Raw genomic sequence first — 72089 nt, 5'->3', positions numbered from 1 at the left:
GCTGAGTCTAGACTACGTCTATTATGCCAGGGTAAACAATCCGCAGAGATATACTGCTCAGAATTTCGGAGATGGGCAGCTGATACTGGTTGGAATGATGCTGCACTCCGAAGTCAATTTTGCCATGGTCTTTCAGAGGGATTGAAAGATGCATTTGCCTTTCATGAAAGGCCTATTTAGTTGGACTCTGCTATGTCTCAGGCCGTTCGTATTGACAGGCGTCTTAGAGAGAGAGGAGAGATCTCTCCTTCCTGTCATACTCAGTCCCAGGACAGTGCAGCGGTCCCATTCTGTGCGCAGGGGTCTCAGTCATTGTCAGCCCCTGCTGAGCAGGAGCCCATGCAGCTGGGGTTGATTGCTTCTGACAATAGAAGATTCAGCCCGCATGGGAGGGTTTGTTTTTGTTGTGGAGGTATAAATCATTTGGCAAATGTTTGTCCCTCTAGGAGATTCAGGCAGTTCTCTGGGAGTAATAAAGAAACAAAGAGGAAAAAATCTTTTAAAAATGTTCCGTCTGTTACTATTGGCAGGGTTGAGGCGGAAATTGAAGGTTTTCCGTTTGCTTGTACTTCCCGTTTTGTCCTGCCTGCTAGGGTGGCGCTAGAGAGCAAGAGCATTTTTTGTGAGATTTTTGTGGATAGTGGAGCAGCGGTCAATCTCATTGATAATCAATTTGCAATAACTCATGGTTTCCAGGTGTGCACTTTGGGAAAGGATATTCCTGTTTTTGCTATTGATTCCGCTCCACTTTCTCAGAAATCATTAAAGGGCATAGTTCTCAATATCCGTTTAATTGTGAGTGATGCTCATGTTGAGGATGTGTCATGTTTCGTCCTTAGCGGTTTGCCTACTCCTCTAGTGTTGGGGCTACCCTGGCTCACTAAACATAATCCCACCATTGATTGGCAAGCGAGGCAAATAAATGGTTGGAGTGACTTTTGCAGAGAGAATTGCCTCACGACATCTGTTTCTGAGGTTGCTACTAAGACTGTACCATCTTTTCTCTCAGAATTTTCGGATGTCTTCTCTGAGAGTGGAGTTCAGGATTTGCCCCCGCACAGGGAGTACGATTGCCCTATTAATCTCATCCCAGGCGCCAAGCTGCCTAAATCTCGTTTATACAATCTTTCCCAACCTGAAAGGATCGCTATGCGTGCTTATATCTCTGAGAGTCTGATAAAAGGACACATACGACCCTCGAAGTCACCTGTTGCCGCTGGTTTTTTCTTTGTTAAGAAAAAAGATGGTTCTTTAAGACCATGTCTGGATTTCAGGGAGCTGAACAGTATCACTATTCGTGACCCTTATCCGCTTCCTCTGATCCCGGACCTGTTTAACCAGGTTGTTGGGGCTAAAGTCTTTTCCAAATTAGATCTAAGAGGGGCATACAACCTGGTCAGGGTCAGAGAAGGAGACGAATGGAAGACGGCCTTCAATACCCCTGAGGGCCATTTTGAAAATTTGGTTATGCCTTTTGGTTTGATGAATGCCCCAGCCGTTTTTCAGCATTTCGTGAACAGCATTTTTTATCATTTGATGGGAAAATTTGTATTAGTGTATTTGGATGACATTTTGATTTTTTCTCCTGATTTCAAAACTCATAAGGAACATTTACGTCAGGTCTTGCTCATCCTGCGGGAGAATAAATTATATGCGAAACTGGAAAAATGTGTGTTTGCGGTTCCAAAAATTCAATTTCTGGGGTTTCTTCTCTCCGCTTTTGGTTTTCGCATGGACCCCGAGAAGGTCCGCGCTGTGCTTGAGTGGGAGCTTCCTGAGAATCAGAAGGCGCTGATGCGTTTTTTGGGCTTTGCCAATTATTACAGTAAGTTTATTTTGAATTATTCCTCTATTGTTAAACCACTCACTGATATGACCAGAAAGGGGGTAGATTTTTCTTCTTGGTCGGTAGAGGCGCGTAAGGCTTTTTCTAATATCAAGGAGAGTTTTGCTTCCGCTCCCATCTTGGTGCAACCTGATATTTCTTTACCCTTCATAGTTGAGGTTGATGCTTCTGAGGTGGGTGTGGGTGCGGTCTTGTCTCAGGGTTCCTCTCCTGCCAAATGGCGACCTTGTGCCTTTTTCTCGAAAAAACTCTCCTCTGCAGAGAGAAATTACGATGTGGGAGATAGGGAATTGTTGGCCATCAAGTTGGCTTTTGAGGAATGGCGCCATTGGCTAGAGGGAGCCAGACACCCTATTACCGTGTTTACTGACCATAAAAATCTGGCCTACTTGGAGTCAGCCAAGCGTCTGAACCCGAGACAGGCCAGATGGTCTTTGTTCTTTTCAAGATTTAATTTTGTTGTCACGTTCCGCCCTGGGGTTAAGAATGTGAAAGCAGATGCCCTGTCACGTTGTTTTCCGGGAGGCGGGAATTTTGAAGACCCGCGTCCCATTTTGGCCGAAGGTGTGGTGGTCTCTGCTCTTTTTTCTGAATTGGAGGCAGAGGTGCAGGCAGCCTAGTCAGAGGCTCCTGATCTTTGTCCTCCTGGGAGGTTGCTTGTGCCTCTCGCTTTAAGACACAAGATTTTTAAGGAACACCACGATACGGTCCTTGCTGGGCACCCGGGGGCAAGAGCCACACTGGGTCTCATCGCTCGGAGATTCTGGTGGCCTGGGCTTCGTAAGTCGGTTGAGGGTTTTGTGGCAGCCTGCGAGACTTGCGCTCGTGCCAAAGTCCCTCATTCACGGCCGTCAGGTCCTCTCCTTCCCTTACCCATTCCTTCCCGTCCTTGGACACATTTGTCCATGGACTTCATAACGGACCTGCCTCGTTCCTCGGGGAAGACTGTGATTCTGGTGGTGGTGGACCGTTTTAGCAAAATGGTGCATTTCATCCCTTTTCCTGGTTTGCCCAATGCTAAGACGCTGGCGCAGGCATTTATTGATCACATTGTCAAATTGCACGGTATTCCTTCAGACATAGTCTCTGATAGGGGCACGCAGTTTGTTTCCAGATTCTGGAAGGCTTTCTGTTCTCGCTTGGGGGTTCGGTTGTCATTCTCTTCTGCTTTCCACCCGCAGTCGAATGGCCAGATGGAGCGCGTCAATCAGAATCTGGAGACATATCTGCGCTGTTTTGTGGCGGAGAATCAGGAGGATTGGTGTTCTTTTTTGTCCCTTGCTGAGTTTGCTTTAAATAACCGTCGTCAGGAGTCCTCTGATAAGTCACCATTTTTTGGTGCATATGGGTTTCATCCGCAGTTTGGGACTTTCTCGGGAGAGGGGTCTTCTGGTTTACCTGATGAGGACAGATTCTCCTCGTCTTTGTCATCTATTTGGCAAAAGATTCAGTATAATCTAAAGAGCATGAGTGAGAGATATAAGCGTGTGGCAGATAAGAGACGTGTGCTTGGTCCGGACCTGAATGTTGGTGATCTGGTGTGGTTGTCTACCAAGAATATCAAATTGAAGGTTCCCTCCTGGAAGTTGGGTCCTAGGTTTATTGGGCCTTACAAAATCCTGTCTGTCATCAATCCTGTTGCCTACCGTCTTGATCTTCCTCAGACTTGGAAGATCCATAATGTTTTTCATAAGTCCTTATTGAAACCTTATGTTCAACCCATTGTACCCTCGCCTTTGCCTCCTCCTCCGAATATGGTTGATGGGAATCTTGAATTTCAGGTCTCTAGGATTGTGGATTCTCGTCTTGTCCGCGGTTCTCTCCAGTACCTTGTTCATTGGGAGGGTTATGGTCCTGAGGAGAGGATGTGGGTCCCAGTGACGGACATTAAGGCCTCTCGTCTCATCAGGGCTTTCCATAGGTCCCATCCTGAGAAGGTGGGCTCTGAGTGTCCGGAGTCCACTCGTAGAGGGAGGGGTACTGTCACAACCAGACAGCTGAGAAGCTCTGACAGAAGCCTTTCAGAACCTCCTCCTTGAGTTTTCTTTGTTGTGATGTTCAGTTCCTCATCTCGTTAGCCTCTCTCAGCTGTCATGTAGTTGGACTGATTGCATCCCTTTAAATTCCGCCCCATAATGCATTACTGGGCGGCTTATACTTCTTCCTGGAGTGTGTGTGCATGCTGATCCTGTTTCCCAGTCTGCTACAAAGTTAAGTGCTGTACATTTATCTGTTATTTTCTGTTTGCTGGATCCCAGGTGACCCTGACTCCCTCCGTGTCTGGTGTAGGGAGCCGGTGGTCGTGTCCCCTCACTATTGTAGGGTGTTCAGGGGTTATATAGTCGAGGTACGTGGATATGCAACCATCCACCTTTGGGATCTTTGCATAGGCTGAGCAGCCAGGGAAAGTGCCAGGTCTTGTTGCAGGGGTCTCCCTTTTGGTTCCTTAGCTTTGGATCCAGTGAGTCATATATGCATGTTGCTTTGTCTTGTTTTCTGTACACCGTCCGTGACAGCCGAACACGCTTCCTTTTAAGGAAGAGGCCCCCCCCTCTGTATGACGCGGGGATCCCATGCAGACGAATAGCGGGCCAGGCGGCACCACGATCGAGCGCATGAAATGAGGGATGCCCACTGTAAAGTATTAGAAAAAGTCATGGAGGCTAAAACATAGACGTGATAAACTCCAATGTGGGACGGGATGGCTGGATGCATAGTGACAGGAAAACAGGCTGGCATCTGCCAACCTCCCTTTAAGACAACCGTATAAGCAGAAACGGGGAAAGGGAAGGGGAGAGGAGGGGGAAAGATCCGCAAGATGTCATACATAGCACATAAAGAACAATTCTGATCAGGAGACCAGATATCACCCATGACACATGTACATGTACACATGTGTCATATGAGGGATATGTTTAATTGCATGTATTGTAAGCGACTATTAAAATGGACAATGGCAATGATCATTTGATGAAGCTGACATACGAGATGTGATCATCAGTGTTTAGTAATGTTAATAGCCTAAACATATATTCCCCCTGTGGCACATATAGTCCACCCCAGACACTCAATACCTACTGTATGCATTAAAGTATTCTGAGTGTGGTTTCTGTGTGTTCACCACAGAAGGGAATTTTTATAGGGTTCATGAATTTCCTTCCCCCTTTTTTTGTGCATACCAATAAATGTCTTAGTTTAAGCACCTCCATTTCCCAATCCGTGATTTTTTTTTTTTCCAGCTAATGTTACTAAGGGCAAACCAGATAGGGTGGCATTTTGTTGTAGAATGCTGTGGTTATCATGCTGGTTAAGTGTGCCTTGAATTTTAAAGAAATTACCAATAATGTCAGCTGCAAAACATCCCCACGCCATCACACCTCTGGCTCCAATGTTGGAAACCACACATGTAGAAATCATCCACTCACATGTCTCACAAAGACATGGCTATTGTAACAAAAAACTTCAAATTTTGACTCATGAGACCAGGGGTCGAGTCGAGGGGGAGCGGGTGGGAACGGCGTTCCTGCACTTTTTTCACAGCAGGATCGCCGTTCCCGTTCTGGGCCGGTGTTCTGCCGAAAGTCTATAGCTTGCCGAAAGTCTATAGCGGAAGTGACGTGGTGCGCTGCACAAGCGCACTTCCACAAATCATCAGAATCATTGTCTTAAAGTGACAGTCACCCGCAGTAAAATACAGCATCTACATTAATTTGTACCCTCTGCGGTCCCCGCTCTGAAGCGCTGCGCTGAACAGTGCCCTGCGCATGCGCCGGATCTTGTTAAGTCGGGGACAGTAAGCGCCACCCAGCGAAGTGAATATTGATGAGCTGGGCGGCGCTTACTGTACCGGACTTCACAAGATCCGGCGCATGCGCCGGGCACTGTTAAACGCAGCGCTTCAGAGCGGGGACCGCAGAAGCCGCCCAGCAAACTGAATATTCATGAGCTGGGCGGCGCTTCAAAGCGGCAGTTGGGGGAGGCTGGCTGGGCGCAAGAGAGGTGAAACGCCGCCCCTTGGGCAGATTGAAGACCGTTGGAGCAGGTTATAAAACTTAAGTTTACTGTATGTATAATGTGGACAGGGGGGATACTTATATAATTGTAATACCCATTATAAGACCTGTACTGCCATATATATACCTCAATATGCTTATTGGCCCTGTCAGTGTCCCTTTAAGTCTGCGCACGCGCGGTGTGCGAACTACTGCAGTGGAGGCTGCAGGAATGCTTTGCCGAAGTTCGCTTGTGCGCTTGCGCAGCGCACCACGTCACTTCCGCTATAGACTTTCGGCAAGCTATAGAAATCTGGCAGAACACCGGTGTTCTGCCAGATTTCTATAGCTTGCCGAATGTCTATAGCGGAAGTGACGTGGTGCGCTGCGCAAGCGCACAAGCGTACTTCAGTGAAGCATTCCTGCTGCCTCCACTGGAGTAGTTCGCACACCGTGCGTGCGCAGACTTAAGGGTATAGATTTCTTAAAGTGACAGTCATCTCCATTAATCTAAATGAATTTGTACGCTCGCCACGCATCGGGCTCGGCATTTAGTAAAACTAACTCTATACCGCCATTGATAGTAAAGAAGGAAACGGATGGTAACGAAAGAAATGGATAGTCTCTTTCTTTACCATCCATTTCCTTCTTTACTATCAATGGCGGCATAGAGTCCGTTTTACAAAATGCCGAGCGCAGCGAGGCCGAGCCCGATGCGCGGCGAGCGAAGCGAGCCCGCGAGGGTACAAATTCATGTAGATGCTGTATTTTACTGGAGGTGACTGTCACTTTAAGGCGATGATTCGGATGATTTGTGGAAGTGCGCTTGTGCGCTTGCGCAGCGCACCACGTCACTTCCGCTATAGACTTTCGGCAAGCTATAGAAATCTGGCAGAACACCGGTGTTCTGAGAAAAAACCTTACCCTGAAAGAAAACCTTACCCCACGTGACTTCCGGGTGTGTGTCGGGGGGTGTGCGCCTCCGCGCTTGCGCAGTAGAACGGGCGACCAGGAACTTAGTGTAGTCAAGATACAGTGCGCGCCAATTCCTGGGTGTGCGCGAGAATACCGCGCGTGCACCCAGCTACGTATGAGACCAACATATAGCATTCCAGTGGTCTAATGTTCATTCATTGTGTTTCTTGGCCCAAGCAATCTTCGTCTTTTTAATCCTCCCTAGTAGTTTCTTTGCAGCTATTCAACCATAAAGGTCTTTTGCAGTCTCTTTTGAACAGTTGATGTTGAGATGTGTCTGTTGCTTGATCTCAGTAAAGCATTTACATGGTCTCTAATTTTAGATGCTGTTAATTTGTGGTTTCTTAAGCTTGGTTTCTGAGGTTAATATTATTTCTTTCTTGGTCCAGTCCTCATCAGAGCCATTTTCATCATAGTGTTTGATGGCTTTCACGACTGCACTTCAGTATACCTTCAAAGTCCTGGAAAGTTTCCATATTGACTGATCGTCATGTCTGAAAGTAATGATGGACTGTCTTACTGGTTCTTGACAATATGCAAGGCATAACTGTTAATTGAAAACCATTCCAGATGACTGTAAATGTGAGATGACAAAAGGGAGATAAAACGTAACTTTTACTTTTGATTGATAAAATAAGATAGGAGCACCAAGACATACAGATAGTACTCACAAACACAAACTCCCCAGTGACTGGAATTTGCTCAAGATAAAATGGAACGTCCTTACCAGTTCAGATGTACCTCAAGCACGACAAGCCAGGCTAAATTCAAGTTTGGCGTGGCCTGTCAGATAACACAATGGTGTGGTTGGGTAACTTTGTGCATAGATGAGACCGGGAAGGCTATCCCTAAATAACCCTAGATGCTGGAAAGTGGGTAGCTAGTCTGACCCTGCCTATCTATACAAAGCACTCACCCCGAAAAGGGCGACCCCGTCCGGATACCTAGCCCTAGGGACGAGCGGTATCCCTATTGTGGCCCTATAGGGCGAGTGCTCTGTATAGATAGGCAGGGTCAGATTAGCTACCCCCTCCCAACATCTAGGGTTATTTAGGGATAGCCTTCCCCGGTCTCATATATGCACAAAGTTACCCAACCACACCATCGTGTTATCTGACAGGGCACTCCGAATTTGAATTTAGCCTGGCTTGTTGTGCTTGGGGTACATCTGGACTGGTAAGAACGTTCAGTTTTATCTTGAGCAAATTCCATTCACTGGGGAGTTTCTGTTTGTGAGTACTATCTGTATGTCTTGGTGCTCCTATCTTATTTTATCAATCAGAAGTAAAAGTTACATTTTAGCTCCCTTTCGCCACTCCCTTTTGGGATCTCACATTTACAGTCTTTACTTTGGGAGTATAATTGCTATTGATTTTCCGTTTAGTTCATTCCAGGTGACTACCTCATGAATCTAATTGAGAAAATGCTTAAGAGTATTCAAAGCTGTCAAAGTAAAACGGGCTACTTTGAAAAAACTTAAATATAAAAATTCTAAAAATAAAATATAAAATATTCATGTTCTTTTCTCTTTACTACTTAATTCTATATGTGTTCCTTTGTCATTTTCATGTGCTCAATATAAATCTACAACGTAAAAAAAAAGACAAACCATGAAAAATGTGTTTCCAAACTTTTGACTGGCACTGTACATTTATAAATACTATACATTGCATTAGTTGTCTTCCACAACATTTTACACAATTGCGTAGACCTGATTTTCAAACTTGCTGCTACTGACGAAGCCATTGGGCGAATTGACTTGGTTACGTGAGGGACACTGGTATGGCAGAGATATTGTGGGTATGTACATGGCTCACAATCTAATCTTATTGTTAGATCTAGGATTATATTACTATATTGATTACATTATTTTTTTCTTTGTGCAATACGATGTACTAATTTGCCACTATGGCGTTTGGCTGCTCTGACATATAGAGCCCTATTGCTAGCCTTTTCCAGTGGTTCCTCTTTCATGTAAGTCACCTTGTAATGTGGACTCTTATGTATGGTTTTAATCTTGTATTTATATGATATGAAATAAAGGTTTTTGATACTTTATGATCGTTTGGACTTCGGATGGTCTGGGTAGATACATTGTAGCAGTTGTGCTACTGGAAATAGTTGAAAAGCTTTATAAGGCTATCTGGGACATTAATATTCATGGCCAGTCCTTAGATATGAAATTGGTGCGGGTTTGATTCTCAGAATAAACTCTGTAAGTAGTTTTAAGGTGTTGCAGCATTCCCACTAGCAACATGTCCCCTATAATGTTTACCTGAAACAGATGCATACTTTTAGTAGCCATTGAAGACTTCAGCTGTGAAACCTTCAGAATTATGAATGCAGCTCTGTATCAGTGCGAGATAAGTAGCAGAATATACTTATAATACAAAGTTATACAATTGTAGATGACTTCTATATTTCAAATGGTCTAATACTGAGTCTCCTTTGTGCCAACAAAAAAGCTCAGATTTCTCAGGGCATGGAATCCACAATAGTTCTGCAGATGTCCTATGGTATCTGTCACCAAGATGTTAGCAGCAGGTACTTTAATTCCTGTAAGCTACCATGTATAGCCTGGATCACATTATTCAGCCTCTCCACCTGTTGTACTTACTTGCACCATATGTAATAGATAGGCACTGCATTCTAGGAACTCCCCACAAGACCTTCTGTTCTAGAGATGCTTTGGAGCCATTCAGCAACCACAATTTGACTCTTATCGAAGTCGCCTTGAATTTCCTATTTTTCCTGCTTCCAACATATACATTTTTAGACGACTTGCAGACTAATATATCCCAGCCCTGACAGTGACATTGTCACTAGATTAATGATTTTATTCACTTTGCCTGTCTGGTTATCACTAATCAGCGTATACTTAAAAAAAAAAAAAGATATATTCAAATATATGGCACTCAAGAAGCATAGGCGAGTGCTTGTAGTTTGGGTTTCCAACAAATAATTGCAGAAAAGTAGTAAAGTTATAAAACAGCATTTTAAATTGTGTTCTGTCACAAGGCAATCAAAATCGTGACACTTCGGTCAAAACACCTTTTTCAAACACTATTGCCATAAAAATGGAGGAGAAGAGCAGAAGAAATAGCACAAGCCATGGGTGTAGTTAAAAGCTTAGTTAGTCCAGCAGAAGTACCCTGTTTATTCATTAAGTAACTAAATTTAATAGGTAATTTCAGAATTTACATATACACAGACAAAACAGTTCTATGCGAATGATCCATGTAGAGGCCAAAAAATGAATACCTAAGATACAGGTATACACGGCGGAAGGCCGGGGAAGGTTATCCCTAGTACTGATTCCCTAATCTGGTCCTCTGCCCAGGGACGTCTCCTGATGGTGGGGGCGCCCTGTCCCCGTACCTACACTCCAACTCCTAACTATCCCTGGTGAGGTGAGTGGTGGAGTGGGACGATATAAGTGGTGTCTAACATGGAAAACAAGCACAGATAGAAAGGATTAGTTGCAAAGGTGTCCACTGTATACTGCCCTCGTGGCATAACCAGGAGGTACAGGGCACACCTAGAAGATAAAATATACAAACAAAACGCACAATTAGGTATAGGTATATTAAGATAAGTATAGATAACCTACAAACCCCGACGCGTTTCACCCATACGGAGGGTTCATCAGGGGGTTACGTGTAGTAGGTATGCAAAGATAACGGGACCATTGCCAATGGTTATGGCCGCCCCAGTTCAGTGATGCGTGTGTGCATATATAACAGGAATAAACAATCCTTTATGACACTGCAGACCCACAGTAATGAAACAATTGCCTTAATGGCAGTTTACATACGTTTTTGGCAGCGTGGTGAGTAAACTCGACTACCAACATGCACACTGAGAAAATAAGTAGACAATAAGGACCCAGGTTAGTTCAGGTAGGATAACAAACGATAGATGCCATAATGCTGAGTATTGAATGTACATAGATACCTGAGGTAGGCAATAAGATATTGCAAACTAGGTCGTTCCTGAGGAGGCTCATAGATAAGAGCATATATAGCTGGCTGAAGTGCAGCACGAACGGTATACGTGCCCCAGTTTTTTGTCACCCAGGATGCCGGGCTAACCACCCAGAGGATACCTAAAAAATATATATTGTATGTACCTCAACATACACTCAGGGCTAAACATATATTGCAGATAATCAAGAGACAAATGTCAGCTACTTACATGGTGTGGTCAGTGGTGTGGAATGATGGGTCTGAGGTGGTGATCCTCAGTTTAGCCCTCCCTTTTAAGCTCACTAATGCCCATACACAGGTGGATAGCTAATTAATTAGGTGTGGCCAAAGAAGTGGGGCGTGCCCAGGGGAGGCGTGCTCATTAGTGAAATTGTATACATAGTCGGCGGAAGATGGAGGTGCCCCATGCTGTCCTAAGTTGTTTGTAATCGGACAGCATGTGTGCTTGGCCCGCACGCCGGTATGCGTGTCAGCATAGGACCGCATACCGGAAGTGACGTACATGTAGTCACCATCAAACCGGAAGTGCGGTGTGTGCGTGTCAGCTTGACACGCATACTACCGCTGATGAATATCAGGTGATGATGCGCCGGAGTCAAGGCTGTATTGGTGTAGGGAGACTGAACATGTGTGAATGGAAGTGCCCAATGCTATCATAAGTTGTTAGTGATCGGCCGGTATGTGTGTTATGGCCCGCATGCCGGTATGCGTGTCAGCGTGGACCGCATACCGGAAGTGACGTACATGTATTCACCATCAAACCGGAAGTGCGGTGTGTGCGTGTCAGCTTGACACGCATACTACCGCTGATACCTGCCAGATGATGATGCGCCGGATACGAGGCTGTCCTGGTGTATGGAGACTAAACATGTATGATCATATAGTACACTTACATGATTGGGGATAATCCGTGGTCCGGTTGGGCCAGGCCACAAAGGTTGGAGGTGATGGGCAGAATTCGGGAACATATATAGGGTGGGGCATGAGGAATTCCGTGCCAGAATAGATGCACACAGAGCTGTTACTGTACATGTATAAAACTACTGAAGTACAAAAAGATATATATATAGAGCTCCCTTAAGGATAAAAGGGAAGCCCCATAAGGGGTATGTCACTGTAAATAGACATCCCATTAAATGTAACGTTCGGGTACTTTGCGTACCCAGGCTATACGCCAGGGAATTAGAGATATTACTGAGGTCGGAATTGCAGGGGGGATGACCACCTGATAAGGGAGACCCCGCTAACAAGGCCAGAGCAGCGAAGCAAGGGGAAGTTCATGACAGAATGGAGGTCACCATTCATGTCATAGGGTAAAAAGAGAGAATGAGGAGTTATAGAAAGCACGAAAAAGTCAACCGCTCATTAAGTCCTCGGGGTGATTGGGAGCGAAATCTGTAAATCCACTCGCTCTCCTTCTGTAGGATACGACGTCCTATTGTGTCAGGCGTCAACTGCCTGACACAAAATAGTGGCATTTATCTGGACCAGATTCTGAGGGAGTTCGTCGTGTCCCTCCCCGCATACACGAGGGACACGATGGACTTCCTCAATAAAATTAATACCTTGAATCTGGATCCAGCATGCATCCTCGGCAGTATAGACGTCGAGGCTCTGTATAGCTCTATACCACATGAGCATGGGGTAAGGGCGGTGGATCACTATCTCAAAACCAGAGGGACCCACTGTTCTTTGCATAATGTTTTCATCCGTGAACTCTTGACGTTCACTCTTAACCACAATTACTTTCTGTTCAATGCACGGTTTTACCACCAGCTCAGGGGGACGGCGATGGGCAGTCCCTGTGCTCCGTCATACGCCAACCTCTTCCTGGGCTGGTGGGAGGACACGCATGTTTTCCCGGACCACATCGTCTGGTGGGCAGACTACATCCAATTTTGGACCAGGTTTATAGACGATGTGTTTATAGTCTGGAAGGGTGATCCCGTCAGCTTCAAACGGTTTGTCACGGACCTTAACGCTAATACTGTGGGTCTTAAATTCACATGTGAATGGGATTATGAATCCATTACCTTCCTAGATGTAAGGGTCACTAAGGTGGGTGAAAGCCTTTCAACCAATATCTATCGTAAGAGCACGGCCACCAACTCCCTTCTCCATTGGAGCAGCTATCACCCCGCCCCTCTCAGACGAGGTATACCCAAGGGGCAATACTTAAGAGTGAGGAGAAATTGCTCTAATGACTCCTCCTTTTTTCAGGAGGCCGGGAAGCTTCAAGGAAGATTTCTGGCAAGGGGGTATCCGAAGGGTATTCTTCGGGAGGCTTTTCAGAAAGCATCCACTAGACCACGGACTGAACTCCTGGTACCTAGAAGACGTACCTCTGATGATCCTCAACCGGCACGTATCATTGCCAATTTCGATGCCGCCAACCGTGAAACCAGAGAAATCCTACAGAAATACTGGCCGATCCTACAAATGGATGCTGATATTTCAGATATCATAAGCAAATATCCATCGGTCTCTTATAGGCGAGGTAGGAGCCTTAGGGACCGTCTGGTTCACAGCCATTTTTCACCACCTAAGAAGGCTGACTCTTGGCTTAACCGGAAACCCATCGGTATATTCAAATGCGGTCGGTGCAAGGCATGCCAGTATATTCGAACCACTAAGTCAGTCACCTGTTCGGTCACTGGTCAAACGTTCCAGGTCCGGGACTTTGTCAATTGCCTATCCAGTGGGCTGGTTTACCTCTGCCAGTGCCCATGCCCTATGGATTACGTTGGCAAGACGATACGTGAGTTTAGGAGAAGAATCCTAGAACACGTAAATGACGTCATCAAAAAAGAGCCCACACCCGTGGCTACTCATGTAAATGACTGTCATGGTGGTGATCCCTCTTGTCTCCGCTTCACGGTCCTCGAACTGATATCCCCCTCTCCAAGAGGTGGTGATTTGGACAGACGTATCCTACAGAAGGAGAGCGAGTGGATTTACATGATTTCGCTCCCAATCACCCCGAGGACTTAATGAGCGGTTGACTTTTTCGTGCTTTCTATAACTCCTCATTCTCTCTTTTTACCCTATGACATGAATGGTGACCTCCATTCTGTCATGAACTTCCCCTTGCTTCGCTGCTCTGGCCTTGTTAGCGGGGTCTCCCTTATCAGGTGGTCATCCCCCCTGCAATTCCGACCTCAGTAATATCTCTAATTCCCTGGCGTATAGCCTGGGTACGCAAAGTACCCGAACGTTACATTTAATGGGATGTCTATTTACAGTGACATACCCCTTATGGGGCTTCCCTTTTATCCTTAAGGGAGCTCTATATATATATCTTTTTGTACTTCAGTAGTTTTATACATGTACAGTAACAGCTCTGTGTGCATCTATTCTGGCACGGAATTCCTCATGCCCCACCCTATATATGTTCCCGAATTCTGCCCATCACCTCCAACCTTTGTGGCCTGGCCCAACCGGACCACGGATTATCCCCAATCATGTAAGTGTACTATATGATCATACATGTTTAGTCTCCATACACCAGGACAGCCTCGTATCCGGCGCATCATCATCTGGCAGGTATCAGCGGTAGTATGCGTGTCAAGCTGACACGCACACACCGCACTTCCGGTTTGATGGTGAATACATGTACGTCACTTCCGGTATGCGGTCCACGCTGACACGCATACCGGCATGCGGGCCATAACACACATACCGGCCGATCACTAACAACTTATGATAGCATTGGGCACTTCCATTCACACATGTTCAGTCTCCCTACACCAATACAGCCTTGACTCCGGCGCATCATCACCTGATATTCATCAGCGGTAGTATGCGTGTCAAGCTGACACGCACACACCGCACTTCCGGTTTGATGGTGACTACATGTACGTCACTTCCGGTATGCGGTCCTATGCTGACACGCATACCGGCGTGCGGGCCAAGCACACATGCTGTCCGATTACAAACAACTTAGGACAGCATGGGGCACCTCCATCTTCCGCCGACTATGTATACAATTTCACTAATGAGCACGCCTCCCCTGGGCACGCCCCACTTCTTTGGCCACACCTAATTAATTAGCTATCCACCTGTGTATGGGCATTAGTGAGCTTAAAAGGGAGGGCTAAACTGAGGATCACCACCTCAGACCCATCATTCCACACCACTGACCACACCATGTAAGTAGCTGACATTTGTCTCTTGATTATCTGCAATATATGTTTAGCCCTGAGTGTATGTTGAGGTACATACAATATATATTTTTTAGGTATCCTCTGGGTGGTTAGCCCGGCATCCTGGGTGACAAAAAACTGGGGCACGTATACCGTTCGTGCTGCACTTCAGCCAGCTATATATGCTCTTATCTATGAGCCTCCTCAGGAACGACCTAGTTTGCAATATCTTATTGCCTACCTCAGGTATCTATGTACATTCAATACTCAGCATTATGGCATCTATCGTTTGTTATCCTACCTGAACTAACCTGGGTCCTTATTGTCTACTTATTTTCTCAGTGTGCATGTTGGTAGTCGAGTTTACTCACCACGCTGCCAAAAACGTATGTAAACTGCCATTAAGGCAATTGTTTCATTACTGTGGGTCTGCAGTGTCATAAAGGATTGTTTATTCCTGTTATATATGCACACACGCATCACTGAACTGGGGCGGCCATAACCATTGGCAATGGTCCCGTTATCTTTGCATACCTACTACACGTAACCCCCTGATGAACCCTCCGTATGGGTGAAACGCGTCGGGGTTTGTAGGTTATCTATACTTATCTTAATATACCTATACCTAATTGTGCGTTTTGTTTGTATATTTTATCTTCTAGGTGTGCCCTGTACCTCCTGGTTATGCCACGAGGGCAGTATACAGTGGACACCTTTGCAACTAATCCTTTCTATCTGTGCTTGTTTTCCATGTTAGACACCACTTATATCGTCCCACTCCACCACTCACCTCACCAGGGATAGTTAGGAGTTGGAGTGTAGGTACGGGGACAGGGCGCCCCCACCATCAGGAGACGTCCCTGGGCAGAGGACCAGATTAGGGAATCAGTACTAGGGATAACCTTCCCCGGCCTTCCGCCGTGTATACCTGTATCTTAGGTATTCATTTTTTGGCCTCTACATGGATCATTCGCATAGAACTGTTTTGTCTGTGTATATGTAAATTCTGAAATTACCTATTAAATTTAGTTACTTAATGAATAAACAGGGTACTTCTGCTGGACTAACTGTTGATACACATTAATACCCCGTCTTAGTATAAGCTCGCTATCTGCATTGCTGGACTTTTATAGTTAAAAGCTTACCAGTACTTTTATACATGAACCTATAATATAACCTATAAAACACAAGCAAAACTAAATATCTGATTTTATATTGTTGTGAAAGAATGTGTTGAGTATCTTGTGTTTGATACATAGGGGTTATGTTCATGTATTTTCCCACACATGTATTTCTTAGTGTAGGATACTGGACTAAGAAGTCAGGGGACAGATCTTGTAGCACAGCGGTAGAGTTCTTGGTTAAGTGCCTAATACATTCTGGAATTTAAATTTTGAATTCCAAAATCTTTCAACTGGAGATTTAATGCTGTGGAACGTTCATCGTGAGAAGATAAAGCTGGGGTGTTTGCCAATGATTAATGCTTCAGAACACAAACACATGTTGTCTAGGAAATTTAATAAGTTTTTGTACTTTACATGTGGGCTATCAGGAATTTGATGTAGCACATTTTTACTTTTACTTACACTTGAGAGGAAATAAAACCACAGCATAGAATCGTATGGGACAAAATTTTTATTCCTCGGAAGGATACCTGTCCATTTACTGGAAAATCCCTTTGGACAAACGAACTGAATGCACACCGCCCAAATGTCCGGGACCCAGCAGGACAGTCTCGGATTTTGGGCACCGCCTGCTGTTCTGGAAACGGGGCAGTATCTTCCACTTTCGACTGTATCTGTGTCCTCAGGATGCAGATTCAGTTGAAAACAGCGGCAAAGCAGGGAGTTATTAGCTCCCGGCTCGACCAAACACCCTGCAACCATTTCTGTCAGTGGTTTTGTAAAAACATGATGCAGTTATATCATAGTGCTTGCTGCAAGACACAGGCATATGCCAGAGTGGTGAGCTCTGTTCATTTTGATGCCAGGGTTAGGTGAGTATTACATTTTGAGGCACTAATGGGACGCAGTACTTCATAAAGGGCACTAAGGAAGTATAATACAGTATGAAAAGGCTCTAAAGGAGCATCATACTACATGGGAGCACTAAGGGTGCATAATACATCATGAGGACGCACTAACGGGGCATCATGCTGCATGGGGGTACTAAGGCAGCATCATTCTGAATGGACACTAAGGGGCCCTTATAATGATTAGGAAGGCATAAAGGTGTCATCATACTGCATGAGAGCACTGAGGGGGCATAATACTTCATGGGGGACCTAATGAGGCATAAACAGGTGGGCAGACTCCAAGGAAGCATCATACTGCATGTGGGGCACTAAGGGGGCATAATACAGCATGAGGAGGCACTAAGGAGTCGTCATTCTACGTGGGGTGTACAAAGGGGAAATTCTACATGGGTCAATAAGAAAGCCTAATACTTAATGGAGGTGCCAAAGAAGCATCATACTGAATGGACAGACATACTGTGCCCACATATGTGTGAGAAGGCACAAAGGTGTCATCATTCTGCATTGGGGAATTAAGGGGGCAAAATACAATGTGGGCAGGCTCTAAAGAAGCATCATACTGCATGGGGATCATTAAGGGTGTATAATACAGCATGAAGAGGCACAAAAGAGGCATCATTCCGGATATAGGGTACACATGGAACATCATACTGCATGGGGGCACTAAGGAGGCATCATGCTGCATGAGGAATACAAAAAAGGCACCCTACTACAATGGGGCACTAAAAGGCATCATGCTGGATAGTGGCACTAAGGGGAATAATACGTAATTGGAGCACCAGGGTGGCACACAATTTAATGAAATGCCCTAAAGGGGCATAGTACTTCATAGGGTTGCTAAGATGGCATAATCAGAGTGGGCAGGCTGTAAGAAAGCTTAAAACTGAATCAGAGCCCTAAGGGGGCCTAATACAGATTGAGGAGGTACTAACAGGGACTCATACAGTATCATTACTGTCTAAGAGGAATTAAGGAAGTGTGCAGATGTGGAGCTACAAAGCGGACTGCCTAGTATCGGGTGTATTTTTTTTTTATATCAAAATTTGAGCGCAGTGTTCTAATTCGGACTCTCAGGAGCTCTTAAGATTGAAAATAACATCTATCTGCATATCCTCATTTTGTAACAGAAAATGACTAGCCTAATATTAATAAGAATTTACAAAAACAAAAGTCCTTGTTATTTGTGAAAATTACCAGTTAATGCTTTCTCATTTTTTTTATTTTACTTTGTTTGGAAACAAATTATGAGATTTGACCTTGGACTTCTCACATTCCTACCTTAATGTGATCTGTTGCTTCATTTTTGATAAAAAGCACCTTTAACCCATATGCAAATGAGCAGTTAAGTGCACTGAAGGTTGGCTCAAGCCACTTTGTGAATCCTTGCTTCTTCCTCTGCCAGCCCCTCCTTCTCCTTCTTAATTGAAAGGTCAAAGAGAAATAACATTTTAGGAACCCTGCCTTGTCAACCAAGAAGGAGAGGGAGGGTCTGGCAGAGAAAACAGGAGGAGCAGGAGTGTACAGAGTGGTTTGGGCCTGCCCTTGGTCCACTTAACTGCTCATTTGCATATAGATTAAAAGTAACAGATCATTAAGTGAACAGTATTATGAGATACTATATCTCCATATGGAGAGCACCTAATCGACGTGAGGAGTCTTATAGGCCAGGCAATGCTCCTCTGGAATTCCAGAAGGGATGCTAATCAGCTCTTAATAAGCTCTGCCTCTAATGCCACCAGATATAAGTTAGCTATCCTATAAGTCAATGTTCAGCCTTTTAAACAGGCCTTGAGACATGACTTGAATAACATCTGGAGACAGCTGTTTTGGGGTGATTACCCCTCATTAGTGCAGAGCAGTAAGCCAGAGCTCTCTGCTCTGAACTGATAAGGGGCAATCATCCCGAAACAGCTGTCTGCAGATGAGATGCTAGCATATCCAAGTCACGTCTCAAGGCCTGTTTAAAAGGTTGAACACTGACTTGTAGGATAGCTACTGTACATCTAGTGGAATTAGGGGCAGAGTTTACTAACAGCTGATTTACATACCCTCTTCTCATAAGTGAAAGGTATCATTACATTCAACTAGGCTAGCCCTACAAGACATTGTGCAGGTTTATCAGTAAATTTACTGGTGACAGAATGTCTTTAAAGTAGATCTCATATTTACAAGCATATACAGGTCCTTCTAAAAAAATTTGCATATTGTGATAAAGTTCATTATTTTCTGATAAACATTAGACTTTCATATATTTTAGATTCATTACACACCAACTGAAGTAGTTCAAGCCTTTTATTGTTTTAATATTGATGATTTTGGCATACAGCTCATGAAAACCCAAAATTCCTATCTCAAAAAATTAGCATATCATGAAAAGGTTCTCTAAACGAGCTATTAACCTAATCATCTGAATCAACTAATTAACTCTAAACACCTACAAAAGATTCCTGAGGCTTTTAAAAACTCCCAGCCTGGTTCATTACTCAAAACCGCATGGGTAAGACTGCCGACCTGACTGCTGTCCAGAAGGCCATCATTGACACCCTCAAGCAAGAGGGTAAGACACAGAAAGAAATTTCTGAACGAATAGGCTGTTCCCAGAGTGCTGTATCAAGGCACCTCAGTGGGAAGTCTGTGGGAAGGAAAAAGTGTGGCAGAAAACGCTGCACAACGAGAAGAGGTGACCGGACCCTGAGGAAGATTGTGGAGAAGGACCGATTCCAGACCTTGGGGGACCTGCGGAAGCAGTGGACTGAGTCTGGAGTAGAAACATCCAGAGCCACCGTGTACAGGCGTGTGCAGGAAATGGGCTACAGGTGCCGCATTCCCCAGGTCAAGCCACTTTTGAACCAGAAACAGCGGCAGAAGCGCCTGACCTGGGCTACAGAGAAGCAGCACTGGACTGTTGCATGTCATTTGGAAATCAAGGTGCCAGAGTCTGGAGGAAGACTGGGGAGAGGGAAATGCCAAAATGCCTGAAGTCCAGTGTCAAGTACCCACAGTCAGTGATGGTCTGGGGTGCCGTGTCAGCTGCTGGTGTTGGTCCACTGTGTTTTATCAAGGGCAGGGTCAATGCAGCTAGCTATCAGGAGATTTTGGAGCACTTCATGCTTACATCTGCTGAAAAGCTTTATGGAGATGAAGATTTCATTTTTCAGCACGACCTGGCACCTGCTCACAGTGCCAAAACCACTGGTAAATGGTTTACTGACCATGGTATTACTGTGCTCAATTGGCCTGCCAACTCTCCTGACCGAACCCCATAGAGAATCTGTGGGATATTGGGAAGAGAAAGTTGAGAGACGCAAGACCCAACACTCTGGATGACCTTAAGGCCGCTATCGAAGCATTCTGGGCCTCCATAACACCTCAGCAGTGCCACAGGCTGATTGCCTCCATGCCACGCCGCATTGAAGCAGTCATTTCTGCAAAACGATTCCCGACCAAGTATTGAGTGCATAACTGAACATAATTATTTGAAGGTTGACTTTTTTTGTAGTAAAAACACTTTTCTTTTATTGGTCGGATTAAATATGCTAATTTTTTTAGATAGGAAATTTGGGTTTTCATGAGCTGTATGCCAAAATCATCAATATTAAAACAATAAAAGGCTTGAACTACTTCAGTTGGTGTGTAATGAATCTAAAATATATGAAAGTCTAATGTTTATCAGTACATTACAGAAAATAATGAACTTTATCACAATATGCAAATTTTTTAAGAAGGACCTGTATTTCAACTCACATAGAAGATCTCTCCATTACAGAAGAACTTTTCATATAGTTGTTTGTATTTTCCAGTCTGAGCCTTAGAGTTAAATCAAGCCTGGATATAATTTAGCATGAATGTCCATCCTTGAACACATTTTCTTTTCTAATCTTAATATTTCTGTAAATTCTATTCTCATTAATCCTTAATGTATATTGGGGTTCTGTTTTTAACTTTAGGGAGCTCCAAATTCCCTGCATAGACATAGATTTAAAAGGGTTTTCCAGGCTCCAGATGACCTATCAGATCAGTGGGGGTCCAACACCATGCACATCCACCAATCGACTGTTCCATGCAGCCTCCAGTGGTGGAGATAAGACTTCAAAGTGTAGTGGCTATGCTGGGTTACTGCAGTCCAGCTGCCATTCAAGTGACCCTTAGACTTCTGCCGTGCTGTAGATCCTGACATGGATTAGCCCTATTCCTAACAAAATAAAGAGAAAACTTTACATGACGTGTTCTTACTTTTTACATGAATATTGATAGGTAGATCTTTAAAAAAAAAATGAAATAGAAACTGATGTATTTCCTTTAACAGCAATCTCCAAATTGGGCTATGATGTACAGAAACGACTACTTTCATTGCTTCTTTTATTAGGTTAGGTTTTGTGCCTTCAGCCTCACTGAGCCTGGGAATATTTCGGAGGAGGTTGTAAATCACACTTTGTTATACCCTAATAATTCTAAGATGTCTGCAGGTAGTATAGATTACATTATGCTCTTACCTGACAGCTTTCTGCTTCTCATGCACTTTATATGTTACCTGTTAGAGGCCACTTCATTTTCTCTGTCTTTTCTAAGATAAAGCAGCAATGTCCGACTGCCTGATGGAGTAATCTGTGATGAGTAATGAGCCATTGGGAATAAACATACAAGACCAAAGCTGGTAGACTGTGTGACAAGGTCCTCAGCTCTTCCTTAGAACAAGATAGATATATTATCAGGGATAGCTCAGCACAGTTCAGTATGATAAAAGAGAGCACTCCGGGCCGCCAGTTCCCATTCTCCACCCGTAACAAAGGTGACATTTCTGTTATCATGAGTCTTCTGCGGCTTTTCCAGAGTAACACTTTCTAACATAACATTTAGTTAAGTCAGCTGTGATGTCTGGAAGGGTAACTCAGTCACCCCAATCACTCATCCTCCGAAGAAATATTCCCATCTGTTATTGTGTTCCTCTGCCTGTACATCATCAATTTAAAATCCCATAGTCCTTAAAACTCCATAATAAAAGACAGACACTAACAGACTTGGCAATCAGAGCATGGACATCAATTATGTTACTGGTCATCTATCTCTAGCTCATTAGGCTTTGGACACAATAATGAGCCTATCAAGTCCAACAGCAATTAGGTTAAAATAAACCACTGAGCCTTGATATAGCATGTGGTTCAATAATACTAGAGCAGGGGTGCGCAACCTGCGGCCCGGGGGCCACATGCGGCCCTTGATACCATTCTGTGCGGCCCCCAACCATCTAGTAACAGACATGTATGCCTATGTCTTGTGGCTGCTCACATGTATTTTTCATGTATTTCTCCCATTAGATGGGAGTCCTGGAAGTGTAACTAGACATTAATAGTATATAATGTGTGTTCAATATGCCATAAGTACAATATTTCAGTTGTTAATACACCTTTAAATTTTAATTGCGGCCCTCGTCATTGGTTCAGTCTGGCAATGTGGCCCCCAACCAGGAAACGTTGTGCACCCCTGTACTAGAGTTTATGATGGTGTCATTAAAGGGGTTGCCTCATGAAGACAACCCTGTCCATATGTCCTATGTCCTAGGTCAGTTGCTTTGGGTCCCTCTGTGAGTTTGACTGGAGAGCTGCTCTATAAATGCATTACATGGTTCATATATGTTAGCATTAATAACAACCATACACAAGCAAACAAGTCTGCAGATGGGAGTCAAAAAATAGATCACTGTGGAGGGTCAATTACTTCCAAATCATTTGCAACATAATTATTACTTTAATCCCTTAAGGAGGCTATTCACTCTTTTACAAGAGATGGTCTATCCTCAGAATAGGTCATCATCACTTTATGATCGGCAGATGTCTGATATTCTGCACCCCTGCTGATCAGCTCTTCTGCAGTAGTGCTGGACTTCAGCACCGGAACTACACAGTTCTGTCCCATTGAAGTGAATGAGGTCAGTGCTGCAGGAACCAGCTCGGTCCACTGCAGGGACTCCCAGTGCTACTGCAGAACAGAGGACCAGCGGTGGTGGAGGGCATCTGATGCCTGCCAATTAGATAGTGATGACCTCTCCTGAGGATCTACCATCATGTATAAAGAACCATGCATCTATCTATCTATCTAAGGCAAGGAAATTATTATTTTAATATTATTTATTCCCAGACAACCCCTTAAAATATTGCATATACCAGATTCACCCGCACCTACTGTGTCCTTCTCCCATACCATGTAGATTGTAAGCCATCGCGGGCAGGGCCCTCTCTCCTTCTGTACCAGTTTGTAACTCGTCCTGTTCATGCTTAGTGTAATTGTCAGTATTATGTATGTACACCTCTTCTCATATGTACAGCGCTATGGAATGAATGGTGCTTTAATAATAAATAATAATAATAGAAGACAAAAAGACAGAACCTACTTTACATTTGTTAGGGAAATGTGGCATTAACCATTAATCTTACTTTGCTACATGTGACCTCTTTATCTTGCTTCATATTTTGTGTTAGCAGCTATTACACAGCCATGCATCCTTGTCTACAGAGCAGCTGAACTAGCTGCATACCGTACATTCCAGTGCTTTACAATAGCAGAGATGATACATCTGCACAAATGACACAGCCAAGGATAGCCATCATTATCCCAAAGTATAGACTGCTCTGATATGAGATGGATACATTTCAGATAGATAGATATGAAATAAATTGATATATATTAGACAGATAGATGAATAGATAGATAGATATGAAATAAATTGATAGATATTAGACAGATGGATAGATAGATAGATAGATAGATAGATAGATAGATAGATAGATACAGTGGTGTTGAGTATACATCTGCACAAATGACACAGACAAGGGTAGCTGTCATTAGCCAACAGAATAGAAAATTCCACAGAGTTCTTTGATTTCTTTCTATGCAAAAAATACATTATTGCTTATTTATACGCTATGACTAAATGTACTACGTTATTGTTGCTGTTGCCAATCATGTGAGAGAAGTTAATGCTTTGTTACCAATTAAGGAGATATATAGACAGATATAGATATCAGAGATAGATAGATAATAGATAGATAGATAGATATGAGATAGATATCCGAAGACAAATGATGAGGCAGCACCCCAAATTAGGTGAAGGGTGTTGGACCCGTTTATTCCCCAGTCGCAACGTTTCAGCCCAGCTCAATGAGGCCTGCTGGTCACTGCTTGAGAAAGGTTCCATTGAGTCGACCGAAACGTCGCTGTAATTTGGTGAATAAACGCACATTTATTTTTGGAAGTGCCAAGGAGTTTATTTCATCTATATTGTTTGGTTGGTGGATCGCCTCTACAGCGTCTTACTCATCTACTGCTGTGCTGCCTGCCATTTTCTCTTTATTGATAGATAGATATTAGATAGATACTGTATATATGATAGCGATAGATAGATACAGTAGATAGATATTAGATAGATAGATACTGTATATATGATAGCGATAGATAGATACAGTAGATAGATATTAGATAGATAGATACTGTATATATGATAGCGATAGATAGATACAGTAGATAGATATGAGATAGATAGAGATAGATAGATGATATTAGATACATATATATATATATATATATATATATATATATATAGATAGATAGATATGAGATAGATGAGAGAGAGAGATAGATAGATAGATAGATAGATAGATAGATAGATAGATAGATAGATTCGACAGAGGTACATGCCCAGGGAGAGCAGACTGTGCCAGCAGTGCGACCAGGAGGCCGTGGAGGATGAGGCTCATTTCCTGCTGCGGTGCCCCAAATACTCAGCAGTGAGAGAGACTCACTTCAGGAGACTGTCTGATCTCTGCCCAGACTTCACCTCCATGGAGGAGGAAGAGAGACTCTCCATACTGCTGGGGGAAGAGGAGAACACAACGGCCATAGCAGCACAATATATTACTGCCTGCCATGGACTGAGAGGAGCCTGATATACAATGGACTCCTATACCCTGGACCTGTCCCCACCCCCAACCCTACCCAATTATTTACCACTTGCTTTGGCAATGCTAAAATGTATTTAGTCCTGCCAATAAAGCTGATTTGATTTGATTTGATTTGATATGAGATAGATAGATAGATAGATAGATAGATAGATATGAGAGAGATAGATAGGTAGATAGATATGAGATAGATAGATATGAGAGATACATTAGATAGATAGATATGAGATAGATGAGATAGATAGATAGATAGATAGATAGATAGATAGATAGATAGATATGAGAGAGAGATAGAGAGATAGATAGATAGGTAGATAGATAGATAGATAGATAGATAGATAGATATGAGAGAGAGAGAGAGATAGATAGATAGATAGATATGAGATAGATGAGATAGATGAGATGGATAGATAGATAGATAGATAGATAGATAGATAGATAGATAGATAGGTAGATAGATAGATAGATAGATAGATAGATAGATATGAGATAGATAGATAGGTAGGTAGATAGATATGAGATAGATGAGATAGATAGATAGATATGAGAGAGATAGATAGATATGAGATAGATAGATATATATGAGAGAGATAGATGGATATATAGATAGATAGATAGATAGATAGATAGATAGAGAGATAGATAGATAGATAGATATGAGAGATAGATGAGATAGATAGATAGATAGATAGATAGATATGAGAGAGATAGATAGATAGATAGATAATAGATAGGTATGAGAGAGATAGATAGATAGATAGATAGATAGATATTAGATAAATAGATTGGTACTTGAACATTTGTGGACCCTTCAGTAGATTTCTGCATTAATCTGACCTAAAACTACATCAAATTTTTACATAAGTAGTAAAAGTAGGTAAGGATAACCAAAAAGAGTCAGACATATAGGACTTGGTTATTTATTTATTGAGGAAAATGATTCATGTCTGTGGGAGGCAAAAGTATGTGAACCTTTAGGCCTCTTTCAGACGGGCGTTGCGGGAAAAGGCGCGGGTGCGTTGCGGGAACACCCGTGATTTTTCCGTGCGAGTGCAAAACATTGTAATGCGTTTTGCACTCGCGTGATAAAAATCGCGCATGTTTGGTACCCAAACCTGAACTTCTTCACAGAAGTTCGGGCTTGGGATCGGTGTTCTGTAGATTGTATTATTTTCCCTTATAACATGGTTATAAGGGAAAATAATAGCATTCTGAATACAGAATGTATAGTAAAATAGCGCTGGAGGGGTTAAAAAAAAAAAAGTAACTCATCTTAGTCCACTTGCTCACGTAGCCGGCATCTCCTTCTGTCTTCATCTTAGCTTTTTGTAGCAACAGGACCTGTGGTGACGTCACTCCGGTCATCACATGATCCATCACATGATCTTTTACCACAGTGATGGATCATGTGATGACTGTGACGTCACCAAAGGTCCTTGTTGCTACACAAAGCTAAGATGAATACAGAAGGAGATGCCGGCTACGCGAGCAAGTGGACTAAGGTGAGTTAAATTTTTTGTAATTTTTTTAACCCCTCCAGCTCTATTTCACTATGCATTCTGTATTCAGAATGCTATTATTTTCCCTTATAACCATGTTATAAGGGAAAATAATAATGATCGGGTCTCCATCCCGATCGTCTCCTAGCAACCGTGCGTGAAAATCGCACCGCATCCGCACTTGCTTGCGGATGCTTGCGATTTTCACGCAACCCCATTCACTTGTATGGGGCCTGCGTTGCGTGAAAAACGCACAAAGAGGAGCTTGCTGCAATTTTCACGCAACGCACAAGTGATGCATGAAAATCACCGCTGATGTGAACAGCCCCATAGAAATGAATGGGTCCGGATTCAGTGCGGGTGCAATGCGTTCACTTCACGCATTGCACCCGCGCGGAATACTCGCCCGTGTGAAAGGGGCCTTAGGGTTAGCAGATAATTTGAAAGTAAAATTAGAGCCAGGTGTTTTCAATTAATGGAATTAGAGATGAGCAAATTTCTTGACATTTGTTTTGTGTCCGATTCTGCATTTTTATTTTTTATTTTTTTAAAGTTGATTCGGATTTGATTCTACCCGAATCAAATAACACTCTCTGCATCTGGTCCCCTAGAACTCAGAGAGAGAAAGAGAGATACAGAGCGGGGGAACTGTTCAATCAGTGTTTTTTTCATAAACAAAAGCTAATTTGCAAACCTTTGGGTTTTTGGGAAAGATATTTAAATTAGCTTTACTTCTAAAAAGAAAAGAACACTAAGCCTATCTGATACCAGTAGAGCCAAGATATGCTAATTTACAATTTTTTTTTTGCAGAAATGCAGGCAGCATTGATTGGATTACAATACTCATCATGCATAATAGGTAGGGATGAGCAAACCAATGGAAGTTCAGGTTCACCGGGTTCGGCTAAACTTTTGTTCAAAGTTCGGGTTCTGGACCCGAACTGGACCCCAAATCCAGACTTTATTAAAGTCAATGGGGACCAGAACCTCACTTTATTATTTTCCGTTATATCATGGTTATAACGGAAAATAATAGCATTCTTAAGACAGAATGCTAAATAAAATGGCCATTGAGGGGTTAAAAAATAAAATAAAAAAATCACCTCATCCACTTGATTGAGCAGTTGGTATCCTCTTCTTTCTTCTTTCTACAGGACCTGCTATGACGTCGCTGCAGGTCCTTTTATCTTAATTCAGCGGGACCTGCAATGACATCACCGCGCTCACCACGTGGTGAGCGCGGTGAGGTCATCGCAGGTCCTTTTGCAGGTCCTGCAGAAAAAGGGCGATCAAGTGGATGAGGTGAGTTTTTTAAAATTATTTTTAACCCCTCAATTTATTTAGCATTCTGTATTAAGAATGCTATTATTTTCCATTATAACCATGTTAAAATGGAAAATAATAAAATCACCCGATCTGGGTACCCAAACTCGCAAAGTTCGGTACAAACCCAAACTTTGCAGTTCGGGTTCGCTCAACCCTAATAATAGGTGCTCTTCATAATGAGTACACAAAATACAACTCATATATAATTCCCTCGAACCCAGAGAAGCATACTAGTCTCTCCCTCTCCCCAGAAACGTATCACAAAAAAAGTCTGATCTAACCAACGCAGGTTTGTGAAGGTATATCATGAAACCAACAAAGGAGATTTCTGAGGACCTCAGAAGAATAATTTTAGGCTGGAAAAGGTTACAAAACCATCTCTAAAGAGTTTAAACTCCATCAATCGAGTCACATACCAAGAGTAATATTGGTACGTTTTTATTTTTGATAAGTTATAGTTTTTAATAGTACCATTTTGGCATGCACATCATTCATTCATTTACTTTTATTAACCCTTTCTGGGGGGAATGGAAAAAAAACACCATTTCTGCAATTGACATTTTACATTTTTAGTTTCTGTAAGTTCTACTAACTATCCACAATGAAACTCCTTTGAAAAAAAGGAAAAAAAAAAAAAAGTGTTTACATCACATTTGCTGTATCCCAAGACCCATAACTGTATTTGTATTCTTTTGACAGCTATGCGAGGGCTTTATTTATGCAGGATGACTGGCAGTCTTCTTTAGGTCCATTTTGGAGTACACTTTTTGATCGCCTTTCAGTCTATATTTTGAATGGCAGATCTGTAAAATAAAAACAATTGTCATCTAAGGGGGGCAGTGTCATCTAAGGGGGTTAAGCATCCAGGGTGTGCCTTATGACAATAAGGGGCATTAGAACAGGAGCCCGGCTGTCATAAGAGAGACCCAGGCAGTACTTAGACTAGGCCCCTTAGGGACCACTGTAAAAAGGCATATTAGTGGTCACTGAGGGGTTGAGGGGACCAGCTGCTTATGGCAAAATAAAATTCCAAAAGGTATTACCCAGAGAAAGAGAACTGTTCTGCTAGTGCTACCTATTGGAATTGGCTCCCTATACTGTACCTCTTTTCATTTTATTTTCCTTTGGAACATGGCCACTAAGCCCCCATACATAGCTTGTTTCTTTACTGATGAGGGGAAAGCAACTCGAAACAGCTGTCTGTGGATGGATATAAATGGCTTGGATGTTGGGCAGCACGGTGGCTCAGTGGACAACATCTGCATGGAGTTTGTATGTTCTCCGCGTGTTTGTGTAGGTTTCCTCCGGTTTCCTCCTACACTCCAAAGACATACTGATAGGGACCTTAGATTGTGAGCCCCATTGGGGACAGTTGGATGCTAGTGTCTGTAAAGCTCTGCAGACTATAGTAGTGCTATATTAGTGCATAAAATAAATAAAAATATTCTCCCTTGTAATGTTCTAGGGCTTCTTGAAAAGTTGAACATTGACTGATTAATAGGGAGCTGGCACTAGCAAGATGGGAGTTATCTAATTGAACTTTTTTCCTAAAAAGAGAAAGAACAACGAATGACATAGCAAATAAAGATTGTGCAACCAATGTGAGACCTTAAAGTAACAAATGTAAAGTCTAACTGCATCAAATATCTGACAATTCCCATGCCCAGTCTCCCTCTACTCCCCAGTTCGTGTCTACAAGGGTGTGGGAAATTAGGATATGACTAAATGCAGGTCCTAGTGAATAAAGAGATCCTGATCATAAAGAGAACATAGTCTTAATGTTGATCCTTTGACACAGTGCACAATCATTGCGGCTAATGGTGTTCTATCTTGAACGTTTATTGGTGAGCAGTAACAAAGGGGTTTGGACTCTATAAGGGTCCAAGCTCAAGAACGCCTCCATTGTCATCTACTGACACGTCTATATAACATGTCAGAGGATATTAGGTGGATTTGAGTGATTCTATTATGCAACTGTGTATGGAAGATATAAGAATTCTGGGTAAAAGTCCTCAGGATATGTCGCTGGTAGTGGACAATGGAAGAATACTTCTAATGCAATAGAAAAGACTTTAACCTCATGGTATATTTAGATGTTACTTAACAGTATCAATTTGTTAGACCACCCACGTTACTATGAGAAAATGTCTGATGCCAAAAATGAATTTCAGATATTCACAATAGTAGAATATCTCATCTCACTGCGTAGTTCTCGGTCTATTCAGCGCTGACGTGTTGAGTTATCGAAACAGCTGCTGTGATGAGAATCTCTGTGATCTTTAATGGATGTCGAAGACACAGTAGTATTATGAACTCCTCTTGTACGTCTTACATGAGCAAAAATGATAAATTAATATTATTATAGACGTGGGTGATATGTGAAAGTTCGCAAACGCAATAGTTTAAAAAAAAAAAAAAGAAAAAAAAAAAGAAAGTTGAGTCAGGGTTCATCCAAATAGAAAAGTAGGCAATTGTGCATTTTACACTTTTTTAAAATTATTTTAAAGTGAATAATCAGTTCCACGTGCATCTATTTTCTTAGTTACAGTGCAGGGTGATTACACTACTTTAACAGTATAATAATAATAGCAAAGACAGGTGCACTCTGCGGTCTTACTAAACCCTCAAACTGATTTTAAAATTGAGAGATTAGCCAATATATCCTACTGTTGAGAACATGCAGGGCCGGCTCCAGGTTCATGTGGGCCCTTGGGCGATAAATCCCAGTGGGCCCCCGTGAGGCATTTTTTTACATTGACATGTCCCCCTGTGGCTCCCACACGGTATAATGACCCCCAGTGACCCCTATACAGTATAATGACTACTAGTGGCCCTTCACACAGTATAATGACTACTAGTGGCCCTTCACACAGTATAATGACTACTAGTGGCCCTTCACACAGTATAATGAACCCCCCCCCTGTATTATGACCACCTGTGGCCCTGCATTCAGAATAATAACCCCCAGTCGCCCCCATTCAGAATAATGACCCCCAGTAGCCCCCACACTGGGGGAATACTGTATGGAGGGGGCTCTGGGGGTCATTATACTAAATGGGGGACACTGAGGGTCATTATACTATGTAAAGGGCCCTCACAGTATAATGACCCCACAGCGACACTCCATGCAGAATAATGACCCCTAGTCGCCACCACACTGGGGGTTATACTGTATGGAGGGGGCACGAGGGGTTATTATATTTAATGGGGGCTCTGGTGGTCATTATGCTAAATGGAGGGTCAATGGGGATCGTTATACTAAATGGGGGGCACTGGGAGTCATTATACTGTGTAAGGGGCCCTCACAGTATGATGAATGACCCCCCAGTGGCCCCCTCACATACCTATCATTGCAGGGGAGCTGGTGGTCCTGTCATTCACTAACCGCAGCTCCCTGCGCTCCTTCTCTCCGGCGGCCGCTGCAGCAGTGAGCCAGGCCTGGAGCAGAGAAGGAGATGTGCAGTGATGTAGCTGGAACTGACTGGGCCCCACAGCAAATTTTAGTACGCCCCCCTCCTCCCCAATGTGTGTTCACATCACGTTTTCCTATCGGTTTGATGTATACAAATGTGCAGCGCTCCACGTTTTTGTATCCTGCAGAGTCAAGTAAAAAATGCAGACGTTAACGTATATGGTTTTTTACAATGGAACTGTATGGTGACCGGACGCCACTGTACGGCATCAGTCTGAGGATTGTATGGTGACCGGACGCCACTGTACGGCATCAGTCTGAGGCATCTGGTAACGCAGACATTTTTGGTATACATTAAATGGATGGCACAAATGGGATGTGAACCCAGCCCTAGTGTCAGAATAAGCCCCAGTACACAGCAGAGCAGCGTGGCGGAGAGGGGAGGCCGCCATGTACTGACAGAGCGCTACCTGGTCCTGCTGGTCAGGGATGAGGACTGTGCTTCCCAAGGGTCATTTTCTACTGGGAAATACAGTGCACAATATAATACACTAGAATCCATATAATATAAAGATATTAGCCCTACCCCCAAATAATAATACAATTAGGGGGTCATTTATTACATAGAAATACGTCTGTTAGGCTACTTTCACACTTGCGTTCGGGGCTCCGCTTGTGAGTTCCGTTTGAAGGCTCTCACAAGCGGCCCCGAACGCATCCGTCCAGCCCTAATGCATTCTGAGTGGATACGGATCCGCTCAGAATGCATCAGTCTGGCACAGTCTGTCCTCCGCTCCGCTCAGCAGGCGGACACCTGAACGCTGCTTGCAGCGTTCGGGTGTCCGCCTGGCCGTGCGGAGGCGCGCGGATCCATCCAGACTTACAATGTAAGTCAATGGGGACGGATCCGTTTGAAGTTGACACAATATGGCTCAATTTTCAAACGGATCCGTCCCCCATTGACTTTCACTGTAAAGTCTAAACGGATCCAGTTTGCATTATCATGCAAACGTATACGTTCTGAACGGATGTAAGCGTTTGCATTATAGGTGCGGATCCGTCTGTGCAGATACCAGACGAATCCGCACCTAAACGCAGGTGTGAAAGTAGCCTTAGGCTACTTTCACACTAGCGTTCGATCGGATCCGTTCTGAACGGATCCGATCATATTAATGCAGACGGAGGCTCCGTTCAGAACGGATCCGTCTGCATTAAATTGGCAAAAAAAAAGCTAAGTGTGAAATTAGCCTGAGCAGATCCGTCCAGACTTTTACATTGAAAGTCAATGGGGGACGGATCCGCTTGAAGATTGAGCCATATTGTGGCATCTTCAAACGGATCCGTCCCTATTGACTTACATTGTAAGTCTGGACGGATCCGCATGCCTCCGCACGGCCAGGCGGACACCCGAACGCTGCAAGCAGCGTTCAGCTGTCCGCCTGTCCGTGCGGAGGCTGAACGCCGCCAGACTGATGCATTCTGAGCGGATCCGCATCCATTCAGACTGCATCAGGGCTGGACGGATCCGTTCGGGTCCGCTCGTGAGCCCCTTCAAACGGAGCTCACGAGCGGACAGCCGAACGCTAGTGTGAAAGTAGACTTAGGCGTATTTCTGACACAGATTGTGGCACAAAGGTCCTTAGCACCGCAATCTGTATCTTTTCCCGCTCATGCCAGGTCTAAAAAAGGATGGTGTGGGCAGGGAAGGGGATACAGTTATGGCCATGCAGTTATTGGATACCACCGCCATATAGTGATAACACCGCCATACAATGATAAAACCACCATACAGTGACCGGATAAAAGGGTATAAGAGGGCACAGTACAGGGAATGACTATGGGCACTGCACAGGGTGTGGTAAGAGGGCACAATGCAGGGTATAAGTGGGCACAGTACGGGGTGGGGGGCACAGTCACATGACCCTGTGACGTTAGAAGGTCCTTATGGTGAATGCTGTTCAGATGCCACCATAATGAGAGGCAGAGGAGTGAGACAGGGGCCCTGGGTGGACAGGAGGGGTGGACACAGCAAGTAGGGGGAAGGGGCTCTGAGGGGGATTCATACAAGTAGTGGCAGGAGGTCTGTGCAGGGCAGCAACAGGAGATAGGAGGGTGAAACAGGAGCTCTGGATACATGAGGGAGGAAAGGAGACAGCAGGGGCCCCATGAGGATGCGATAGGACAGGATATGTGGGGGGGGGGGGCAGGTGTCATGGGGGCAAACTGCTTAATGAAACAGTAACACAACTAAATAGAATGAAGCAGCAGCCGATCGAAGAGACCCCCCCCCTTCTGTCCCAAGAGACATTCACAGTGCAGACTGCAGACTCACTCACAGACTGTCTTCAGCTCCAGCTCCAGCCCTCGGTCTCTCTCCTCAGGCAGCGTGTGTCCTGTGTAGAGGGGGCGTGTCCTGTGTAGAGGGGGCGTGTCTGAGTCTCTGCAGCTCAGAGGGCCCCACCAAAGGGGTACTGCGTAAGTGAAGTGACAGCAGTGAGAGCTTCCATCTGTATTGATGGAAGTGCTCATAGCAGCTCAGTGGGCCCCCCCAGGAGCATTGGGCCCCGGCACTTGCCCGGGGATGCCGGGTTATGACGCCGGCCCTGATTAGATACACAGCTCAGCAGACAGTATCACACAGGATAGGATTAGATACACAGCTCAGCAGACAGTATCACACAGGATAGGATTAGATACACAGCTCAGCAGACAGTATCACACAGGATAGGATTAGATACATAGCTCAGCAGACAGTATCACACAGGATAGGATTAGATTCACAGCTCAGCAGACAGTATCACACAGGATAGGATTAGATACACAGCTCAGCAGACAGTATCACACAGGACAGGATTAGATACACAGCTCAGCAGACAGTATCACACAGGATAGGATTAGATACACAGCTCAGCAGACAGTATCACACAGGATAGGATTAGATACACAGCTCAGCAGACAGTATCACACAGGATAGGATTAGATACACAGCTCAGCAGACAGTATCACACAGGATAGGATTAGATACACAGCTCAGCAGACAGTATCACACAGGATAGGATTAGATACACAGCTCAGCAGACAGTATCACACCTGATAAGATTAGATACACAGCTCAGCAGACAGTATCACACAGGATAGGATTAGATACACAGCTCAGCAGACAGTATCACACCTGATAAGATTAGATACACAGCTCAGCAGACAGTATCACACAGGATAGGATTAGATACACAGCTCAGCAGACAGTATCACACAGGATAGTATTAGATACACAGCTCAGCAGACAGTATCACACCTGATAAGATTAGATACACAGCTCAGCAGACAGTATCACACAGGACAAGCTTGGATACACAGCTCTGCATCACAGTATCACAAACGACTGGCTTTCTGAATGTTCTCTTGGGTCTCAGTTGTTAATTAAACATTTTTTAAATATAAATGTGTGAAAATGACCAAAATACAATGCCAGCCTGATCCAGCAGTAACATGTAGAGCTCTGCTGTGCGACACTGGGGGCAGCGGCCCCAGAACCTGTCTAATTCTCACCTCCAGCTGATCAGTCAGAAGCAGAGCATTACTTCTCCGGATAGTCCCTGTCTGTAGTCGCAGTTCTGCTGCGTCCCCTGATATAATGATTGACAGCTGTCATGTAGCGAAATGTATCAATGCAATGAGTCATCTGCTGCAGCCAGTAGCAGCGCCACCTGCTGGTCACAATGGGCTGCCACCCATGACTCCCCACCAGCAGTGCAGCTCCAATCCCTGGCAGGATATGACCACAGGCAGCTATCAGGGCATGCTGGGACTTGTAGTTTTACAACAGCGCTGCTGGTGCTAACAAAAACAATTAATAATTTTACGGCGCAGTGTGAAAAACAGGGTTTATTTTATATAGAAAACCTCGCATTGTACAGAATAAAGTGAATCTAGCGCTATACAATTACTCAGCATTAGATGGCATTCGGGGGTGGGGTGAGCTGTATGCTACTCTCTACCGCCTTACTAGGCTGAGCGGAATAGTATGACGTTGTGCTTTAACGAGGAAGGTGACATGCGGTAACAGTCACGTGACAAGCGGCCGTCGCCGCCGCCACTGAAGCAGTGAAAGTTATTTTCTTCCTGAGGTCTCAATGCACCTTGTAATGATGTGGCGAAGAAATGAGAGCAGCCGCCCGTCTCTCACGCATGATACTCAGGATGAAGCGTCCCTAAAGAGCACCCGTCGTCTACGCATGCAGCAGTGGCAGCCATTCCACCGACCAGAAGAGCTGTCATGGGGACGCAGTCTATCAGTCACTCAGGGGTGGTTATAGCATGGCTTTTCTTCAGAAACTGATGACGTCACTACTCCTCCAGCCAGTCCAGGGCTTGTGTGTTCAAGATGGCTGCCTGTGTAAGTGGGGGGGGGGGGGTGAGAGGACATATTGCTAGGACAGCTCTACCAGGAAGCTTTAATCTTCTACTATAAAAGGGGTTCAGGCTCCTGTTCCCCATCAGTCCAAAAAATTCCAGAGAAGAAGTTGATACAACGATACAGTCAGTTCACTTGTTTTTGGGGCGGAGGCGGAATTTTTGTTCACTGCGGGCGGGGTCCGTGCCCTCCGGGTTTTGCTCACGCCAATTCAACAAGTGTTCACGTGGCGCGCTGGCCGCTTTATAAATCAGCCCTTTGCCGAAATAATTAAAAAGATAAAAATGTCTAAAATGGGAAATCGGGAGCGAGAAAAACAAAAATTCCTCCCAATAAAGCTGCGATACGCCGTACGAGAAAAACCAAAATAATCCAGGCCGAATAAAATCACTCTGCCACCATAGCAGCAAAGATGCCGAAATGCGTTGCTGCGCCGCCTGGCCAGAAACCGACAAGCTGCAAAGGATCCATTCATTTACAATGAAGGAAGGCTGCGTAAATATTGGCGCCCCGCTGACAGGTTATAACAGTCCAGACTGTACAGGTGCAGGGGGGAAGGGGTTAATAGAATCACTTTGCCTAAACCTTCAATACCGCTGCTCAAATGATATTATTATGTGCATGGTCTTCTACTCCAGTCACAACCAGAACTGCATTCAAAGCTTCACCACATAACCCCCGGCAGTTCTGCTAGGATCCCATAATGCAATGCAGTCTGTGACTGTTGGGGCAATGACTGGCAATTAGAGGGCACCTTTGGGTGGGTGAGGCCATCAGGTATGGCATGTAGGCTGCCATGGCTTCCAATGATTGCAGATTATCTTTCTGCATCAACCTCACATCAGCAACCAAAGTGATTCTCATTTGTGCCTCCGTTGAACAGGACACAGATCTGCCGCCTTCCCTGGATTATACACACTGGAAGTTAGAAAGCAGCTCTGCGTCATGTCCAAGTTAGGTGGAGTGCCCCTTTAAGTCACCAGGTCCATCCTTCTAATAGACGGTTCTCTATGATTTCAGGACCAGTCGTCAGCTGGGCCTGGATTCATGGCTTGGCATCTACACTGAGTAGCTGGTTGGGGGCCCCACTGGCCCCCAGGATGCATGCCCCTCCGCCCATGTCCCCCTGGTTGGGCCTTTGCTATATCTATATTTGCCTCAGTGATGAAGCGTAATGATGAGACTGCACTTTTCTCTCGTCTTCCTGCAGCTCGATCCTAAATGGATTTACATTGACGTCCAGTAACTGACAAGCTTGAAACGCGACCAAGAGTCGCCCACTGAGGCAGCGGAGCCGTCAGCAGCTCGGACTTGGCAGCCGTTCATGGGTTTCTGGCCGGGCAGCGCACAAGGGAGGACAAAAAGAGGAAAGATAGAGAAGGACATAAGGGGGTGATAGGGGATGTAATGGGAACCTAAGGTGGACATAGGGGTGAAGGGGAAACTTACTGGGGCCATGGGGGGTCAAGGGCAAACCTAACAAGACCATGGGGGGTGTAAGGGGAAATCTAAGGGGGCCATGGGGGTGTTGTAGTCGCCTCCATCAGTCATTGTGCTCTGCTCAGATGTCACCATCAGGCGTTACCACATGTAATAGCTCCGGGTCGTGTCCACCTGGGAGGCTTTGGTCTCCGCAGTCCCCGTCTCCTTCTCACTGTCCCCCTCCCACAGGCTGATGAGTGGGGGGTACAGCTCGTTCAGTGGGATGGAAGATGTCTTCTGCATGTACTTCTTCAGGGAATGACGATAGTTTTTCCTCTGGAATCTTTTTGCTGCGTAAACAGAAACCGAAGCAAAACTGATGAGGGCAAAAAGAGACCCCATAACGGCAGCCAGGGCCGCGCTGGTCTCCTGGTCGGTGACGGTCAATGAGTAGGACGTGCCCTTGGTGGTGACATTAATGCAGGCTCGCTGAGCTTGTTGATGTAGACCAGATACCGTCAGACACACTTCGTACTCGGTGGCGGGTTGGAGATGGGTCAGGTTGTATTCGTGGACGTCGGCAGGAACCCGGGCCGTGTATGTGATGTGAGGGTTGTCAATCTTCATGGTGGCTGAAGACCACTTCAGGTTAGAAGCCAAGACACTGGAGCTAACCTTCCAGGACACCAGGACTGAACTAGCTTCAGTCTGCTGCACGTAAAGCCGGAGAACCTGAGAACCATCCAGAAGGGTCCCGTTTATACGCAGTGTTGCCACCCTGGTGTCTGCCCCTTCTGAATTTTGTGCCACACAGGTGTACCGGCCAGAGTCCTCCACCTGCACATTGCTGATCTGCAGGGTCCCTTCCCCGCCCAAGCGATATTTATCAGATAAAGTCTCTGTGGTAACCTTATGGCCCATGGGGGTAACCCAGTAGATATCAGGCTCAGGTTCGGCCATTGCTCTGCAATCCAAGGAAATGGTCATACCTAAGTCTAGGCTGAGATGGCTGGGGAAGGTTTCTTGAGCTATCATGGGTAAACACTGCTCTGCAGTCGAGTCCTGAGCCAAGGCCTCCTTCACAGACTGGCCTCGATATTCTGGGGGAAATGCGCAAAACATGGACAGCGGCTCCATAAAACGGATGGTGGTTTGATTGGAACCTATCCAGTGTAAGACGCAGTCACAACGTATCGGGTTACTGTGGATACTAATTTCCCGCAGATTGGGCAGTGATTCCACCGTACCCTTGTACACAGAGTTCAGAGCATTATTATTTAGCATCAAGCTCTCCAGGGTAGGCACATTACGGAAGGCGGATCGGTGGATATAGGACAGTTTCGGATTGTTTGTAGCTTCAAGCTTCGTTAACTCTGGGAGATTGTCTAGAGCGTAGCGGTCTATAGATACAAGCTCTGCCATGTTGTTGATCCCCAGCTCCTTCAGGCGTAACATGTTCTTGAAGTCTCCTTCCTGAATCTTTCTGATGGGATTTTTATTAAGGTCCAAAAACTTGAGGTTCGGAAGTTTTTGTAGAGCCACCTGGGGAACTTGACTGAGCTTATTGTCATAGAAGGATAAACTCTCCAGATTATCCAACCCCAACAAAGCGTTCCCTGGAATGTCACTAAGGTACATGCCGGCCAAGACTAAGCTCCTCAAACTTCTCAGTGGTTGGAAATTTAGATCCAATATACCGATGACTGGGTTTTCACCAATCATTAGGATCTCCAAGATAGGGGTGGAATCAAACCAGCGACTGTCAATAATCCGCAATTTATTTGAATTTAGGTGCAGGCGGAGTAAACTGCGCAGTCCAGCAAAGGCACTAGGTGAGATGGAGCTGAGCTGGTTGTGGTTGATGTAGAGTTCCTCAAGGTTGGTCAAGTCTTGAAGACAGTAGTCAGTCATTTCGAAGACTTGGTTCTCCTCCAGGTGCAGAGTGGTGAGCTGGCTGAGATTGGCCAGACCCACATCTTGAATGGAGGTGATGTTATTCTGGGAAAGATCAAGCTCCGTGAGGTTCACCAGCTGCTGAAGTTCTCCATTAGTCCGCTCGATGTTGTTGCTCTGCAGAAGAAGCACCTGGGTGTCTGCAGAAAGGTTGGCTGGGATCTTGGTCAGACGTAGGTCATTGCAATCCACGGTTTTGGCCTCGCGGTAGGTCGACTGTGGAGTAAACCAAGGACGGTTCCCACAAACACAAAGCTGAGGACATTCGTTGGCTTCAGATCCCGTTAAAGAAGTGATGAGAAATCCAATCAGCAACTTGTAATATGTCAACACAAGGAGTTTCCTACAGGCCATGGCCACCATCTGGGGAGACATGAGAGCTGCAGAAAACTGGGCAAGTGCTAATAAGAGTCTTGATCCTGATTTTCTTCCCTCCCTGGATCGGACCTGAAATGGAACAGAGAAGGACATTACATTTAATTGGTCAAATTCACAGCAAGTGTTAAAGGGTTTGTTGCATTATGCATAGCAAATATTTGCACAAGTGGCATTTTGGGAATTTTCTATTTATCACTGTACTTTTTATTTTTAAGTGGGTGGGACTTAGTGAAGGTGGGGGGGGGGGGGGGGGGCAAGCCCACAGCTAGTGTAGGTTTTGTTTGGGTGCATGAACAGCCCGAAAATGCACAATACGTTTGATGCAAATGTTTGGCACCGATCTTAGTAAATCTTCCCCTTTGTGTTCTAATTCCATACCACCTTCAAGATCTGTGCTTGCTGTCAATACATGAAAACTGCACAGACCTAATATATTTTACAGATGAGGATTTGTTACAAATGTATCCAGTCTAGACAATCCTCTGTGATACAAACACTTTCCGGACTGATACATTTTACCTGCACCGATACACTGTAACAAACTATCAGGACAGGAGAAAGATTTGTGCTGCTGATGTGTTTATATCGCAGAGGATTGTTCAGACTGGATACATTGTAGCAAACCAATACGTTTATGCCCCTCCCCCATAGAAAACACAATGAAAGGAGGTAGAGCTCAGGGGAACAATGCTGAAGAATGAGACACAATGACCACAATCGCCCCGCGCACTATTCATACACAAATCTCCTGACAGCTGGGAGCAGGGTCACACAATAACAGCTGATCTTCTACCCCGGGGGTCCGCACTTGTGCTTCGAGGACCCAGAAGATGTAATAACTTCAGACAAAAAAAGACATGGCGTGAGGGATATGACCTACAGTATGTGTAACTGCACGCAGGGATACAGTCCAGGAGATGTACGATTTCTGCTCTTGTCACTGTGCAAGCGACTAAATCCCTCACTGTGCAGATGGACAGACTCAGTGCGGTACATTCTGGCCTAAAGCCTCATTCACACAGTCAGTGTTTGGTCAGTGATTTCCATCAGTGATTGTAAGCCAAAACCAGGATTGGAGCCTCCACCTGACATAAGGTATAATGGAAAGATCTGCTCCTGTTCTGTGTTTAGAGCCGCACCTGGTTTGGGCTCAAAATTACTGATGGAAATCACTGACCGAACACTGATGTGTGAATGAGGCATAAGGGTTGCTTCAGTCTATGAATCTTTACAGCAGGTCCTCAAACTGTGGCTCTCCAACTGTTGCCAAAACTACAACTCCCATCAGGAAGGTTGTTGTCCGATTAAGGTAAGAGATGCAGCTTTGCCACAGCTGGAGAGCCCCAGGTGGGAGACCAGTGCTTTAGGCTAGGTCTACATGACGACATTTGTCCCGCAACAATTTTTATAATGATAGTCTATGGTGTAGCACTGCGACCTGCGACATCCTGCGACTGCAATGTGACTGTCGCAATAAATCTGTTTGATATGGATTTTCCTGCAACTGTTGCATGCGACACCATAGACTATCATTATAAAAATTGTCCTGCGACATTGGTGAGAAAAAATGTTGCGCGACAAATGTTGCAGTGTGAACCTGGCCTTAGAGGAAACGTCACTTTTACAACAGTTTATTACTACATCTTAAGGGCTGATGCACACCACCGTATTGCGGCCCGCAAACAGCGAGTCCAAAATATACGGGCACCGGCTGTTTGTGCACCGCATCACGGATCCGGAAGGTGCGGAACGACAGCACAGAACCCCACGGAGGCGCTACAGAATGATTCCATGGGTTTTATGTCCGTGCCTCTGCACTGCAAATAGTTGTGATTGCACTACTTTTTTGCGGTGCGGTCCGTCGGATATGGATCATAGACCCCATTCAAGTGAATGGCTGAGCATCCGCAGACGGTGGGCATATGGTCGGTGCCCTGCATTGCGCGCCTCAATTTGCAGGCCCAGCCAGCATGAGCTCTAAAACTGATTATGTGTTACATGATGTTCTCTCCATTCACACCCAAAGCTGCATTCAGAATTTGGTTTCTTGTTACGGATTGAACGCTCTTGAGGTTGTATGACAGTCGGACAGGTGGGGGTAAACTGGCCAAAGACATAATGACTTCTATGGTACGTAAAGGGCCCGTTCAATCAGAAGCTCCTGGGCTCTATGGGCACCGGGTCTCTCTGAAGTTTTTTTACTATTACAAGTGTGACTTTTCCAGGACCCTCTGATAATCCAGAAATGGTCCTGCTGATTCTGGATTAGAGGAAAGTCACTGTATGAGGTTCTAGTGGCAGGCGGTGGGTATATGGGCTGTGCCAGTACTGGCTGCAGAAAGCACTATTGGGGACACTGGCTCTGTCTGTGATGTGATCCGGCTCTGCTGCAGGATGAATAGATTCTGCTTCGCTCTGCAGAACTGGGCAGCCTGACAAAGGAGAATGGAGACTGCACAAAGCGCCTCAGTGCCAGCGCCGCTCACGCAGGGCACCTCTCTGCATGCCCCCTGCTCGCCCATCCTGTACCCAGGTGCTCACATATCGAGGCCGTGCCCACTCTCCTGCCCAGGGCTTTATCTCGGGCACTTTGTTCCCGGAGTCTTTGTGCAGTAAATTCCTCCACGTGAAGAGGGAAGGGGACATCTGGCATTGGTGCCTCATTGCCATGCAAATCACGAGGCTGGCAGGGGGTATGCCTGGTGTGAATCCACACCTCAGCTGGGAACACAAAATGACTTACTACCCCCCAATGGCCACGGGAGGAGGGGACATCAGGGCACCACAAAGGGGACGAGAGGTAGGAGAACAGCAGGACCTCAAACCAGGGAGAAAGGGGACACAAAAAGGAGGCACAAGAGAAACACACAGTGCACAATACAGTCACATACACAATCTATATATATATACACACACACACTATACACACATTATATATACTATATACACACTATACACACTATATACACACAGTGCACAATACAGTCACATACACAATCTATATATATATATATATATATATATATATACACACACAATACAGTCACATACACAATCTATATATATACACACTATACACACTATATACACACATACTATATACACACAGTGCACAATACAGTCACATACACAATCTATACATATACACACACAATACAGTCACATACACAATCTATACATATATATATATACACACACAATACAGTCACATACACAATCTATATATATATACACACACACTATATACACACACACACACTATATATACTATACACACACACACTATATACACACTCATATACACACTATATACACACACACATACACACTATATATACTATACACACACACTATATACACACTATATACACACACATACACACTATATATACTATACACACACACTATATATACTATACATACACACTATATACACACTATATACACACACTATATATACTATATACACACTATATACACACTATCTGCATACCCTGCACCTCAGGCCTCTTCAGTCTGAAATGGCTGATATCAGGGAGCAGTAGACTGTAGGTTGTGTGAAGATACCCTGTAAGTTACAATGGAAATGTTTTCAGGGTTTAGCAGCCTGTGTTTGTGGGACTACAACTCCTAGCAGACTCAGCACCAGATTCCTGCTGATGTGTATGATTTCGATGTGATTTCCGGGGCAGGGATTACTGGTGCTACATTACAGATCACTGCAAACATGGCCGCCTCTGACAACTCTTTGAACACTGAGAAGAGCCCTGGGATCGCGGACGGAAGAAGGTCGGCGCCAGACAGTATCATGGAAAACTGAAGTATTCTCTTTGTGGTGTGGACTTTCCTTAGATCCTCATTTCACCCTACAGCCTCACCTTTGGTTAATAGTTCAGATGTGACACAGCAAAACCTATGTGATGTAGCAGAGCTGAATATGTCATTTATCTTTCTGGGGCTGCTTGGCTTCTGCACTGTGATAACTCGAGGAGTCCAGGCAACACTAGAAGTCCCATGTAAAACCATAGCTATCATGATGGAGTGTGTCAAATGACAAACCCAACCCTATTACAACTGAACAGGCTGTCATACAAGAATAGTCTCTGCTACATCTGAAGCCCGGCATCCAAAGTGATCACTGCAATAACCCGACAGCATATGAGAAGTGAATCCATGTAATGAGCGATCCGTAACTCTGCTACACCAGAGCATTCCTCAGTATTAGGCCTCTTTCACACGACCGTTTTTTTTTAAGGTCCGCAAAAACGGGGTCCGTAGGTCCGTGATCCGTGACCGTTTTTTCGTCCGTGGGTCTTCCTTGTTTTTTGGAGGATCCATGGACATGTAAAATGAAAAAAGAAATCTAAGTCAAGTTTGCCATTGAAATGATAGGAAAAAACGGACACGGATCACGGACACGGATCACGGACACGGATGCCAATCTTGTGTGCATCAGTGTTTTTTCACGGACCCATTGACTTGAATGGGTCCATGAACCGTTGGCCGTGAAAAAAATAGGACAGGTCATATTTTTTTCACGGCCAGGAAACACGGATCACGGATGCGGCTGCCAAACGGTGCATTTTCCGATTTTTCCACGGACCCATTGAAAGTCAATGGGTCCGTGAAAAAAAACGGAAAACGGCACAACGGCCACGGATGCACACAACGGTCGTGTGCATGAGGCCTTACTCCAGCATCAGCTCCGGGAGCAGCAGAGTAATAAACCGCAGCCGTGGAATATATGCTGTAATAACAACAGGACACGTGGGGAGAAGGGGTTAATTATCAACATACAGAACATACAAGGGTCCACACTACATAGAGTGTTATTACTTAATGGATACAATGTGTTACATTCTATGCAGAACCTTCTATCCCCCCCCCCCCCCCATATAGTGCACAGATGACACCGCCCAATCACTGCTGATTAAAGTGGGCACCAGGTATGGCATCAAGGGTACAAGGCTCTGGTGCATAAGGGCACTTGAGGCTTCCATCTCCGGAACTGCCTATCGGATCCGACAATCCGGACGCAAATGGATGCATTTGTGAGACGGATCAGGATGCGGATCCGTCTCACAAATGCATTGCAATACCGGATCCGTCTTTCCGGAAAAATGGATCCGGTATTTATTTATTTGTCATTTTTATAAAGGTCTGCGCATGCACAGACTGCAAAACCGGATCCGTTTTGCCGGAACACTTGGGTCCGGATCCGGCATTAATGCATTTCAATGGAATTTTCTCAGTCCAAAAAACGTAAGAGGGACTGAACTGATGCATCCTGAACGGATCGCTCTCCATTCAGAATGCATTAGGATAAAACTGATCAGTTCTTTTCCGGTATTGACCCCCTAGGACGGAACTCAATACCGGAAAAGAATAACGCTGGTGTGAAAGCACCCTAAGTCATTAGGGTCAATGGCGCCTCCCTTCTGTAATGAAAGGTCATGCACCCCTAATGCTAATCCATTGGCTGCGGTATTTTGTCTGGAAGAATGCTGGTGTCCATGCAGGAAACCTGGTGAATCCCATTACAGTGAATGGGATCCGGCGGGTGGCGATGGTGCCATATGCCCGATCCGTCAATTCTTCTGGAACACAACACCGGAACTGCAAGGCTATATTCACATCTCCCTGGTGAACTCCGGCAGAGGAACAGCCTGTGGGAGTTCGCCGTATCCACCATAGACGGATAATGCCGCAATATGCTGGACCATAATGGGATCCTCTCGCTTTCCGGCATAAATGGCGGCTTTCAGCCAGACAAAAAGTCCTGTGTGCACAACTTTTTGTGTGTCCAAAAGCCGGCAACAGGACCCCATCGGAGCCCATTATAGTCAATAGGGATCCGGCGGTTTGCGGCATTATATGCTGGATACGGTGATGTGAACGTAGCGAACCCTTCCAGCTTGTTCACATCACTGCAAAACTTCCGGTACCATTTCTGTCATTGAATCAAAGCAACAAAAATGGCGGAATCACCAGATCCGTCAGATGACGGCAGTAACGAGGTCTGACAACAGTGCGGTCCATCATTTCACTGGACAGAACAGCGCAGTTCTTGTGATGGAGAACACAAAGTAAACTAGGAGGGTCCTAAATGATATAATAATCCCCATAAAATATCTATAATCCCAACATACTCTTCATAATCGGTACATAGTATCCATAATCCCAGCTATCAGCGCACAAATCACACAGCGCAGCCTCGACAGTGCCTTAGAATGCAAACTGAGCCCTGAACGGATCGCACAAACGGAAAGCTAAGACGCCAGTGTGAAAGTGGCCTAATCCTGCTCTGCGCAGACAAACACTTGTATCCATGGGAGTTAACCACTTGGCCATGAGATCACAGGGAGGAAAATGGGTCACATGGGATTATAATCAGCGCTGATGGTTTATTTCTATGGGGATGAAAGGTTGGATGTAACCAGCCAGACATCACTGCGGAGCCCTGAGTGGTGCATCACTAATACCTGCTGCACACAGGATCACTAGAGAGAACACTAGATCCTTAAGAGATTCCAAGCGCTAGATCTCCAGATCACTTGCTAATCTCAAATTGTCCCTGCAATTCCACATAATACTAGATGACGGCTATATCATGAGATCAACCGGACAACAAAGAGTCTCTACCCCCACACTAGATCACTAGCAGAAGGGATGAGATCTCTGGGATATGACAAGATCACATAATAGCATCTAACCTTACAAAAAAAATAAATGTTACTGGAACGCCATGTCAAATCAGATGAGTTGCAGATCATTACAGATCACTTTACTCAAGTAATCCATGCCACAAGATCACTAGGACATCACAGGACACGTTGGCTGCAACATCGCACTAGGTGACTGGATCAACACTACAGATTCTGTAAGGCTACAGTAGATCACTAACACATACAATGTGACTGGATCACAAGGACCTCAAGAGAAACAGACGTGATTTCATGTAAAACCAGATCCCCTGCTTGATATACAAAATCACTAGAAACTAAATTATTAGGAGATGTGACCAGATCATCGGATCCCTGGTACATCAGACTAGATCAGTTGGTTATGTGCAATATTATTATCATACTAGATTACTAGGACAAGATCTCATGAGCCTCCTGCACATATCACCAGATTACTTGGACATTACAAGAATAAATGTGACATCATATAACACTAGATCCCTGTCAAAGTCACCAATACAAGTGATCAGATCACCAGTGATTTCTTTGTTACATGCACATGGATTTGTGATATGACTTTGGATCTACTGATCTGCTTAAGAAATCTCATGACATTTAGTTGGTCACCAGATTTATTGTAGTCAATGTCATTTATGATTACTGGGTTGTTTTGGGTGGGGGAGGGGATGTGGTGTACATTGTATGGAGATCACAAGCAGAGGCACCTGCTCCATATGTCCCAGGAACATCACTACCCCCAGCAATGTACACAGAAGTCCTAAACCCTGAGCTATGTATTAAGGGTCCAGTACACACCAGTGCACACCAGTACACACCAGTCCTGTAATACCAGATGGACAGAAGCCAAAAGTGACTATTCCTAGTAATAAACACACAACATCCACAGGAAAACCAAAATCTACACATAGAAGCAAAACTAACACAATTCCTGAACACACTAAACATACAGCACAAACAGCACATACAGCACATACAGCACATACAGCACATACAGCACATACAGCACAAACAGCACATACAGCACATACAGCACATACAGCACATACAGCACAAACAGCACATACAGCACATACAGCACATACAGCACAAACAGCACAAACAGCACATACAGCACATACAGCACATGTACAGCACTGTGTACACACAATGCACTGCTACAAAGAGGAGCAAACACATTGTATACCGTACACCATACACTGCACACACTGCACACACAATACACTGCACACACTGTATACTATATACTGCACACACTGTACACTATATACTGCACACACAATACACTGCACACACTGTACACTATATACTGCACACACAATACACTGCACACACAGTACACTATATACTGCACACACACAATACACTATATACTGCACACACAATACACTGCACACACAGTACACTATATACTTCACACACTGTACACTGTATACTGCACACACACTATATACAGCACACACAATACACTATATACTGCACACACACTGTATACTGCACACACTATATACTGCACACACTATATACTGCACACACACAGTACACTATATACTGCACACACACACTATATACTGCACACACACTATATACTGCACACACACACACTATATACTGCACACACTATATACTGCACACACACAGTACACTATATACTGCACACACACACACTATATACTGCACACACACACACACACTATATACTGCACACACACACTATATACTGCACACACACACACACACTATATACTGCACACACACACTATATACAGCACACACACACACACACACACACTATATACAGCACACACAATACACTATATACAGCACACACACACTATATACAGCACACACTTTATACTGCACACACACACACAGTACACTATATACAGCCCACACAATACACTATATACTGCACACACTGTACACTATATACAGCACACACACACACTATATACTGCACACACTGTACACTATATACAGCACACACTGCACACTATATACAGCACACACTGTACACTATATACTGCACACACTGTACACTATATACAGCACACACAATACACTATATACTGCACACACACACTATATACTGCACACACACACTATATACTGCACACACTGTACACTATATACAGCACATACACACACTATATACAGCACACACTGTACACTATATACAGCACACACACACTATATACTGCACACACTGTACACTATATACTGCACACACTCTACACTATATACAGCACACACTGTACACTATATACTGCACACACATACTATATACAGCACATACAGTCAGTGCTGCACTCACCATATAAACATTGTATATAAGATGCAAACACAAAGCTACACAGTGAATACAGAGCCGCATCCCCGTGCACACACCGCGGCACTCACCTCCTCTATGTCGTCCCCATTACCCCCATGTCACCCTCTGCCTCCTCTCCTGGACTAAGCCCTCTGCTCCTGCCCCTGGGGTAGTAGTCCCGCTCTGGTCTGCGCTGATTGGCTGCTGCCGGGAGCTCCATCTGCACCGCGAACAATGGAGGGGAGGAGGGGAGAGGACAGTGGAGGAGGGGGCGGCAGGTGGGGAGCAACTTCTGGGTGTGGAGATAGTTATCATCTGCCAGGACAACAACCACTATCCTCCTCCTCATCACCGATCAGCAGAGAATACACACAGCATTATCATTGTTATTATTTATATCGAAATTATAATGTAACACAAAGAAAAACAACCACCATCCTCCTCCATCCAGCACATCCTGTCATTATCCTGTACCCCGAGTGTCAGTGTCAGCGTCATTATCCTGTACCCCGAGTGTCAGTGTCATTACCCTGTACCCCGAGTGTCAGCGTCATTATCCTGTACCCCGAGTATCAGCGTCATTATCCTGTACCCCAAGTGTCAGCGTCATTATCCTGTACCCCGAGTGTCAGTGTCATTATCCTGTACCCCGAGTGTCAGCGTCATTATCCTGTACCCTGAGTGTCAGCGTCATTATCCTGTACCCCGAGTATCAGCGTCATTATCCTGTACCCCAAGTGTCAGCGTCATTATCCTGTACCCCGAGTATCAGCGTCATTATCCTGTACCCCGAGTGTCAGCGTCATTATCCTGTACCCCCAGTGTCAGCGTCATTATCCTGTACCCCCCAGTGTCAGCGTCATTATCCTGTACCCCGAGTGTCAGCGTCATTATCCTGTACCCCGAGTGTCAGTCTCATTATCCTGTACCCCAAGTGTCAGTGTGTCATTATCCTGTACCCCAAGTGTCAGCGTCATTATCCTGTACCCCAAGTGTCAGCGTCATTATCCTGTACCCCGAGTGTCAGTGTCATTATCCTGTACCCCGAGTGTCAGCGTCATTATCCTGTACCCCGAGTGTCAGCGTCATTATCCTGTACCCCGAGTGTCAGTGTCATTATCCTGTACCCCGAGTGTCAGCGTCATTATCCTGTACCCCGAGTGTCAGCGTCATTATCCTGTACCCCGAGTGTCAGTGTCATTATCCTGTACCCAGAGTGTCAGCGTCATTATCCTGTACCCCGAGTGTCAGCGTCATTGTCCTGTACCCCGAGTGTCAGTGTCATTATCCTGCACCCCGAGTGTCAGCGTCATTATCCTGTACCCCGAGTGTCAGCGTCATTATCCTGCACCCCGAGTGTCAGCGTCATCATCCTGCACCCCGAGTGTCAGCGTCATTATCCTGTACCCCGAGTGTCAGTCATTATCCTGTACCCCGAGTGTCAGCGTCATTATCCTGTACCCTGAGTGTCAGCGTCATTATCCTGTACCCCGAGTGTCAGCGTCATTATCCCGTACCCCGAGTGTCAGCGTCATTATCCCGTACCCCGAGTGTCAGCGTCATTATCCCGTACCCCGAGTGTCAGCGTCATTATCCCGTACCCCGAGTGTCAGCGTCATTATCCCGTACCCCGAGTGTCAGCGTCATTATCCAGTACCCCGAGTGTCAGCGTCATTATCCCGTACCCCGAGTGTCAGCGTCATTATCCCGCACCCCGAGTGTCAGCGTCATTATCCCGTACCCCGAGTGTCAGCGTCATTATCCCGTACCCCGAGTGTCAGCGTCATTATCCTGTACCCCTAGTGTCAGCGTCATTATCCCGCACCCCAAGTGTCAGCGTCATTATCCTGTACCCCGAGTGTCAGCGTCATTATCCTGTACCCCGAGTGTCAGCGTCATTATCCCGCACCCCAAGTGTCAGCGTCATTATCCCGTACCCCGAGTGTCAGCGTCATTATCCCGTACCCCGAGAGTCTGTCATTACCCTGTACCCCAAGTGTCACATTCACTAAAAGCAAGCAGAGGTATTAAACATAGTGAGCTGAACTCCAGAAAGTTGCTGCCATTATAAAGTCATTGTCACATGAAGGTCTCATCGCCCACTTTTCTTCTGCTGTCGTTCATGTGTTGAGGAGCAGGTGGGGTGTATTCCCTTATAATAAAGACATAATTGATATCTATGTGTGTTTGGGGGGGGGGGGGGGTAGGCTTCACCCCATGTCTTCTTCCATGGGAATTCTCAGGGTCTCTGCTGCAATGTCTTTCAGCATATTATCACAGGGGGTCACAGTTCACAGGTCACAGGTCATACACATGGCTGATGGGGTTACCATCTGCCCTTGCGCAGGCAGTGATGGTGCGACTTACTTTATGTAGATGAGGGGGTGTGTCTATGTAAATGGCAATACGTCCCTCTTCACAGGATTGTGTCACCATTGACTTAAAGTGCTGTTTTGTGTCCAGCATTAAGATCCCAGCTGCAGGGTAAGGAGAACAGACCGGCTGGATCCCCCTGTTGTCCATTGGCTCTCATTGTACCCCTCTCCCCCCACAACTTAGACCAGGGACCTCGCTTTTAATTTATTTTTATTTGTTAATAATATTTTATTTGATTTTCTGAATATTTTAAAACATAAAAAAATCAAGAAAATATTACATTAATTTAATTTGAACATTTTGCTGCACCAAAACATCTTTAAAAATGAGAAACTCCACCGTAATATTTCTTCAGGCCGGTCACACAGAAAGACATCATTGGGGACACAAATGCACCTCTGATCACCACTTTACAGATTTTATATAGAGATCCTGAGTTACATCCTGTATTATACTCCAGAGCTGCACTCACTATTCTGCTGGTGCACTCACTGTGTACATACATTACTTATCCTGTACTGATCCTGAGTTACATCCTGTATTATACTCCAGAGCTGCACTCACTATTCTGCTGGTGCTGTCACTGTATACATACATTACTTATCCTGTACTGATCCTGAGTTACATCCTGTATTATACTCCAGAGCTGCACTCACTATTCTGCTGGTGCAGTCACCGTGTACATACATTACTTATCCTGTACTGATCCTGAGTTACATCCTGTATTATACTCCAGAGCTGCACTCGCTATTCTGCCGGTGCAGTCACTGTATACATACATTACTTATCCTGTACTGATCCTGAGTTACATCCTGTATTATACTCCAGAGCTGCACTCACTATTCTGCTGGTGCAGTCACTGTGTACATACATTACTTATCCTGTACTGATCCTGAGTTACATCCTGTATTATACTCCAGAGCTGCACTCACTATTCTGCTGGTGGAGTCACTGTGTTCATACATTACTTATCCTGTACTGATCCTGAGTTACATCCTGTATTATACTCCAGAGCTGCACTCACTATTCTGCTGGTGCAGTCACTGTGTACATACATTACTTATCCTGTACTGATCCTGAGTTACATCCTGTATTATACTCCAGAGCTGCACTCACTATTCTGCTGGTGCAGTCACTGTGTACATACATTACCTATCCTGTACTGATCCCGAGTTACATCCTGTATTATACTCCAGAGCTGCACTCACTATTCTGCTGGTGCAGTCACTGTGTACATACATTACCTATCCTGTACTGATCCCGAGTTACATCCTGTATTATACTCCAGAGCTGCACTCGCTATTCTGCTGGTGGAGTCACTGTGTACATACATTACGTATCCTGTACTGATCTTGTGTTACATCCTGTATTATAGTCCAGAGCTGCACTCACTATTCTGCTGGTGCAGTCACTGTGTACATACATTACTTATCCTGTACTGATCCTGAGTTACATCCTGTATTATACTCCAGAGCTGCACTCACTATTCTGCTGGTGCAGTCACTGTGTACATACATTACTTATCCTGTACTGATCCTCAGTTACATCCTATATTATACTCCAGAGCTGCACTCACTATTCTGCTAGTGCAGTCACTGTGTACATACATTACTTATCCTGTACTGATCCTGAGTTACATCCTGTATTATACTCCAGAGCTGCACTCACTATTCTGCTGGTGCAGTCACTATGTACATACATTACTTATCCTGTACTGATCCTGAGTTACATCCTGTATTATACTCCGGAGCTGCACTCAGTATTCTGCTTGTGCAGTCACTGTATACATACATTACTTATCCTGTACTGATCCTGAGTTACATCCTGTATTATACTCCAGAGCTGCACTCACTATTCTGCTGGTGCAGTCACTGTGTACATACATTACTTTTCCTGTACTGATCCTGTGTTACATCCTGTATTATACTCCAGAGCTGCACTCACTATTCTGCTGGTGCAGTCACTGTGTACATACATTACTTATCCTGTACTGATCCTGAGTTACATCCTGTATTATACTCCAGAGCTGCACTCACTATTCTGCTGGTGCAGTCACTGTGTATATACATTACTTATCCTGTACTGATCCTGAGTAACATCCTGTATTATACTCCAGAGCTGCACTCACTATTCTGCTGGTGCAGTCACTGTGTAAGATACATTACATTACTTACCCTGTACTGATCCCGAGTTACATCCTGTATTATACTCCAGAGCTGCACTCACTATTCTGCTGGTGCAGTCACTGTGTACATACATTACTTATCCTGTACTGATCCTGACTTACATCCTGTATTATACTCCAGAGCTGCACTCACTATTCTGCTGGTGCAGTCACTGTGTACATACATTACTTATCCTGTACTGATCCTGAGTTACATACTGTATTATACTCCAGAGCTGCACTCACTATTCTGCTGGGGCAGTCACTGTGTACATACATTACTTATCCTGTACTGATCCTGAGTTACATACTGTATTATACTCCAGAGCTGCACTCAATATTCTGCTGGGGCAGTCACTGTGTACATACATTACTTATCCTGTACTGATCCTGAGTTACATACTGTATTATACTCCAGAGCTGCACTCACTATTCTGCTGGTGCAGTCACTGTGTATATACATTACTTATCCTGTACTGATCCTGAGTTACATCCTGTATTATACCCCAGAGCCGCACTCACTATTCTGCTGGTGCAGTCACTATGTACATACATTACTTATCCTGTACTGATCCTGTGTTACATCCTGTATTATACTCCAGAGCTGCACTCACTATTCTGCTGGTGCAGTCACTGTGCACATACATGACAATACTTATCCTGTACTGATCCTGCGTTACATCCTGTATTATACTCCAGAGCTGCACTCACTATTCTGCTGGTGCAGTCACTATGTACATACATAACTTATCCTGTACTGATCCTGAGTTACATCCTGTATTATACTCCAGAGCTGCACTCACTATTCTGCTGGTGCAGTCACTGTGTACATACATTACTTATCCTGTACTGATCCTGAGTTACATCCTGTATTATACTCCAGAGCTGCACTCACTATTCTGCTGGTGCAGTCACTGTGTACATACATTACTTATCCTGTACTGATCCTGAGTTACAAGCTATATTATACTCCAGAGCTGCACTCACTATTCTGCTGGTGCAGTCACTGTGTACAGACATTACTTATCCTGTACTGATCCTGAGTTACATCCTGTAATATACCCCAGAGCTGCACTCACTATTCTGCTGGTGGAGTCACTGTGTACATACATTACTTATCCTGTACTGATCCTGAGTTACATCCTGTATTATACACCAGAGCTGCACTCACTATTCTGCTGGTGCAGTCACTGTGTACATACATTACTTATCCTGTACTGATCCTGAGTTACATCCTGTATTATACTCCAGAGCTGCACTCACTATTCTGCTGGTGCAGTCACTGTGTACATACATTACTTATCCTGTACTGATCCTCAGTTACATCCTGTATGATACTCCAGAGCTGCACTCACTATTCTGCTGGTGCAGTCACTGTGTACATACATTACTTATCCTGTACTGATCCTGAGTTACATCCTGTATTATACTCCAGAGCTGCACTCACTATTCTGCTGGTGCAGTCACTGTGTACAGACATTACTTATCCTGTACTGATCCTGAGTTTTACAGCCAGACACGGAGGCTCATATTGCTATCTCCTTCTTTACTGTCCACCAATAGCAGCAAAGAGAATTTTTTTTTACATACAGGAAATAACCATAGTAACCAAGGTCCCTCCCCTATGGCCCCTATAATAGGCCGCTCCTCCTCTGGACCTTCCTCTTTCTTTGCTGCTGCCACCAGTTAAGTGCACCTATAGATTCTGTTGTTTTTCTACATGGTTTGTGTTTATGTTGATCCTTTGCTGTCAGCGCTCACTTGGGGGTTTCTACCCGCTTATTGCCTTTGCGGGCTTTCTATTTCCCCTGCGCTTATTTGTATTCTCTGTTTAGCGCTTCCCTGCGTTCCTTTTATTCTGACTGCTGCGTTTTCCCTATTCTCGGCGGAGGCCGCTCATTGCGGCGTTCCCTCTGTGTCACCTGCTCGGTCCCCACGCTTTCCTCGGCGTTCGGAGGCGGGGGCTTCTTCCCCTCGCTTCTGCGGCGCCATTCCTGTGGACGCCTTCAGTGGCTCTGCCGGCCGCGAGATCTCGACGGCCATTTTGGTTGTCGATTGTACCGCGATTCGTGGGCTTTTTGTCTGGTTTCCTGTTCCCTCTGCGCTTCCGGCCCCTGCGCGTCACTCCAGTCTCCGGCTCCTGCGCTCTGCTCCGGTCGGCTGCTCAGGCGTGCGCTCCTACTGTGACTTAGCTGCAATTTTACTCTGCGATTTTACAGGTTTCATTAGCGCTAGCCCCCAGTGTGCCCTCTATTGTCCGGCCATATTATAGGGGTATCATGTCTAACCCTACACTTACTCCTACCACAAATGTCCCCCCCTCCTCCCCTGAGGGTCAGAATACCACTGAGGTGGACGCACAAGCGCTTGCCCTGCAGCGCTCTGTGTCAGACGCCATCATGGCAGCCATGGGCTCCATGTCGACTATATTGTCACAAAGCATTACCCAGGCACTATCCGCCCAGCCCGCTAGAGTGACTTTGCAAGACCCTATTGCTACACCGCAGCCTACCTCTAATGACCCTCCTGTGCCACAGGAGACTTTGACTGGTGCGCATCCTGCCACCCAAGAGATCGTGCATAGTTCACGAAAAAGGGCCTCATCACGCCAGGCAGAACGGGTGCGAACATGGAAGGGCGCTAGAGCGCAATCACCTGATATGTCTGACTCGGACAGAGCATCAGACGAGGAGGCTATTGCGGATTTTGATTATGTGTCAGAGGAGGATGTTGCCCCCCCAGTTCAGGGCCCCTCAGCCTCCGCTACTGCGGCCTCCTCTGCCAAGGACGTAGCCTCCTCACCCAACGTTAACCGATCAGATGCTTTGCTGGATTCATCGGGCGAACCGATGTTCGACCCTGAGACCTTGCATCACCCTCGATCGGCGGAGTGGCTTCCCACTGACCATGTGGGGGCTTATTTAGAACACTGGGTGCGTCACCCTCTGAGCCGGGAGACCCGGAACAAGCTTAGTGTCGAGTGTCCCAGACCACTAGTCCCCAACAAAGTATGTGACACTCCCGTTGTGGATCCCAAGATGTCACAATTCTAGGCCAAGACTGGTTGGAACCCAAAAAAGGGCCTGGACTCAGCTCTGCGCAGCTGCCAGGATAAGGTTTTAGATATCTTCGGCCCGCTAGCCAAGATTTTTGAATTAGCCGAGGCGGCTAGAAATGAGGGCTCCCCAATAGACCCCAAAGAATTGCGGGGTTGGACCCAAAGGGCAATCTGTATTGCCGGTAACGCCAATACTTCCTTGGCAATTGAGAGGCGCAAAGCCATCTTGTTAGATTGGCGAATTTGGCACTCACAGAGGCGGGTAAAGACGCCCAGGGTCTCCTTTTCGGCGATTCCTTTATTAAGGATATGGGCCGATTCGTGGGTACCTTCACCGCGCTTGACAAAGCACAGGCCTCTATGCGCAGGGTATTCCAGGGACGGGTCTCTCATCGGGCCGGCAGTGGTAGAGGCCGCCTGTCCGGCCGTGCAAACTTTCAGGCCCGTGGCGCGAGTAGAGGTTCCGTTGGACAGCGACCTCCCTTCCAGGACCAGCGCAACCCCTTATCCTTCTGCTCTACAAGAGGAGGCCAGTGGTGATCTCGCTCCTTCAGAGGCAACCCCAGCTCTCGCAGACCCTTGGGTAAGTCTTCCCCAGATTGGGGATTCTATGGTACCTTGTTGTCACGACCGCTATCCCAGCAGCAGTCGTGTCGCACCAGACGGAGGGGAAGGGGGACCCTTATCTACGGATGGGAAATAGAACGGCCACCCCTGACTAACCCTAAGCTGGCACCTGTCTGCCCTGATACCCTAGACGGGGTGTGAACCCGTGCGGCGAGCAGGATGCCTAAAACCCTCAGTCACCCTAAGAAGACTAGACTGGGGAAAGGCAGATGGGAGCACTAGTCACCATCACTAATGTCTAGGAGAACAACAGGGGAAGACAGCAACAAACAAACAATCTATAGCATAGATAGACTTATCCAGTCACGAGCAGAGAAGGTGATCCCAATAACGACAGTCCACCCCAGACAAGAGCTCCACAGCAATACCGTCAAACGATCTCCTTCAAAGGTCAGAATAGCACTGGAAGTAAGGACTATATCTGGCAATGACTGCAAGTGAAACTGAAACTAATATAGTAGCTGGGAGTGGCAGACAGGACTCACCTGAGAAGGATGCCTACAAACTTCCAGTCAGGACAAAAAGGTTCACAAGGCAAAACCCGGATGACATACCCTGAACCACGGAGCAAACTCACAAGCTATCGCGAGTAGCAAGTCGCTGCGACCTTCTCCTCCCAGACCTGTCTGGATCAGTCACAGTCGTGACAACTTTTTTCTCATGCTTGGGGCCTCATCACCTCAGATCCATGGGTACTAACCACGGTCAGGGGCTTTCACATAGAGCTCTCGGGGTCCTCAGGCCTGGTTCCCTCCCCCCCCGCCCATACCGCTGTCACGCCCAGATTGCGCTCTGGTAGACGCGGAGCTGTGCTCTCTCAGGCAAAAACAGGCGATAGAACGAGCACCTCCTTCTGGGTGGGGTGTAATCAGCAATATTTTCCTCGTCCAGAAAAAAGGGAGTCAGATGAGACCGGTCATCAACCTTCGCGCTCTGAATACGATGGTACGCTACCGTCATTTCAAGATGGAGGGGATCCATCTCCTTCGGGACCTGTTAGTTCCTGGGGACTGGATGGTAAAGCTGGATCTAAAAGATGCTTACCTGACGGTCCCAGTGGCCACTCGTTCTAGGGATCTGCTCCGGTTCTGGTGGAGAGGAGAGATCTGGAGGTTCACCTGTCTCCCATTCGGGCTGTCTTCAGCTCCTTGGTGTTTCACCAAGCTGCTGTGTCCAGTCGTGTCATGGTTGAGGACTCGTGGCGTACGTCTCATCATTTACCTGGACGACATCCTCCTGATGCACGAGTCCAGTGTGGGATTGCTGGAACATCTGCAGTGGACAGCGGTTTCCTCCTCAACAAGGAGAAGTCATGCCTCATCCCATCTCAGAGGATGGAGTTCCTGGGCTTCATGGTGGATTCGCTCTCGGAGTCCCTCAGCCTTCCGATGGCGAAGTTGCGGGCGATTTGCAAGGAATTGAAACATGCTCTTCTCATTCCCCACCTCTCGTTACGTCACCTGGCTCGCATCATCGGGCTGTTAGCTTCATCGATTCAGGCTGTGTTTCCGGCCCCGTTGCACTACCGTGCTCTCGAGCGACTGAAGATCGCCCATCTTCGGACCGGTGCCTCCTTTGCGGACGCGGTGGTTCTGGACTCGGAAGCCCGAGAGGAGTTGGACTGGTGGATCGCCAATCTGGAGGCGTGGAACGGCAGAGCGATCTTCGGATTTCTGCCGGAGTTGACCATCGAGTCGGATGCGAGCCTCCAGGGCATCAGATTGCGGATGGACAATATCTCGGCGGTCTGGTATGTCAACCGATTTTTGGTCGTTTTGCCTGTCAAGGGACATCATGGTGCAGGCGGAATACTTACCGGGGCTGAGCAGCGTTCGTGCGGATTGGAACTCGCGCTACCTGTCGGACGGCAGCGATTGGCAGTTGGATCCGGAGGTGTTCTCAGCGATTTCGGACTTATGGGGACCGATGTCTTTCGATCTCTTTGCTTCTCGGCTCAACAGGCAACTCACCCGGTTTTTCAGCTGGCGTCCGGATCCGGAAGCAGTGGCGGTGGATGCGTTTCTCCAAGATTGGTCGGTATCCCGCCTTTACGCTTTTCCTCCTTTCTCGATGATTCCGAGGATGCTCCTTCAGGTTCAACGACATCTGGCGGACTTGGTGTTGGTGGTTCCGTTCTGGGGGTCTCAGGTCTGGTTCCCTTCGTTGCTGAGGATGCTAGTGGAGATTCCTCTTCTTCTCCCGACCCGTCCGGATCTCCTGCGCAACCCTCAGGGTCTGCACCACCCACTTCTCCTCGACGGGTCCCTACGCCTGCTGGCGTGCCGGATCTCCGGACACCTGGAGCTGTCGATGGCATTTCGGAAGCGACTCGACAGTTACTGGACAACGCATGGGCTCCCGGCACCAGAAAGTCTTACCGGGCAGCCTGGAAAACTTGGGCTAACTGGTGCATGGAATGGGACTTGGATCTCGTTTCGGCGCCTGTAGCTCATCTGCTTCAGTTTCTTACCTCTCTTTTTGAGGTGGGGAAGGCGTATCGGACCATTAACCTTTTCAGGTCCGCTATTTCTTCTACCCATTTAGGTTACGAGGGTGTACCGGCTGGTCAACATCCTTCGGTCTCTCGCTTGGTGCGTGGGTCTCGGTTGGCACGTCCTCTTCGGCCTTGTTTTTCCACTACGTGGGACGTCTCCCTGGTCCTTTCCTTTTTATCCTCTTGGCCGGAGAATTCTGCTCTTTCACTTAGGCAATTGTCCGCTAAATTGTTGGCATTGTTTTGCCTTATTTCTTGCAAGAGGGTCTCGGATGTGAGGGCCCTTGATTATGACGCTCGTTCTTTCACCCCAGAGGGGGTCACCTTTAACATTTTGCGTCGCACCAAGACTAGCATCCGGTTTGTCTCCTATCCCAGTTTCACTTCATCTCCAATTTTGTGTCCTGTGGCGTGCCTTAAGGAATACGAATCCAGGACTAAGGCCCATCGGTCTCCTGCCATATCTCAGTTGTTCCTTTCTATCCGACATCCTTTTGGGCCGGTTTCCAGCCCTACGTTGGCACGCTGGCTTAAATGGGTCATGACGCTAGCGGGAATAGACACTTCCGTCTTCACGGCCCATTCTGTGCGTAGTGCTTCTGCCACCGCCTTGGCGGTTTCTGGGGCCAGGTTGGAGGATGTTATGCGCCTGGCTGATTGGTCTAATGTTACCACGTTCAGAGAATTTTATTTTCGTCCTCCGACTAATTTATTTGCTTCTATTATAGACCGGCTTTGAACTTGCAATATGAGCCTCCGTGTCTTGCTGTAAAACTCAATGATTTTCCTAGTCTACGACGTAAAGTCATAGTTTTATTAAAGACACGGAGGCGAGTATTGCCCACCCTGTCTGCCCTCCCTGGGGTCTCCTTGCGTTTTTTTGTTACAGGGGTAGTTTATTATTGCCTCATTGTATGATTGATCTTTTTAAGATTTTAATTGTTATTGTCAGTATTGTTTTAATATTTATTTAGTTATCACTTTTATGTAAGGTAAAATCTATCATGACCAGAGGCTCCCAGCGCATGCGCCAAACATATCCATGAGGCCCAATTCTCCTGGCATGTTCTATTGACTGGCAAACATCGTAAAACCTGTTATTTCATTGTATCTAATAGCGACGACTACACAATAAATAACGTATACCGCGCAGCGTACACTTTTTTTTTTAACGATTCCTATGGGTGACATATGGCAGCGGGAGACTATATAGGGCTATACTGTGGAGGAGTGCGTCGAGGGATTCTGAGGTCGTATCGAGCACCCATCATAAAGTGAGGTGAGAATACCCCTTTAATTGTTCGGGAGCACACATGACCAGACCCTTCTGTACTGATGGTCTGTATGTCCCTGGGAGGTGGAGGGGCCTAGTAGGACCTGGCTCTGGGTATATCCTGCAGGGTGGAGTGCTTGGCTTTGATGGACAGGCGCGGGCTGACGCCTGCGGAGCATGGATACAACCACAGAGCTGTATACTGTACGCAGAACTGTTAAGGGATGAAGTACATTTTGCGCACCCCATCAAAGGGGAACGAGTGTAGCAGGAATGTGGCGGCTGCGGAGTGCCACCCACCAGAAATAACCAGACAGACAGATGCTGCACATATACATGTATATATAGCACTGGCCACAAATAAACCTCTCCCAGTGTCAGGATGTCATCACCATTTAAAGGGGAAGTGTCACAATTATTTGGCCTCAAGCTGGTGTTTAGAAAGCAGTTTGATTCCGGTTCATTAACCCCGGATGAAATCCTGACACTGGAAAAAGAAAACTTCTTTCTCTGTGCGCCATTCAATTGTGGATCAGTCTTCCAGAAAATGAAAGGGGCGGGGGAGGGGCACAGCTGGGAGCCCCAGATCAGCTGTCCGTGGGCCTCACGGAGGCGCAGTACTGGAGGGATAAATATATGAGTGCCTGGCTCTCGTCGCGCTTCACCCCTTTTTGTGATGGTCATAAGGTCACTTGTAACTTTTTTCCCCATCTGGAAACATTTTGGTTCCGCTTTTTAGAATGCGAAACGTTGTGTTACTTTGTATCCAAGGTCTAAGGTCACTTTTACAAGGTCAGTATTTTCCATTAGTACAGTGCTCTGAAAAGGTAATCATACCCGTCGTACCGTTACAACTAGAGATGAGCGAATTTCAGGTTATGAAATTCACGCTTCGTTTACTGGTAAAAGGTGAATTGCGTTATGGATTCCGTTACCACGGACCATAACACAATTCTATGACGGAATGCCTTTAGAGGCAGGAGAGGACTCCCCTGCATAACGGAAACGGGACAGATCCGTTTTTCAGCCCATAGACTTGAATGCATTTCGTCATAGAATTGTGTTATGGTCCGTGGTGACTGAATCCATAACGTAATTCACCTTTTACGAGAAAACAAAGCGTGAACTAATTTCAAAATATGACATTCGCTCATCTCTAGTTACAGCCACAAACTCAAATGTATTTTATTGGAATTGAATGGGATCGACCAACACAAAGTACAAGTCCGTGTGAGGGGAGTAGAAGATGATATATGGTTCTCAAAATTTGTAAAAAATCCTGAAAAGTGTGATGTGCATTTGTATTCAGCCCCCTGTGCTCTGATCCCCCTAAATAAAATCCAGTGTGACCAATCACAATGTGAAGTCACCTAATTAGTACATAGAGTCCTCCTGTGTGTAATGACTTCTCAGTATATAGGCCCTTGCACACGACCGTATGCCCTCTGAGATATATACGGTCTGTGAGCGGCATTGATGGTGCGCACAGGAGCGCACAGCATCATAGATTATAATGATGATGTGCACGTTGGGCCGCCCGCGGGGCTATTGTCCCGCACTCATATGGTCTTACGAGTGCAGGATAATAGTCCCGCGGGCGGCTCGACGTGCACAGCATCATTGTAATCTATGATGCTGTGTGCTCCCGTGCGCACGATCAATGCCACTCACGGACATATGGCCCACTCACAGACTGTATATCTCGGAGGACATACGGTCGTGTTCAAGGGTCCTAACTACAACTGTTTTGTGAAGGCCTCAGAGGGTTGTTAGAGAAAATTAGTGATAAAACAGGACCATGAAAACCAAGGAACACACCAGACAGGTCAGGGATAAAGTTGTGGAGAAGTGTAAAGCAGGGTTAGGTTATAAAAAATATCCCAAACGCTGAACGTCTCATGGAGCACTATTCAATCCATCATCCAAAAATGGAAGGAGTATGGCACAACTGAAAACCTACCAAGACACGGAGAGCACTAATTAGAGAAGCAGCCAAGAGGCCCATGGTCACTCTGAAGAAGGTGCAGAGAGCCACAGCTCAGGTAGAAGAATCTGTCCACGGGACAACTATTAGTCGTTTTTCTCCACAAATCTACCCTTTATGGAAGCCATTTCTGAACGAAGACATAAGAGGTCCTGTCTGCAGTTTGCCACAAGCCATGTAGAGGACACAGCAAACATGTGGAAGAAGGTGCTCTGGTCAGAGGAGACCAAAGTGGAACTTTTTGGCCTAAACACTATGTGTGGGAAAAACTAACCCTGCACATCACCCTGAACACACCATCCCCACCGTGAGACATGGTGGTGGCAGCATCATGCTGGGAGGGAGGCTCTTCTTCAGCAGGGACAGGGAAGCCGGTCAGAGGTGATGGGAAGATGGATGGAGCTAAATACAGGACAATCCTGGAGGAAAACCTGGTAGAGGCTGCAAAAGACTTAAGACTAGGAGAAGGCTCATCTTCCAGCAGGACAACCACCCTCAACATCCAGCCAGAGCTACAATGGAATGCCCAGTCACAGTCCAGACCTAAATCCCACTGAGAATCTCGGGCAAGACTTGGAAATTACTGATCACAGACGTTCTCCATCCAATCTGACTGAGCGCAAGCTCTGTCTTCTGCAAAGAAAAATGGGCAAAAAAGTCACCCTCTAGATGTGCAAAGCTGGTAGAGACATCCCCCAAAAGACTGCAGCAGTAACTTCAATGAAAGGTGGTCCTACAAAGTACTGACTCGGGTGGTCGATCACATAAAATCCCAATAAAATACATTTTTTGTGGGTGTAATGTGAAAAAAGGTTGAAAAGTCCAAGGGGTGTGAATAGTTTTCAAGGCAATGGATTTGTGAGTCAAAACCAGAAGTGGGTCCAAAACACAAGAAGCACAGACGCCTCCATCATACTCTTCTCTGTAGGCTCCACTCCTGGTGACCTCTCCTCAGCCACGTCCCATGTACCCCTCCAAAGACATCATGAGAACCTGAAGCAGAAATCTTGATAAATTCTGAAGGGTTAAAGCCGATCCTTCCTTCGTGTGACACGTTCCAGGGACCACCACTGGGTTTTGGTCCAAATAAGCCTGTGCCCGGTGCCAGGGGCTCTGCGGCCGCATATGTCCAGTCAATGGCTGAACACACCGAGCGCCGGAGTCACAGCCACACGACCGAAGGGGCAGAACTGGGACATGCAATCTGCACAACCTCTGCTCTGATGAAACTCTGCTGCTGTGTATCTAATCCTCTCCTGTGATACTGTCTGCTGAGCTGTGTATCTAATCCTATCATGTGTGATACTGTCTGCTGAGCTGTGTATCTAATCCTGTCCTGTGTGATATTGACTGCTGAGCTGTGTATCTAATCCTATCCTGTGTGATACTGTCTGCTGAGCTGTGTATCTAATCCTGTCCTGTGTGATACTGTCTGCTGAGCTGCTGTGTATCTAATCCTGTCCTGTGTGATACTGTCTTCTGAGATGCTGCATCTAATCCTATCATGTGTGATACTGTCTGCTGAGCTGTGTATCTAATCCTATCCTGTGTGATACTGTCTGCTGAGCTGTGTATCTAATCCTGTCCTGTGTGATACTGTCTGCTGAGCTGTGTATCTAATCCTGTCCTGTGTGATACTGTCTGCTGAGCTGTGTATCTAATCCTATCCTGTGTGATACTGTCTGCTGAGCTGTGTATCTAATCCTGTCCTGTGTGATATTGACTGCTGAGCTGTGTATCTAATCCTGTCCTGTGTGATACTGTCTGCTGAGCTGCTGTGTATCTAATCCTGTCCTGTGTGATACTGTCTTCTGAGATGCTGCATCTAATCCTATCATGTGTGATACTGTCTGCTGAGCTGTGTATCTAATCCTATCCTGTGTGATACTGTCTGCTGAGCTGTGTATCTAATCCTGTCCTGTGTGATACTGTCTGCTGAGCTGTGTATCTAATCCTGTCCTGTGTGATACTGTCTGCTGAGCTGTGTATCTAATCCTATCCTGTGTGATACTGTCTGCTGAGCTGTGTATCTAATCCTGTCCTGTGTGATATTGACTGCTGAGCTGTGTATCTAATCCTATCCTGTGTGATACTGACTGCTGAGCTGTGTATCTAATCCTGTCGTATGTGATACTGTCTGCTGAGCTGTGTATCTAATCCTATCCTGTGTGATACTGTCTGCTGAGCTGTGTATCTAATCCTATCCTGTGTGATACTGCCTGCTGAGCTGTGTATCTAATCCTGTCCTGTGTGATACTGTCTGCTGAGCTGTGTATCTAATCCTATCCTGTGTGATACTGCCTGCTGAGCTGTGTATCTAATCCTATCCTGTGTGATACTGTCTGCTGAGCTGTGTATCTAATCCTATCCTGAGTGATACAGTCTGCTGAGCTGTGTATCTGATCCAGTCATGTGTGATACTGTGTGATGAGCTGCTGTATCTCAGCCTATCGAACTGTGTGATACAGTCCAGTGCGTGGCTCGGGAACCACAATCCCCATCATCCAGCATGTCTCCCTCCTCTCAGCTGCAGATAGTGCAGGGAGAGCTGCAGCCGGCGATGAAATGCGCTTTAATATTTCATGCCGCCTTCCTGCCAGGACACATTTAGCTGTAAGGGCAGGCATGGCGTCCGGCGCCCCCCCAGGAATATATTTTATTTAGAGGCGCAGGTGGGATGTCGGCTGCCCGGACGCCATTGTCTGCGCAGCCACTTATCATAATTAACGTTTTACTTGAGCTGGAAGTGTAAGAACAAGGGATGGAGTGACCCGCATGTAACCGGCGCCGAGGCTCCATAAAACCCCCGCTACTCCGCGAAATAATGCGGTTACTACATGTGGGAGGGTCACACTAACGGGGTCATCCAGCCCGATATATAAAATGGATAATCATAGTATAGAATTCAAAATCCCTGCTTGCTGTCAGTAAATAAGATTTTTTTTACATTCAGAGTAGAATAGGCGGCATTCTCAGTGATGTCACCGCTGATCTCTAGTGAATGGATAGGCGGCATTCTCATTGATGTTACCGCTGATTTCTAGTGAATAGATAGGCGGCATTCTCAGTGATGTCACCGCTGATCTCTAGTGAATGGATAGGCGGCATTCTCAGTGATGTCACCGCTGATCTCTAGTGAATGGATAGGCGGCATTCTCAGTGATGTCACCGCTGATCTCTAGTGAATGGATAGGCGGCATTCTCATTGATGTTACCGCTGATTTCTAGTGAATAGATAGGCGGCATTCTCAGTGATGTCACCGCTGATCTCTAGTGAATGGATAGGCGGCATTCTCAGTGATGTCACCGCTGATCTCTAGTGAATGGATAGGCGGCATTCTCAGTGATGTCACCGCTGATCTCTAGTGAATGGATAGGCGGCATTCTCAGTGATGTCACCGCTGATCTCTAGTGAATGGATAGGCGGCATTCTCAGTGATGTCACCGCTGATCTCTAGTGAATGGATAGGCGGCATTCTCAGTGATATCACTGCTGATCTCTAGTGAATGGATAGGCGGCATTCTCAGTGATGTCACCGCTGATCTCTAGTGAATGGATAGGCGGCATTCTCAGCTATGTCACCGCTGATCTCTAGTGAATGGATAGGCGGCATTCTTAGTGATGTCACTGCTGATTTCTAGTGAATAGATAGGCGGCATTCTCAGTGATGTCACCGCTGATCTCTAGTGAATATATAGGCGGCATTCTCAGTGATGTCACTGCTGATCTCTAGTGAATGGATAGGCGGCATTCTCAGTGATGTCACCGCTGTTCTCTACTGAATGGATAGGCTGCATTCTCATTGATGTTACCGCTGATCTCTAGTGATGGATAGGCGTCATTCTCAGTGATGTCACTGCTGATCTCTAGTGAATGGATAGGCGGCATTCTCAGTGACATCACCGCTGATCTCTAGTGAATGGATAGGCGGCATTCTCAGTGATGTCACTGCTGATCTCTAGTGAATGGATAGGCGGCATTCTCAGTGATGTCACTGCTGATTTCTAATGAATAGATAGGCTGCATTCTCAGTGATGTCACCGCTGATCTCTAGTGAATGGATAGGCGGCATTCTCAGTGACATCACCGCTGACTCCTAGAGAATGGATAGGCGGCATTCTCAGTGATGTCACCGCTGATCTCTAGTGAATGGATAGGCGGCATTCTCAGTGACATCACCGCTGATCTCTAGTGAATGGATAGGCGGCATTCTCAGTGATGTCACTGCTGATCTCTAGTGAATGGATAGGCGGCATTCTCAGTGATGTCACTGCTGATTTCTAATGAATAGATAGGCTGCATTCTCAGTGATGTCACCGCTGATCTCTAGTGAATGGATAGGCGGCATTCTCAGTGACATCACCGCTGACTCCTAGTGAATGGATAGGCGGCATTCTCAGTGATGTCACCGCTGATCTCTAGTGAATGGATAGGCGGCATTCTCAGTGAAATCACCGCTGATCTCTAGTGAATGGATAGGCGGCATTCTCAGTGATGTCACCGCTGATCTCTAGTGAATGGATAGGCGGCATTCTCAGTGATATCACTGCTGATCTCTAGTGAATGGATAGGCGGCATTCTCAGTGATGTCACCGCTGATCTCTAGTGAATGGATAGGCGGCATTCTCAGCTATGTCACCGCTGATCTCTAGTGAATGGATAGGCGGCATTCTTAGTGATGTCACTGCTGATTTCTAGTGAATATATAGGCGGCATTCTCAGTGATGTCACCGCTGATCTCTAGTAAATATATATAGGCGGCATTCTCAGTGATGTCACTGCTGATCTCTAGTGAATGGATAGGCGGCATTCTCAGTGATGTCACCGCTGTTCTCTACTGAATGGATAGGCTGCATTCTCATTGATGTTACCGCTGATCTCTAGTGATGGATAGGCGTCATTCTCAGTGATGTCACTGCTGATTTCTAATGGATAGGCTGCATTCTCAGTGATGTCACCGCTGATCTCTAGTGAATGGATAGGCGGCATTCTCAGTGACATCACCGCTGATCTCTAGTGAATGGATAGGCGGCATTCTCAGTGATGTCACTGCTGATCTCTAGTGAATGGATAGGCGGCATTCTCAGTGATGTCACTGCTGATTTCTAATGAATAGATAGGCTGCATTCTCAGTGATGTCACCGCTGATCTCTAGTGAATGGATAGGCGGCATTCTCAGTGACATCACCGCTGACTCCTAGTGAATGGATAGGCGGCATTCTCAGTGATGTCACCGCTGATCTCTAGTGAATGGATAGGCGGCATTCTCAGTGACATCACCGCTGATCTCTAGTGAATGGATAGGCGGCATTCTCAGTGATGTCACTGCTGATCTCTAGTGAATGGATAGGCGGCATTCTCAGTGATGTCACTGCTGATTTCTAATGAATAGATAGGCGGCATTCTCAGTGATGTCACCGCTGATCTCTAGTGAATGGATAGGCGGCATTCTCAGTGACATCACCGCTGACTCCTAGTGAATGGATAGGCGGCATTCTCACTGATGTCACCGCTGATCTCTAGTGATGGATAGGCGGCATTCTCACTGATGTCACCGCTGATCTCTAGTGATGGATAGGCTGCATTCAAGTTTTTTATATGAACATAGGCTGGTGGAGGTGCTGTACATTGAATATATGTATGTAGTGCAGTAAGTCTACTGTGTTATGTGCCACTTGTGAAGGGGATGGGGGACTAGGGGCCCACCTTGCTCAGGGGCCCACCGGGGGATTTGCCTGTACCGCGGTCGCCCAGTCCGAGCCCGTTCTCAGTGATATTTATTAGTCTGAAGCACTGAGATTTCTCCATCTGCGGATGATGGATGAGCTGCGGACACGCGCACAGCGGCATACTGGTGCAGACGGATAAGGACCCTGCAGTCCATTTCCAGCGCGGGGCGTGGAATCTTCTCCCAGAAGCCGATCCTCGTGTCCCACTTTTTCAGACTTTGATAAATTAGTCTGAGAGCAGAATATGAAAAGCTGTAATGGAGAGCGATAGCGCTGGAGTGCAGCCCGGGGCGTGTCCTCACCCGCTATACATATGCATCCTCTACACTGCTGTCTGTGCTCAGTGTGTATTATCTGCAGTTTACGACGGTCGCTATTTGAATCTTATACTGGGAATCGCATAAATAGCAATTGCAGGATTTCCTGGTTCCTGGGGATTGAGCGAGTGGCCGGACATTACTTGTAGGACAAGGTGCAAATCTAAACGTATCCCACAGCTAAAGGCAGCAATTCGCATATAACGTCCTCCTGATCTGTCCGACCTTCTGTCCATATGTATTATATCTGTTTCTGGGAAAGCTGGATGATAAACATTATGGCCATTAAAGTTCTCACTGGGTTTGTTAATAGTTTCTCTGTAATGTAAAACTGATGCTTAAATACCATAAAATCTGCTAGGTTCTGTAGATTAAGTAAGTGAGGTAAGTAGGTTCTAAACATATCTTTATAGTGGTCTGATACAAACCTCCAAAAGCCCTCCAAAGTCAAAGATTGACATGATACTACCCTGTCTACCTGTAGCCACCACTAGAGGGAGCTCACTACATACAGATTATACAGCCACCACTAGAGGGAGCTCACTACATACAGATTATACAGCCACCACTAGAGGGAGCTCACTACATACAGATTATACAGCCACCACTAGGGGGAGCTCACTACATACAGATTATACAGCCACCACTAGGGGGAGCTCACTACATACAGATTATACAGCCACCACTAGAGGGAGCTCACTGCATACAGATTATACAGCCACCACTAGTGGGAGCTCACTACATACAGATTATACAGCCACCACTAGAGGGAGCTCACTATATACAGATTATACAGCCACCACTAGAGGGAGCTCACTACATACAGATTATACAGCCACCACTAGGGGGAGCTCACTACATACAGATTATACAGTCACCACTAGAAGGAGCTCACTGCATACAGATTATACAGCCACCACTAGGGGGAGCTCACTACATACAGATTATACAGTCACCACTAGGGGGAGCTCACTACATACAGATTATACAGCCACCACTAGAGGGAGCTCACTGCATACAGATTATACCGCCACCACTAGGGGGAGCTCACTACATACAGATTATACAGTCACCACTAGAGGGAGCTCACTACATACAGATTATACAGCCACCACTAGAGGGAGCTCACTGCATACAGATTATAGAGCCACCACTAGAGGGAGCTCACTACATACAGATTATACAGTCACCACTAGATGGAGCTCACTGCATACAGATTATACAGCCACCACTAGTGGGAGCTCACTACATACAGATTATACAGCCACCACTAGAGGGAGCTCACTATATACAGATTATACAGCCACCACTAGAGGGAGCTCACTACATACAGATTATACAGCCACCACTAGGGGGAGCTCACTACATACAGATTATACAGTCACCACTAGAAGGAGCTCACTGCATACAGATTATACAGCCACCACTAGAGAGAGCTCACTACATACAGATTATACAGCCACCACTAGAGGGAGCTCACTACATACAGATTATACAGCCACCACTAGTGGGAGCTCACTACATACAGATTATACAGCCACCACTAGAGGGAGCTCACTACATACAGATTATACAGCCACCACTAGAGGGAGCTCACTACATACAGATCATACAGTCACCACTAGAGGGAGCTCACTACATACAGATTATACAGACACCACTAGAGGGAGCTCACTACATGCAGATTATACAGCCACCACTAGAGGGAGCTCACTACATACAGATTATACAGCCACCACTAGAGGGAGCTCACTACATACAGATTATACAGCCACCACTAGAGGGAGCTCACTACATACAGAATATACAGCCACCACTAGAGGGAGCTCACTACATGCAGATTATGCAGCCATCACTAGAGGGAGCTCACTACATACAGATTGTACAGCCACCACTAGAGGGAGCTCACTACATACAGTTTATACAGCCACCACTAGAGGGAGCTCACTACATACAGATTATACAGTCACCACTAGAGGGAGCTCACTACATACAGATTATACAGCCACCACTAGAGGGATCTCACTATCTACATATTAAACAGATACCTCTAGGGGAAGCTCACTTCATACAGATTATACAGCCATCACTAGAGGGAGCTCACTGCATACAGATTATACAGTCACCACTAGAGGGAGCTCACTGCATACAGATTATACAGCCACCACTAGTGGAAGCTCACTACATACAGTGGTGACTGTATATATCTGTATGTAGTAATCTCCTGAGCTCCCTCTAGTGATGGCTGTATATATATTTGTATACAGTAATCTCCTGAGCTCCCTCTAGTGGTGGCTGTATATATATATACATATATATATATATATATATATGTATGTATGTAGTAATCTCCTGAGCTCCCTCTAGTGGTGACTGTATATATCTGTATGTTGTAATCTTCTGAGCTCCCTCTAGTGGTGGCTGTATATATCTGTATGTAGTAATCTCCTGAGCTCCCTCTAGTGGTGGCTGTATATATCTGTATGTAGTAATCTCCTGAGCTCCCCCTAGTGATGGCTGTATATATCTGTATGTAGTAATCTCCTGAGCTCCCTCTAGTGGTGGCTGTATATATCTGTATGTAGTAATCTCCTGAGCTCCCTCTAGTGGTGACTGTATATATCTGTATGTAGTAATCTCCTGAGCTCCCTCTAGTGGTGGCTGTACATATATTTGTATACAGTAATCTCCTGGGCTCCCTCTAGTGGTGACTGTATATATATGTATGCAGTAATCTCCTGAGCTCCCTCTAGTGGTGGCTGTACATATATTTGTATACAGTAATCTCCTGAGCTCCCTCTAGTGGTGGCTGTATATATCTGTATGTAGTAATCTCCTGAGCTCCCTCTAGTGGTGGCTGTATATATCTGTATGTAGTAATCTCCTGAGCTCCCTCTAGTGGTGGCTGTATATATCTGTATACAGTAATCTCCTGAGCTCCCTCTAGTGGTGGCTGTGTATATCTGTATGTAGTAATCTCCTGAGCTCCCTCTAGTGGTGGCTGTATACAGTCATGTGAAAAAATTAGGACACCCTTTGAAAGCATGTGGTTTTTTGTAACATTTTTAATAAAAGGTTATTTCATCTTCGTTTCAACAATACAGAGAGATTAAAGTAATCCGACTAAACAAAGAAAACTGAAGAAAAGTCTTTTCAAGATCTTCTGTAAATGTCATTCTACAAAAATGCCTATTCTAACTGAGGAAAAAGATAGGACACCCTCACATGTATTCCCTCTTAAATTGGCTCAGATCTCACACAGGTATATCACACCAGGTGCACATAATTAGTAGATCGTTACTCTGCATGTTGAATGAGGCTTGCCCTATTTAAACCTCAGACATTTAGTTTGGTGTGCTCCTGACTGTTGAAGTGAGAGTGAGCACCATGGTGAGAGCAAAAGAGCTGTCAGAGGACTTCAGAAAAAAGATTGTAGCAGCCTATGAGTCTGGGAAGGGATTTAAAAAGATCTCAAAAGATTTTGAAATCAGCCATTCCACTGTCCGGAAGATAGTCTACAAGTGGAGGGCTTTCAAAACAACTGCCAACATGCCCAGGACTGGTCGCCCCAGCAAGTTCACCCCAAGAGCAGACCGCAAGATGCTAAAAGAGGTCTCCAAAAACCCTAAAGTGTCATCTCGAGAACTACAGCAGGCTCTGGCTACTGTTGATGTAGAAGTACATGCCTCTACAATCAGAAAGAGACTGTACAAGTTTAACTT

At 45.7% G+C, this 72089-nt stretch overlaps 1 protein-coding gene across 1 annotated transcript; it reads right to left on the bottom strand.

The window, feature by feature from the left end:
- Positions 1-37160: 37160 nt before the first annotated feature.
- Positions 37161-39352, bottom strand: LOC122931064 (leucine-rich repeat neuronal protein 1-like). Its single transcript, XM_044284975.1, has one exon. It carries the CDS (start codon positions 39327-39329, stop codon positions 37161-37163), a length of 2169 nt encoding a protein of 722 aa, XP_044140910.1. The 5' UTR covers positions 39330-39352.
- Between the last annotated feature and the right edge of the window lie 32737 nt (positions 39353-72089).

This window comes from Bufo gargarizans, chromosome 1 (genome assembly GCF_014858855.1).
Source record: "Bufo gargarizans isolate SCDJY-AF-19 chromosome 1, ASM1485885v1, whole genome shotgun sequence".
Classification (NCBI taxonomy): Eukaryota; Metazoa; Chordata; class Amphibia; order Anura; family Bufonidae; genus Bufo; species Bufo gargarizans.
This window is presented reverse-complemented; position numbering and strand designations above follow the sequence as displayed.

Coding starts and splice junctions, on each gene's coding strand:
- LOC122931064 (XM_044284975.1), bottom strand. CDS start 39,329: ATGTCTCCCCAGATGGTGGCCATGGCCTGTAGGAAACTCCTTGTGTTG.